The 72,089-nt window shown below is 33.7% G+C and overlaps 1 pseudogene; it reads right to left on the reverse strand.

The window, feature by feature from the left end:
* Positions 1–13,213: 13,213 nt before the first annotated feature.
* LOC149562605 (BTB/POZ domain-containing protein At5g48130-like) lies at positions 13,214–55,267 on the reverse strand (annotated as a pseudogene).
* Between the last annotated feature and the right edge of the window lie 16,822 nt (positions 55,268–72,089).

Consider the following 72,089-nt stretch of genomic DNA (forward strand, 5'->3'; position numbering starts at 1 on the left):
AACATTCTTTTGTAGGTCCCTTTCTATTACATCCTTTTTTATGATGATTGTTGATTGGCTACTATTCTGAATCCTTAGCATATGTGGTTGCCAGACTTTCTAGTGATGTGTCAAGCTTTAATTTGTGCAACTTCACTTCTACTTTTGTATTTTCACTCATATCATCATGTGTTACCACAAGGAGAGTTACTTTTGATTCTATATTTGCTGAGTTATCTAACTAATCCACTACTTCCTTTGCACAAGATGACTACCCTTCTTCTTTTACAGGTATTGATGGAGGTGGATTGATGACTTGTAATTCATCTTCAAGCATCTTATCATCATCACTTTCAACTTCTTCTAGTTGCTCACCAGTAGAAATATCCTCCATCCACTTGCGAAAAAGTGCATCATCTAGCCAATCAGATTGCAGAATATCCTATTTTTTTTTATAACATATTCTGCCTCCCTTTTAATATCAACAAATACTTGTTTCAAAGAATCAAAGAATATTTGGGCTTTCACTATGTCTTCAATTGTGGTAGCCCACCATGCATGCCCTTTTTCATTAATAATTCTATTCATCCTTAAACAAAATATATCATCAAGCTATTTGGCTCATTCATCTTTGTTTTTAAAATTATTTCTCCTATCTAGGGCACGAGGAAACAAACTAAACTTTTGGCTCTTGTACTTGTTCAAGTAGCCAACTATTATTCTTTGCAAATGAATTCTCTTACTGTCAAAATTAGAAAGATTAGAAATAATATCAAAAGTTTTCTCAATTTGATCATAGGAGGTTCTTATGAGAAAATAACATAAAAATGTCAACTCTTTCCTCCCTCTCACCCACTTATTCACAATAGGCTTCAAAGCTTCACCACTTTCTTTCAGTTCCTCCCAGATACTGATCACCCTAGCCAACTGATCATAGACTAGTGGCCATTCAATTTTGTCCCCCAAATATGTGAGAGATTTTCTTAATTTATCTTCATATTTTTCCTCCAACTCCACATGTAATGCTAACAGCTTGCCTTTTTCTTCTTCAAAATTTTCTGATGTGTAGTATTCCAGCCTTTGGGATGTATCTAGTATTTCTATGATGGGGGTGGATTTGAAAGGTTAAATTGGGGGGTGTGGGTATGTTATTCTTGGTGCTATAGACCTCCCCATCAAATTGTTTTCAAGCTCAATTTTCTTTTTAACCTCTTTATTATAATCATATACATAAAATCCATATGCATAAATTCTTCTTCATCTCTCCCAAAAACTCTGCACAGGGTCCTATATATCTCTATAGCCTTAGCATTGAAATATGCTCTTTTGAAAGGTTCCCTAGATGCTACTATTATTGTTGGTAGGGTTCATATTTTACCTATATGTGCCTTTAATGCACCTTGTCTAATGATATATTTCTTGGATTTTTATTCCTTTTCTAATCCTTCCAAATCAATGGGCACATGGTAATCAGTGATAGGCCCTAAACCAAAAACTTCCCTAATCTCATCTATGCTGACTATAATTAGGACCTGGCCATCAGTTCTTCTCACAACCCTAATGGCTTGGTCGTAGTTTTTGGCCACACCTTCAAGAAGATCACAGTCCATGAAAACACTAGGAACCACCAGTTTCCCTAGATCAAAATTCTAGATATTGGAATGTGGGGCAAAAAGGTTCCTCTTTGAAAACCATTTTTAAAACAATTCTAGGCTAGTTTGACAGGTACTAACATCCTGAGCCCAATTACCCTTGTCATATAATCCATTTGTTATTTTCAACCTAGGGTTTAATGTAGTGAGCTTTTTTACTTGCACAGTTTCAATAGTGAAATTCAGAAGCAACTCAAGTAAATCATCATGGCCATTCCTCTCCAAGTAATTCTCTTGACCAAAAAATCCCTTCTTTTGAGGCATTTTGAATTGTAATTTGCAGAATTAAAACACTATAGAGATTATAGTGTAAATTTTTACTTGATGCTTTGCTTATTTCTCTCTATAACTTTGCAATGTCTTTGCAAACACTGGAAATTTGCTTCACATTCTTGTCTATCTCACAAGCTTCTCAGTAATGGCTTCAGCTCAGGGAAAATTTTGAAATCTTTGTTCACATGGGATGAGACTGAAAAAATATTTTGTATTATATGCTATTTTCTTTCGCATGCAAAGCTTTAAAGCTTCATAAATGCATAGAGTGCCACCACCTTCTATGTTCAAATTTACACCATAAATTTTCAAAAAATCCTATGATCTAGGGATGCAGGCAAAAATGACTCATGTTCAACTTGACATTTTGGTAGTCAACCCAATGAGATTTAGCTGTGTGTGTAGTTCCTTCCTTGTTGGTGTTTTAGACTGGACCCACTAATGACTAGGGACATGTGTCATCTAGTCGCTACCTCACTATACATAACTTTCGAGCATCTTGTTATGGAAAAGTAGCGACAACCATGGATCCTATTTTGATCATGTGGAAGACATTTGATACAACTCTTAAGAGAAAAATGGTGGGTCCCTCATTTGCTACCTCGCTATACATAAACTTCATGCAACTCTTTATAGTGAGATAGTGATGGCTATAGATTTGAACTTGATTTGATGGTGTGGAAACTGCATGAACTTCTTAAGAAGTGGTGGGTCCCATATTTGCTATGTTGCATAGAGTAAATAGTGCACATCTTTCTATAGCGAGATAGAGAGAATCTTTGATCCCAATTTGATCTGATGATCAGAATCCCTCATGTGTTTTATGAATGGGGTGTGGGTCCAGGATATTGATGATGTGATAAATCCTACACATCTGGCATAATAAAACCATATTGTAATCCTAGTCACCTTTCCACATTGCTTGAGCTCCCACTACATGTTCATTTAATGGTAGCTCACTATGTTGCTAATGGCAATATGCCTAAATTTTCTGATAGCAAATTAGCGAGCTTCGGTGTCTTAATAAAACTTTGCGCCAAAATAATAAAGGCAAGTCAAGTCACCATCACCTGTATTAAATGCTTCTAATAATAACAGTTATTACTCACCATGCCACTTTGAAAATATTATGGCCACCAGGAAGTTTAGGAGGGCATCATGTAATATATTTCCTGGCTATTTTCTATGTCGCTAATGGTGAGGTGCTTAGTTTTTTCAATAGTGAAGTAGAAAATCATTGAAAAAATCATTATTCTAGTGATTTCTTCTACCCACTTTTTACTGGGTTCCTTTTCCTGCTCTAACAACTTTGGCAAAATGCACGTGATTGAAACTTCGGCCGCAACATATTTTTTAACTGCTGCATCTCCATTTTACGGCACCGTTCTTTACATTCGCAGCATTCGCTACCTCACTATACATAAGAAGTGTACAACTCACCATAGTGAAATAATGATTTTCATAGATCTCATTAGAATTAGATGGTGAGAAACATAAGAGAGAAAGATAGCTTGGGAGCGTAGAAAATTTAAAATGAAAATATAATATTTGCAAAAGTTTAAAAAGATTTCGCACCCAAAACTTTTAAAAGGAACAAGACATAGGGTTTAATAGGATTTTTTAAAGGAAAACAAAATCTAGAAGACTAAACAAGAAACCCTATTCACCAACGACAGATTGAATCTGATTTTTTGTACCTAGGCTAGGGAAATTTTATCATGTGAAAAATCAGACCAACAAGACCAATGCTAGTTTTGTATTTATTTTTTTGGCATTTAGAAGAACTTAAAGGTTCCATAATGCAATCTTTATGATCACTAATGTGTTTATGTCAAAAATAACCCATCTTTTGAAAGAATTCAAATCCCTTTCCATACTTATCAAGGGTGACCTTTGTTTTGTTATCTTTTTTCTTTCATCTTCTCCCCTTTAGATCCAAACATAAATGGCTTTCTCTTCATTCTCTTTTGCAAGAGGAACAAGGGATTGTATGAATGAATGGATGCTCATTATTGATGAAGTATATTTCATAGCCTCATATTTCTTCCCATATGACTTAGGTGAGATGGGGAGAGACATTACAAAGTTTAGTCTATACTCACTGGTGCATGTGCTTAGTAGCTTAAGTTTATAATCATACTTTGCTAATGTATCCTTGGAGTTTTTAGATTCTCTATTGTTTGGTACCAATGTGTTGGTTGTCTATTGAAGATCATTGCAAGAACATGTGATATCACCATGAATAGTAAACTCAACTCAATTGTAAGGAAACTTTATGTATTGATGTTATGTTGATGGAACTACCTACATCTCATAAACCCATGGTTTGCCTAGTAAGATATTATATTCAAGATGCAAGTCAAAGTGATAGACCATGTTCCTCTTGATGGGTCCCACTCTAATAGGTTATTGTATTATGAAACCTTTGGAAGATCACTCCTCTTTATTATATTCCTTGATTGTGATTTAACATCTTGGATCAATCACATGCCAAGAAAAACTATGTTTTTGCATCAAGTTATATGTAGACATCTTTAAAATTACACCTCCATCTATCAAAATGCACTTGAAATGGTGTTTGTGGATGAGTACTTCAATGTGAAGGGGAAAATTATGGGGGTGGTTGATGAATTTTTCATCCTCCTTAGAGAAGGATAGGTAGTAAGGTATAGTTAGATGATTCACCATAGTCTAGAATCACTTAGTGCCAATATCTTTGGGCACATTAGCTATGAGAAGTGACTATTCTAGGATTTCTTGATGAATAGGGGATATCTTCAGTAACTCAAAAATCAAGATTTGCATTGATTTTCTTTGAAACTGGTCCACAAGAATATGATTAGCTAATGAGAAAGTGGACATTTGTTTGGAATATCAATTCTTATCATATAATTACAAGTTCTTGTCAAACATAATTACATTGCCCTAGCAAAAAATTCTTATCATATAATTGCAAGTTCTTGTCAAAGATTTGATCTCACTATTCTTCATTTTCCTCTTGTGTTTGATAGATTCCTAATTTAATCTCTTGAAATTTGTAGCTTTATGATGGACTCATAATTTTATTAACATAGTATCAACACTTTGTTCAATAAAACTTATCAAATTTTTCTACCATTATTGTTGTTAGTTTAATGTAATATTCGTACAAAAGATATCCCACACTGCCCTAGCAAATAAATTTTTATCATGTAATTACAAGTTCTTGTCAAACATTTGATCTCACTATTTTTCATTGTCCTCTTGTGGTTGATAGATTCCTAATTTAATCCCTTGAAATTTTTCTGACACTGACTTAGCATTGGAAGAGGTGGTTGCTACTAATTTATCCTAGGTATCTCAATTTGATGCACCCTAGAAAACTTGATTAGCTTCTCTATCTTGTTCATGTACTCTAATAGAGAAACTACTTTGTACTTGGCTCTTGCTAAACCATTTTGGGCCAAAAATTTTCAAGGTTCTAAAGCTCCATTGTCATTTATGTAAGCTTCCACACTGCTCATTCATTTTTCATTTTTAATAGATTCATATGTGATTGCTCTTGATGACATTAAATTGGTATGTTTTGTTGTCATTCTTGTCTAGGGCTTAAAGCCCTCATTTTCCCAAGGTGATTTTTTTATCAGGCTTGCATTTTGCACCTACTCATGAATATTATCAGCTTTGGTTTATTCTCTCAACCAATTGTGTATGACATTTAAAAACTAGTATAATCCCTGACCACATCCTATGCACCTCTCATTGGGAACCATATCAAGTCAGCTCTTCACAAAGCTTGCATATTAGTAGGTCATTCAGTTGGCTTTTTTCTTCAAAGTGCGTAAGGAATTTCCAATGGATTGACAATCCTATGTCAACGTCACCTTGAACTATACCTTTCCTCATTTGGTCATGAGAAGAATTTGACACAACCTTTCTCTCTAGGGCTTGGAATTTTTTCATTTTTGATGTTTACCTATCAACTCTACATCATTTTGCAATGATATAATCTATAAGCATGTAGCTTTTTGAAAATAAATAAATTCTTTTATTGCAAAGTTTAAAAATTATTTCCATCTGTATTTTAGATTGAATTCATCATTATTACCTTTGAAAGTGTGCTTTCTTATTCTAGCTCATATTAACTAGAAAATTATAATAAATGTGAGTTTCCTTGTAAAATTTAAAATTTAAATAATTTCTACTCTTTTTAATATTTATCTGAATGATTTCAACATGTTTAAATGGTGATTGCAACGGGGAAACCAAGAAACTACCATGATAGAAAACAAGGAGGCTAGGAGAAAGCCAATAAAAAGGTGTGAGTAGTAGGAGAGTTATTTTTAAGTTGATTTTGTATGTTGTCATTTTCTTGATTGTCAATAGTATCAAATTATTGGATAGGTGCACACACATCCCACAACATAATTATATTACATTTGAAATATCAGTTTCTAAATTTCTAAGTTTATGAGTATAAATATTGTTTATTGTCATTATAATAACTTTGAGAAGAAGCTCACATTCTATCATAAGGCCTTGTAAGATTTATGATGTTACTGAGCTATGTGGAATTTTATGATGTTACTTAGTTGTATGGAATTTTATGAGGTTACATGTATTTTAGGAATAGGTCGTGACCACTCATTTACTTATGGCTTAAAGAAAACTTCTTCTGATAGCCTTTAGCAGTTAAGCATTTTGCATATATTTGTCCTCTCAGTCTTTGATATTTGTGAATGCATCTGCATAAAGGAAACAAACCCAGATATATTATGTTGAAGTTGATGAACGATCAACCCCACAGCTCCCAAGAATCACCTACACACAAATACCTATTACAAAAGAGAGAGGCAAAAAGTTATGGAGGTAGGAATTGCCAAATCCATAGACGAGACATTCTTGATGAGCAAAAAAGAGATTGTTGTAATCAAAAGTGAATTATCTCAAGTGAATATTTACAATGAGAGATCATCCTTATAAAGGAGATCGAAACCCTAAAAAAGGTCTAACCTAGGTTGCATCATGATAATTAATAAAAGAAATTAATTATTAGATTCCTAAAGTTTATCTTAAGCAACTAGAGTTAATTAGGAAATATCTAATTACTCTAACACCCCCCCCCTTAAGATAAACTTAGGGAGTAGCTAAAAAACTAGAAACTACTACTGAAAGTAGAAATGGGTCCTGGCAAACAAGGCTTGGTGTGGTACCCAAGCACAACCAAATCTCTGAAAAGAAGAGAAATAGAGAAAACCACATGGGAAAAACCCTACTCCAAAAAGAAACAGAAAACATGCTAAAATAAACTAGTGAAGGACTGAAGAAGCCTCCAAACTAGGGAATGTCCCAGAAGATCATGTAGAACACCACTGAAGCATGTAGAAGCTGCAAAGCTCTATCAAATGTAACTACTGATATGAAGAACCTTCACTGAAATAGAACTTGATCAGGTAGAGAAGACTGTAATATGCACCAAATCAGGAGGCATACAAAGGCAAACAACTGAACTTGAAGATATAGATGGCATGAAATACCAAATCCTGAAGAGTTGATTAATCGAACCAAGGAAGCATGAGAAACAACAGAAGAACCCCCCCTAATGCAAACAAGGGTGAGGTGACAGGCAACTGAAAAAGTGGGCCAAAAGGACTGTAAGTCAAGGAACCACAATCAAGACACAAAAAATAGTACATATGTGTGTACTGAGGTGATCAATCTCAGACATGTCATGAGGCTAATGTCACGGAAGGGACACTCACTAGACAAAGGAAGATGGCAAACAAAGGCAAACATCAACCCCCTTGGCACTTTATCATGAATAGTGCATGTACAATAGGGCACAAGACATAATGAATCCCAAGAATACAATAATCTGCATGAGTGTCCTTAGATGACACTGCTCGAATCAGAAGGCAAAACAAGGCAAACAACTGAAACGAAAATACAAATGCAATATGGCACTTTATCTCAGTGTGTTTGCAATAATGCATACAAATGATGGCTAAATAGACCAGAAAAGAAATAAGACTAATACAGTAGATAGTACAAGTCATGACAAATCATCTAAAGCAAAGAAATCAATCCTTAGACCTAAAACAACCAGGTTATCTATCAGAATGCAAAAGTGCAGAAGACTGAATAGAATGTGCTTGGAGCATAATCTGGAAAAACAACTAGCATCACTAAAAAGAGGTCGAAAAGACATTTCCAACGATATAAAGAATTCTCAAATCAGAGATTAGATGCTCAAGATATGCCTCTCAGAGTGCAAAACTATACCCCTGACTTTGATAGTAGAAAAAGCTATCAAAATAGCATCAAAACTGAAAACTAACTATACCACTAGGACAATCTTAGAACCAGCTTTCTGGCGATCTCTTGTTAACAAAAAACGGAGTCTGTCTGCTCAAGATATGAGCAAAAAAGCGGAGGTAGGTCCAAATAGAGTCCGAGGAGGTGACAAGAGTAGTGATGCAGTGCTGATGTCAGCAGGTGACAAGCCCAAAGTTGATGGTCAAATGGCCATCAAGGCAAAAAAATGCCATAAAATGACCCCTGTTGAAACAAAAAATTCAATCGGTCGAAAACAAAAGACGAACAAAGGGCCAGTGCCAGATTAAAAATTGGTGGCCAAGCTAGTTGCTACGTGTCATAATGAGATTGGTTGTGGAAGAAAATTGCTCATGCATGTGGAAGACATCGAAGATGCATGTGGATGCAATCAAAATCACATGAGTACAAATTAATACTGCCAAACAATCATGGCCCAAAAAAAATGCCACATGGCAATCTTCACTCTATGGACTTCAAAGCATTTAGTAGAGGTCGCTGCATCCAAAAAAATATGATCCTCCCCCCACAAAAGGATGCGTCTCATTTGCCAACCCGCATAGTCAAAAAAGATGTGCAGCAAGAGCATAGCCCCAGCATATAACTGCTCCATACCCAAAATAATTGACATGGAACAACTGAGAACCAAGGATGCATGGATTCATGCATTGAAAATTTTGAGTACCAGAAAGAATGCCAAAAATATGGATAGTCAAACCAATAAACCACAAGATGAGCCCAAAGAAAATGCTGCAGAATTGTGGAAATCGGGCAATCAGCACTGAGAGCAAGCCAAATATGTGGGCTTCTTTGAGATCCAAAAAAAACCTATTTTTCTTTTCAAATCACATGCTCAAAACACATGAAGAGTGGGGTCCCTTGCTGAGCATTCCAAGGTAAAAAACAATGCCTCCATATTGCCAAAAAATGAAGAGTCCTAGTCCTTCCAATGCCAAATCTGAGAAAGATCTTCCAAAAAAGACCAACATTGTGCATCAACTACCGTTGCAAGTAGGGAGAGAGACTGTTCAAATAAAGCTCCCAAGACAAGACACATGCAACATGAAAAAAAATGCTGCTTCATTGCAAACACCATAGAGCCACTCCCAACTGTTACACACGACCACCAAGGAAGGCTGCACAAAAACGTAGAACGAAGGAAGCCTCAAAATATTCTTCTGCCCCATCGATTCAAGAAGCTGGTAGTCTTCCAAATGCATGCACAGTCAAAATCGCAGATCACTAACAGGTTAGAGTGGTGGAGAGGAGGCATTTGCAGAGAGGATGGCTACTTGGAGAAGCTGCAGGGGGCCAAAAGCCAAAAAACTCTCAAACTCCTAGATCTGTTGTCAACCCGTGAACCACCAAAGTTCTATTCAATCACCAAAGCATGCGGATGACTACGTGCCAGAATTCATAAATTCTAGAAAGAACTATGGATTTTGATGACTGGAAAATTGCCACCAATCATGCTAAAGACCACCAATATCCCAAAAAATCCGCCAATAAAAAATGGCTTAACCAAAAACAAATCGCACTCCTAAAAAATATGTCATCTCCCAAGGTGATGACAGAGAGTACAAGTGGCACAAGTCCCCCATAGCTTCGCTTCCTTCCAAATTCCGCATCGACTCACAAGATTTCACCAAAAAAGGTAGCACCAAAAAAAGGCAATCACCCAAACAAAGGGCGTGATCTTGAGTAAGGAGAGTGCATGAAGACCAATGTTCTTTGGGATGACATGAACTTCACCATAAAATAACCACCATTGACAGACCAGACTAAGAGCCAGGAAAAAAAAATGCGAGTCTCCAAAAAAGATGCCTCCAAACAATGTTGACTGCAGCAAGTATTGGGCCATCCTAAATGGGAAAAAAGGCGCCAAAAAACAAATGGAAAATATCAAACTGGCATTAGGAAAAAAGGCTCAATAACCACTAATGATCCTCAAAAAACTAGTACATGTCATTTCAAGAAACACCATCCAAGGTAATAACTACCAAAGAACTGCTGATCACCAAAAATGACAAGTTGCCTCGATTTGCGCATTGAGGGCAAATGCCTTGGGTGTAAAAAAACTTTTGCCTCAAATTTCAACAATGTCCAAAACTAGACATATTTTATATGGAAAGGGGGGTTTTCAAACGCTTTGAGCTCAATGGTGATGTCCATTTTTGCTCAAAGTGCCACAAAAGTTAGTAACCCCTAGATCCAATAAAAAATGTTGAAAGCTCAGATCTAAAAACCAATGTCAGACCCGATGACAAAACTCTCATGAATAGAACAGGGGCATGAAGATCTGGAGCTCTGATACCATGTTGAAGTTGGTGAACGATCAACCCCACAGCTCCCAAGAATCACCTGCACACAAACACCTATTACAAAAGAGAGAGGCAAAAAGTTATGGAGGTAGGAATTGCCAAATCCATAGACGAGACATTCTTGATGAGCAAAAAAGAGATTGCTGTAATCAAAAGTGAATTATCTCAAGTGAATGTTTACAATGAGAGATCATCCTTATAAAGGAGATCAAAACCATAAAAAAGGTCTAACCTAGGTTGCATCATGATAATTTAATAAAAGAAATTAATTATTAGATGCCTAAAGTTTAGCTTAAGCAACTAGAGTTAATTAGGAAATATCTAATTACTCTAACATATTACTCAGGATTTTCCTCTACAGATAGATTAAGAAGAGCATGCTCTTCAGTGGTATATATATAATATATATCAACTTACATTTTACAAGGGAGGAACATATATGCATTAGATTTTGTTTCTATTGCTTTAGTTTTTTTTAAAATCATCTAGTTTCTAGTGGGTTGCTCCATAGAGGATATCCAAGACAAGTAACGCAAGGACTACACGCAACATATAGTTTCCATCATCAAAAGAAATATACTGAAACCACTAGTTCATAGACATAGAACCTTCTTTCAAGAACTACATGCAAATAATTCATATAAATATAATTAAAATCTTAAAATATGCAGGCATGTAAAAAATTCTTCTTTGTTGACCTAAATGCAGATGACTCTTGTCTATTCATAATTTCTTGAAACAACATATGAATCTCAATGATTATACTTGAAATAGCATTATGGTAAATCAATAGGCATTAATCAAGTTCAATTGCCTTTGTAATCAAGCACATTATTTTGTTGCTCTAGAAAAAATATTTTATGATTTTCCCTTTCACTGCAATGCATTTGCAAAGAGGCTTTTCATATGATTATCAAACATTTGGGCGGTGCCATCAATTATGAATGTCCTAAGGGTTACAATTTTCTTTTTCAAATACTAAATTGGATAATATGCACTGCAATAGTTTTACCTTTAACCTACCTATTTATTAGATTGTCATAATTTATAAATTTCCTTGGATATTCTTATATTTAATGTGACTAGTTTACATGAATAGTGACATTTTCTTTAATAGTCCATCGTCTTCTCTAAAACAAGATGATACTCTAGTTATGGATTTCCTTCTCTATGGGTTTGATTGCTTTTGAAAATCAAGACATTTGATACAAGTGACACCTTCCACAGTATCTTCCCATAGAACAAATCCATATGCTATAGAGCTAGGAGTAAAATCAACAAATAGGTGAGACAGAGTAAAAGTCATGAAAATACAAATAGAGAGTATGGTGAATTGATATATCATTCACAAGGTATTGGAAATTAGATTTCAAGATAACAAATTTTCCTCCTGTTAGAGAATATGTTGGAGGCTATGATCTAGAAGCTTCTTGCTATGGGTAGAAATCAAACCATGGAGCATGGAACATCGATATACAACAAGGATAATGGAAAATGACCAAAATATAGTTTTAAATGAGATTATCATATATATCTATATTTCTATCTTCAGAGTATACTTGAAATGCCCTGCTAGAGAACACAATGTACAATACAAGATTACATCCATTGAATATAGCAATAAATCTCCATATGATTAGAAAAGATAGAACAACTGCAACTGTGTTCCCTAGCAGGATGTTACAATACTACGAAATTCTTTGGTCACTAGTGCACTAGCATTCACACAACATCATTTGATGTTAATTACAGTAAGGAATTACATAGAGACCATGACTAGCTACAATGGTTAATCATTATCTAGCTTCATCAAAGAACATTAGGTAAAACTAAAATATCAAATTAAAGAAAGTATAGTAAACTTTACCTTGAGATATAAGTCAATAGCTTTGTAAAGCTAATCATGGATTAGCCTACAAGGGGATGGCACAGTTTCAACCAAATCTAGGAAAATGGCAGGTGAAACATTGGAATAGGTAGCAATTTCTATGAGATACAAATCCCACACTTTGGCCACATTAGTGGAGCTTTGAGAACTGGCATTCCCTTCATTGAAAAGGGTGTAATCAGACTCTTCCGCCACATCACGTTATTGAGACATGAACATGGCAACTATATGTTGCATGCTCTCTACCTCCAAAATACCCAAATTGTCAATTACATCATCATCATTCTTCAATGGCAATAAGAAATCTAGTATTGGAGCCTGATCTAACTAGCTTGAAATTCTATTTTCAAGCTTAAAGGTGCACTCTTTATCTGCACTCCATGTAAGGGAACAGTGAAGGAGCCCAAATAGGAAGGTAATAGGTATGATATCTTTGTCCATAGGGAGCAGCTTAGCCACACATTCCACCTCTGCTTTCATCTCTCCACTTTTTTCCTTTATCATGTTTAAACCTTGAAAGTCCACCCTATCAAATATTCAACTATAACAATAAAGGATTGATTAGAATCTAGGAAAATGAATCTAGATGTAAATTAGCTCAAATCATCAAAGGACTATAAAGCTCTATTCAAATTTGATTTTAAGTGTATTTGTTAGAGTTATAGATCTCCATTGAATTATTTTTAACAAATTTTCTCTCATTTCAAAGAAACAATGTGGAAATGTAATCTACAAAGGACTTATTTCCCATATAGATTCCTTGAACAACAAGAGCCCATATAGCTTCCTTAAAACAACAAGAGCAACCACTTGTTGGTGTACAAAAACAATGCTTTGTAGATAAATTTCTCATTAATGCCTTTCCTTGTAATTGACTCTATTATCTACCTAAAATAGTCTAAAGGAATGGTTATTAGGTCATTGATCAGATTCTCCATATGGCCGCCCCCAAATGTGATCTCCATGGGTGCCAATGGAAATAGTATAGGAGCTCATTTTTCAATTGCAGAGCAGGTTAAGAGTGATATTACTTCAATACAAGTGTTGACTATCTTGAGCCCTTAGGCTATGGGACTAATCTCCTCACAACATTGGAGGGATTCAATGACATGGTCCTAGTTCTTCAGTATTGTATCTTTAAAATATCTATAGCTTCGTTTGCAAAGATTTCCTTTGGAGTAGTCCATTGTCATTTCAAAAAACTCTGATGCACACCTGATTGCTGAGATGGTGGATGGTTCCATGTGTATCATACATCCATAGCAATGGGCTACTATGAGCTCAAAAGTCTCCACTCCACCTGGACAAGAATTCAAATGTATTTTGTTGGCTTTCTTCAACTTCTAATTCAAGTATTCACTCATGGACACCAAAGGTAATTGCATGTAGACATGTACAAAAGTTGAAATGCATTCATAATTGATACAAAATATGAAAAATATAAGGGGGTAAATATCAATTCCTGTACCTTGTGAAGATGGAAAGTGGAATCCTTAATGTGAACTATTGTGTTGGTTGAGAACCTTGTAGCTTCAGACCTATGCAAACCATACCAGATTAGAAAGCGCAAGAGCTATAAACATTTACCTTCATGAAATAGAAATGGAAGTAATAGCCAGTTGCAAGCAAATTTTGCTAGTCAATCTTGTAGTCTCACTCATGACTATTATAAGAAATTTGTTTTTTCTATTCATTAGTCTTGAATTTCCTTTCTAGTCATTGTCTTCCAATTTTCCCAATCTCCCTTTTTGCATATCATACATTACCCATTGTTCACTCTTCCATTATGATTTCACATTATTTTTGGTTCGGTTGACTTTAGTATCAACTTTACCATCTCTAAACTCTTTTCTAGCTGTGACCTATATTATTTTTCCTATCCATGTTCCACATGTCTATCATTGTGAGTTTTGAGCCAAGAATCTAGGGATTAGAATAGGAAACTACTTGCAAACATTCCTTTCTATCCACAATTAAGATTTGGATATGATTTTTTGGATTGTGAATGGCTTTTAAAATAAAAATATCCTTTTAGGTGGATGTGTTAGCTCTATGAATCAATTTACTTGTCTCTTCATTTTTTGGAGATTTGTTAAACTATAGGATAGGTGAGGGTTTGGACTTGTGTACATAGTCATGTTGATCCAATTATAAGTTCAATGTTTTCTATTTGCCAAACCTATATTTACACACTAGCTTCTACTTGTTTAGTTTTGTAGTCTCTTTCTTAACACATTTCTTATATAGTCTTTGTTCAAATCATATGTGAAACCAACATTTGTGGTCTAGAAGAACTTATCTTTTACTCCATATGCACATTGATATTTTAGAGCTTCTCTAGCATGTCTATTGAGAATAAGGACATCAAAGTAGATTTTGACATTTTCCTATCAGTTTTGGAATTCTAGGAATGTGAGAATAATTACTGCAATAATATCAGGGATCATAAATTCTAGATCTGGGAATTCCTTTGTCACCTTATCTCTACATTTATTATGGTATAAAATTGCATATACATAGCATCTTCTACCTTTGTTTCTCAAAATAGCATGGTATTGATACAACTTTTAGATTTCTGCTAGCTATTTGATACAAATTTTTGTTTCTCAAAGTTCATGTGTGTTACTATTTGATGGTACATTTCTTCAACAAATCTTGTGTAAGTTTTTTATCTTGCTTAGAAAATCCATCAAAGAGAAGTGTGGTTCCTAAGCTAAAGGGCCTTAAAAAAAGTATTACAATACGTATAGTAAGAGTTAATGCATGCCATGGTCATTCTTGATTATATGAATTGTAGGATTGTACACCTTCTTTGCAACCAAATCATTTTATGAAAACCAATTAAATAAATGTTCTAACTAGTAGCGAACTATAGGATCCATGTGCTATGAAGATGCATGCCATTAAGGCTCATGGATATTTGAAAAGAAAACTACTAAAGGGCTCACCTGGATTAGTTATATCATGGCGCTTGTCATACTAGCTAAGATTTTCATAAGATAGAATGTATGCATTTGAACTCCCAAAAGATTTTGGAGTATCATGTGTCTGGTTGTGAGATAGAGCAATTAGTTGACACTCTTGTTATGTTTATGGTTGCAAGATAGAACCATTTCCATGATATGATTTATGTTTGAGGCTCTCACACCCAAAATATTTTGGTGAATCTTGTTTACAATTGCAAGATAGAACCACTAGATGACACTTCAGTTATAAATGCACATATTGTTTCATCACACAATTGCACATTTTGTTTGGAGTGCCATGCTTATAGTTTAGTTTCAATTGGAAACCTCATGCTTACAACTGATTGTTAGCATTGACAAATATATATTTCTATGATTGCTTTCACATTAGCATTCTATTTTTAAATAGATTTCTCATTTAGCGATATTAGATTTCCATAATTCATATCAATGAATTATTTTTTCTAGGTTTGATTGTACAATGGTAATGTCTTAGATGACACTATGTGATCCAAAATATGACACTATATCACAATAGATTTCTATATGTAAATGCCAAGCATATTGAATTGCCTCGTTCCAAAAGCCTATCCACAAAATGTTCCTAGAGAAATTCCTATTCCTAGATAGCCTACCGAGATTGGTAAAACCATATGACAATGAAATGTCTAGTTACACTTAGTCTACAATCCTTAGGATAACAATCTTTAGCAACAATGATAACTATCTCTTACTCCAATCTCAAACTGTACAAACCTCTTAATAAATTGATGAAAATATGATGCCCTTGTTGAATGATTTTCAAAAGGTAATGTCCATCTACCTAGAGCACACATAGATCACATTTAATTCATATTTCCTTTTATATCTTACTAAAGAGCATATATTTCCTTGAAAAAATATCAAAACTATCTTCATCATCATTATTAGATTCATTATATTAACAATGCATATTTGTTGTTGTAGGTTGATATGTGAGCTTTTGTTACCACCATCAAACATTTTGCCTCATTCATACTGAGAATTATGTACCATTATGAATCAGATTGGAATAAAGTATAAGAAAATACAAGCATGTCCCAATGATCACATTCTATATCATAAACAACATGATTTTGCAATAGAATGCTCTTATTTTCATATGAGTAGATATTAGTCAAATCAAATAACAAAAAAGGTGTCTCACAAGATTCTTTGGTACATTCCCATTATTCCATGTCTTCAATGATTATTCAAGTGCACTAGCTTGGCACAATTTATTGATTACCATGCATGCAATAGAAGTCAAGATAACATTATGTGAATGTCTACTGACGGTTTTGCATTTAAAGAGATAGAAGAAACATGGTCACACTTTAAAGAAGAACTTCATAATTTGAGGCTTTCATTGGCAGCAGACAGTGTCAATCCATATAGAGATATGAGATCTATTTACTCAGTGTGGCCTATTTTTGTTATTAACAATAACATTCCTCCTTGGATGTCCATAAAGAGGGAGCACATAATGTTGTCAATGATTCTGCCAAGTATTTTTTCATTTTATAGTTATCTAAATTAATTTATAAATAGTGCATGAAAATGGTCATAATAATTATATAATATTTATGTTCATTCAATTACTAGGTAAGTGTTGGAAATGATTGAAGAGATCATGAATAAAGAATGATGGAACTGGTAAAGAACATTTTCAATCATTGTTTTTTCATTGATGTCAAACTTGCTACCTACAGGAATGAAAATTGCTTTAGTGATCGAAATACTATCAATTAGTTGATTGACAAGGAGGTGGCAATCAATAAGATGTAACTAGAACACCTAGAGAAAGGTTGTAGATATGATGTTGTAATGAAGTACAAGGATCTGCTAAGCCATTGATGAAATAGTGTATTGATGACATATTCTAAGACATAGAGAATGGACACACTTAAACACATCAAAGATGTAAGGTTTAGCGAAGTCATTTGTAAAGCCTAACTAAGTTCATAAGAGAGTGTTGAGCAAGCTAGTTAGTGTCAAATAGATTCTTAGTTGAAGCCAAGCAAGTTCACCTTTAGAGTGTGCCGAGCGATCTTCAAGTGTCAAGAAAATGTCAAGTGCCGAGTAAAAATTAGGTGTCGAGCGAAGATCAAATGCCGAGTAGAATACAGGAGCCAAGTAATATAGAGGGTGTCGAGGTGCTGCATTATTTTAAGAGTCAAAGATTCGCTAGATCTTAGCTGACAAGGTTGTTATCTAGAATTTTGTGAATCAAATAGAAGATAAGAATGATGAGCTGGTGGCACAGAACTCTATGTAAAACATTTTGTAGATGAAGATGAGATATGGGACATATACATTGTATCCTACCTAATATATTGAAACCCTAAAAGTTGGAGAGGGAGAATCGAGCGAGAAAGGTATTCCAGATTTCTAATTAAGAAGTCATAAGGTCACAAAATAAGTAGTTGGTCAAGCATGAAAGCATGAAGTGCTGAAGAAGGTACTAAGGAGAAAGAAAGCATAGAAACTCTATTTCAATAGATGACCACAAGGATGATTGCATTGGTCTAATGAGCAAGAAGACTCAAGGAGACAAAGCTTGAGAGGAAGACAAGCTGTCAAGAGCCGTAGTGATTAAAGTCAAGCAAAGGATTGAACTGAAGTGTGATCTGTAATCTAAAAGATATGTTGTAAGTTGTATCAGATCAAAAGTCATTATTATTACTCTCTAGCAATTGTAACAGTTATTCTAAATCCTATGGACTTAGGTTGGTGTAATAGCCATGTTATAAATCTTTTAACAGGGTGACATTCCAAGTGAATGTTCCAAAATCCTTTGACTAGGCCCATTCCTAATAGTATGGTAAAATCCTCTAAAAAGGTCACGTTTAATAGTGTATTGTAAGCCTTTAACAAGGTAGGCCTTCAATAGGGCATCACTTCAGAAAAGTGAGAATTGAGTAGCATGTTACTGGTAGTTTTTCCCAAATTGGGTTTCCACATAAATCATTGTGTCATGTGTTAATCTTGCATGTTTTATTTCTACATGTTGATTTGCTGTAACTTGCTAAGATGGATGTTTTAAGCTTGGATGGATGAATAGTTCAATGGGCTCACTATATTTGTGAAAAAGTACTATTAGGGCATTTAGACCTTGGATAATTGATTCACCCCACCCTCTCAGTTATTCTAAAGAATTCTATTAAGTAAGTACCAAGTTAAAGATATGAACTTGTATATTGAGCCCCTAATTGACGAGTTGTTGAAGTTATGGAATGACATCACTATGTATGACATCTCTAGACCGATAGGACAATAACAATTTCAATTTCATGCAATGCTTGTATGGATAATACATGATACCCTTGGGCTAACTCATTTTTGCAGTATGTTATATTGTTAAGATCACATATTTTTTGTCTACTATAGTGCTTAAACACATTACTATCATATGCTTAAGTTGCACATGATAATTGTACATGATCTTTTAGGTTTTCAGACAAAGGGAAAATTTGTGTGTCCAGTTTGTGGTTTGAAGATGAAATCTCGTCATTCAAGAAGTTTAGGAAAGCAGACCTATTTGATGAGTTTAGGCACATTCTTGACAATAATCATAGGTATCAAATTGCCAAAAAATATTTTTTCAATAGGGAAAGAAGTGACATCATCAAGGCCATGAAGAATGACACCTCATCTATGGAAGTTGGAATACGATCGACTAAATCATCAAGGTAATGTCCAATTTGTCGTTCAAAGTTTAAAATTTGTATTTTGATATTGTCTTATATTTACTAATGCTATAATTGATGCTTGTGAAGGTCATCAAGGCATCAATGACCAACTTCTTAAATGAATGAAAAGTTATCCTACTCAATTTAGTAGGTTACCGTAATACAAGGATCTTCCAATCATGCATTTGTTTGATGTTTTTCATATTGGAAAGAATGTAATAGAGACACTATGGAAAATGTTGGATGGAAGGCATGATAGAGAAAAAAATTGCCAAAATTTGCACTGACATTCATGAATCCAATCATGCACTAAAAGATTTCATTGAATCAAATAGTAATGGAGACTGCATAAATACAAGTGTCATTCCTTGGTTATTAATGGAGCAACAAAGTGATGCATTAAAAGAAGTCATAAACAAAGAAAAATTTCCAATAGGATTTGCTACAAATATAAGCACTCTTCTATCAAAGAACAATGATTTTGGGCCAGGGTTGAAAACACATGATTGGCATACCTTTGTCAAGGTAAGTCATGTTCTCTATTTATAGTTATTTGTAAAATTGAATGTACTCCCTATTGCATTATTTAATAATATATTGAAATGATCATTTTTTAATGATTGCAGTATGTCCTACCTCTATCCCTTCCACACCAGTTTGACAACAGTATTAAACAAGTTATATATGATCTTGGAAAATACATGAGGTTAGAAGTGTTTCTTCTTAGATTTGTAGCCTTTTATTTGAAATCTATTGTATAATTTTATTTGAAATCTCGTTTATGTGTTTTTGCATGTTGAATCTCTTTTAGGTGGTTATCATCCAAAGAATTTGATAAAAAAAGATATAAAATATTGGAAGAGAAAAATTCCACAGCTTATGTGTGAAATGCAAAAGTGTTTACCTCCAACCTTTTTCAATGCTCGAGAACACTACCTCATACATCAAGTTGAGGAGATTGAATTGTGTGAACTTATACAAACTAGGTCAATGTGGATGATTGAGAGGCACTTGAAATTTATAAAGGGCTTGGTTTGACAAGGAGCATGTCCTGAGGGTTCTATGGTAGAGGAATATATAGTATACTAGACCATGGTGTACATTAGTGAATATCTTTCAAAGTTTGCAACAAATATCCATGTAGATCACATTTGGGATCCCAACTCTAATGAAAAATTTGAAGGGGAGTACTTGACAAGGAAAGGTAGATTGAGGAGAGTGAGAGGTAATTATAAGTTATTTTTTGTAGTTTAAGAATTCTTATCCATCATCAATATATATAAGTTGTTTCTAACTAGTGTAATTGTCTTCTTTATAGTTGGTCATGATTGGGATGCACTACATTTGTATATTGCAAACAATCTTGATTGGATGACGGTATGGATTGAACAGTCTCAAAAAAATGGCCACTCATTAACATGGGATGATGTTGCATTGTTGGTTAAAGAAGCTCATCATAATGAAGATCCTAATGTTACACCAATGGTACTTGATCTAGTATATGGCTTAAGAGATACAAAGGTATGCATAAGATTATTAATCATGAGACATAAGTTTAATATAAACTCACATATCAATGCAAATAATTTTGACATGTTTGAATAATTGCAAGTCAAACACCACAAAGCTATGTACTACCATGGCTATAAATTTTGCACAAAAAATTCAGACAAAACAAAGAAAACGTGTGATTCTGGGATAAGTGTTGTCTTCGCAGTCACCAATATTTCATCTAGAACTGACATACATCCTCAACAATCTAAAAATTGATAATTTTGCATTTTGGATGATATACTTGAGTGCAACTTTAATTCATTCAAAATAGTTCTATTTGTCATCAAATGGTTCAGACTATAGCTGAATCAAAATAATCCTGATAGGACTATTATTAAACATGATAGTGGATTTACTATGATTAATACAAGCTCATTTGAGCCAATTAGAGATGAGCCCTATGTTCTTCAAAGCCAATGCGAGCAAGTATTTTACTTTGGTGTTCCAAAAAAATCAGGTTGGTCATTTGTTGTTAGACATGACCCAAGAGGAAGGTCGGTAAAGTATAATGTGATGGAAGAAGAAGATATTAAAGAAGCACAAGACAAAGTAAATTATTATTAGGAATGGCAGTTACCTAGTGATGATGAAGAAGAAGATGGTGATGATTTTGGTCATGCTAATGATAATGGTGATAATGATGATGATGATGGTGATGAAGATGATGATGATGGTGATGAAGATGGTGGTGGTGGCGACGATGATCAAAGTGACAAGTATGATGATGGTAATGATGATGATGATGACATGGATGAAGATCATGATGATCAATGAAATGTCCAAGTAAGATCAATATCAACTATGATGGGGTCATGTATGACCAAATTTTTCTTTCCAAACCATATGTGCAGATATAAATATTAAGTAGAACATGTCAAATATTTTTTTAGATATACACATTAGTTACACCAAATTTTTGGCTAACTTAAGAAAAATGATTTACATATACAATCTACTTTATTATTACATTTTTTTTGTGAATCTATTACTTTAATTTTGCTACTTATTTCTAAGACTTACTAACTTTTTTCACAGGGTGACATGGATGCACCATCTCACACACCTTTAGCAAAGGTAAACATTAATTATTGTAATTTTTAATGTTAATATAGAAATAAATGTCATATTATTATGTTCTTTTCTTTATGATTTTGGAGTTATTTTTATGAAATTTTACTGATATTTGATGTCACAAATGATAGGAAAAAGCTAGAATGGCAGCTGATCAAATGTGATCTAAAATACGGGCATCATTTCTACATGACATCGCCCTTAGTGCTGACCCTATCTTCATGGCCTAGAAACTCAAAAAAAGATATACTGATGAAATTGTTAACATTATCATTGAGGGTGACACAAGCAAGAAGAAAGAGGCACTAAGAAAAGAATTGGACTGTAGGGTCCAATCTTTGAAGGTAACCAATAATTCGACTAAAGCAATAATAGAAGTTCAATACATGTTAATATTTTATAGTATCTTATGGATCATGATCTCTAATTTTATGTGTTTTTGTATAGAAATATGCAACAGTTGTGACATCACATGGTGAACATGGTGTAGGTTGTAGCACACAACCTTCGTGTAAGTAACACTTTCTTTGTTTGTTTTCATCAACATTATAACACTTACCTTTTTTTTCTGGATGCTTCTAGCTAGTATCTCATTTGATCTTTATCCATTTCAAATGTCTTTGCTAACAATATTGTATTCTTTAGCTCATGATGAAGTGCAGGCGCCTCCTTCGGTCAGTAGTCCAGTATTGCCTTGTGCATTGTTGGCAACAAGGACCATGCAAACATCCTCGTCTATGCCCATTACAACTGGTAAAACCTTGTTTTACTATATTTTTTAATGTGCTAATCATGCATTTTTTTTGTTGGGTGGATTTTGTACTTATGTACCTATCATACGTACCAAAGTACAAAATCTAGTGATTAGTACTTTGGTACGTATGACTGAATGTAAGTTCTTACTTATGTTTGCTTTAAAGGCTACAAAAGAATGCCCTAATTGGCCTTTTAATCTTCAAGATTTTATTATTCTATTTTTTTGTCTTTTTCTTGAGCTTATACTTCTGATATATGATCTTTGATATTGCATATGTAAGCTATAGGTATAATGTATTTGTTTTGGTGTTAACAATTATCTTGTAAAACAATTATCAATATGAGATAACTATCTTTATTATTCTATTTCTTCTCTGTGGAAGGGAAGTCATTGAACTAGAGTTTCCAATTTTTTATGAGTTTATCTTCATCTTTTTCTTTTATTGATACAATAGCTCTCAGTGGCTTGATGAATTATTTTTGGTATTTTTTCAAGTCATCTCTAATATATATTATGTAGGTTCTTTCTGACCAATTTGATTTTTTTGTTCAATCATCAACTATGGTTTAGCTAGTAGTAGTTTTTAAATAAAACTAGTTACTATGAATTTATTTTGTGTTTACCATTTATTTAGGGTAGGACATTTTAGCAGCTCTAATTGCTTAAGAAAGGCTCTATTAAGTGATTCATCTTCATTTGTGAAGCTGATTATGAACTTGTTTGTTTATTGGCTCTTGGTTTTTGCTTATTTGTTTGCTAGGAGAGATTGTAATTTTGATAAAAGTGTCTATGATTCCTATAGTCTTTATATTGATACATCTCTATAGCTTTTGTACAAGTTTGGGTGAAGCTTGCATTTTCCTCAATCATAAATCATGCCAAAGAGTGTGGTGGGTTTTAGATATTTGTAACTCTTATTGGGAAAGAAGCCACCATGTGTCCCTAATGCTCATTTATGCTTCATCCAAATTGTCATTATTCAAATACAAGACTAGCAAAACTCTTGTAATCATTTAGGCGTATATGTTGGCTTACAAGCTTTGGAAACTCTGAAATGCATATGTTTGGGAAGAGATGTATTCTAGTATTTGTTTTTTGAGCTTTTTATTTAAGGTCATGTTTGATAGATCTGCACTCTAGTTTGAAGTAAAACAAATCATATGGCAATAATTTCAATACTGTGATCGGTGGCAGTACTTTCATATGTTTTTATGTATGCATTTACCAATGAAGAAAGTGAGACTAGTGGTGTCTCTCTATCTTTCATTTCATTTGGTGTGTGCTTTAATTGTAATGATGTTTCATTTACATTTAATAAACTTCATATTTTGATCCTTCTACATCAATGTCTATGTATGTGTTTTCTTGGAAGGATTAAATGTGTTTCCAGGATAACATAGTTAGGCAGTCTTAACCAGAAGGTTCATTAATTTTACCAAACTGAACTAAAGCATCTTAGAACTGCATTGTATTACCTTTGGGACAAATTTTTGCATTTCTCTCCATAGATAAATATGTGATCTTGAGAGAGAGTAGATGAACATTCAATTATTTTATTGGAACATTATGGGGAAAATTTCAATTAGAATGTGTTTTTCACATGTTGTTTTAGCTACTAAACCATGCATTTTATCTTTTAAGATGCCATTTTAGCTACAAAACCATGTCATTTAATTCCACTTTAAGGGTCATTGGATTTCAATGAAGTAAAATATTTTAAATCTTCAAACTTGTCATGAGGAATGGTACTAAAAGAATAGTATGGTCTATAAATGTTTTCCCTAATTCATTAGTGGATGTAACTAGTGATAAAAGTTATGCCAGATAGATCTTACTGTAGTCCTATTTTGTGCACTAATAGATAGACCTTCAGTTGATAGAGCAACAAAGAGCAATACTACTGAAGCTAATCCATTTCCTGGAGCAGTCCATGTGATTAGTACTAGTTCATATGTAGGGACATTGTTGCTGAACAAGAAAACTATGTTTCTGTTAAAAGAAAAAAAGCTTCCAGGTGCTTTAAAATTGTTATTATTTAAAGTGTAAATTTAGTTTACTTTTACATTACTCATTTTGGATTGATAATGCTTTCTTTGATCATCTTTTTGATATGACATTGAGACTATTTGGACCCACCATACGTAAAAGGTATGTAGCTTCATATCATTGCTACATAATTTTTCTTTTCTTCCATTTATTGTACTATGTTAAAGTTATTGATCTAAAAATCTAATTTTTTTTAAAAGGTGGAATTTACAAGCTATGGAATTAAAAAATCAGCTAATTATATCTTTTGAGGAGAAATTTGGAAAAAACATTTCTGACATCGGCCTACTTCTCAAAAGAGCATCAAAGCATATAAAGACTATGAGGATTAATATAGAAGGGATCTTAAGGAGAACCCAAAGTATGACCATTCTCTTATGATTCCACCGATGGAGTGGAATGAAATAATAAAAGGTGCAAAGGACAAAAGGCTATGTGAAAATAAAGTAAATGAAGCAGCACATGGCAAAAAAAGGTATGTCATGATAGTATTAAGTACATTGTAATTATGCACTAATTAGTGATATTTGTAAATATATAATCTAAGATTTTTGAAATTGTTCATAGATTGTAGGACACATCCATGGCTACAAAAGTGAGACTACAAAAGGATGGCCAACACAAAATTGGCTCTGGTGGCTATATGAATCTCTAGTCTTGACTTGTAAGTAGGAGCAATGAAATTTCATATTTATCTTTTTATATAATGTTGCAAAGATTTTTGTTTAATAAAACCATACATGAAAAACTAACGATATTAAGCAAAAAATATAGGGCACAGAATTCAATGTGGAGCTCACAGATGAAGATAGAAAAATTGCCTTGAAGGAAGGCTATAAAGTCATGGTTGCATGCCTATGAAAAGAATCTAAAAGCCTTGCCCAAGAATCTATTGCACCAAATGATATCTCATAGGTAAATTGGTCAACTGAAAAGTAAGTGAAATTGAATAGTTGAGAAGATTCTTTTTTGGTGTTAGTTTTGAATGTAAATTGACTGCATAACAATGTGCATAACATTTTATTGTAGCCTTCATAACCTATCAAAAAACCTGCTCATGACGAAGGCCATAATGTGTATTATAGTGGTGGAGGTATAATTTTCTATTGGAAATTAACTATGCAATTATGAATAAAATTTAACAACTTCAATTGTAATTTGATGTGTATCCTTTTTTTGAATATTTCAGAGCATGTTGAACATCATGGTGAAGGAGTGGAGCATGTTCCAAGTGTTCAACATGTTGATGTGGGGGTTGATCAAAATGTTAATGTACATGATGTGGCATTGTCAGGTAAGAAAAATGCATGTTATGTTGTACTAGTACTTAATTACAAACTTGTAATAGTTAAAAAAAGAAAAAGAGTATGCTAATTTATCCCGTTTACTTGTTCTTGCAACATAGCCCCCTTTAGTGTAGCAGCCTCTTGCTCCTCCAAACAAAAGGAGCCATTGTAATTTGACATTACACATGCCAAAAGAGGAGAAGAATGAGAAAGATATGGATGCTCCTATGAGCATTTTTCTTAAGAGAGCTAAGAAAAACAAAAAGAAGAAATGATGGTTTAAAAATTCTCTTTGATAAACCTTGTTGGATAATGAAAGAACTTTGTTTTAAGTAATTATCTATGAATGATGCATATTAATATTGATTTTTATTTTATTTTGATGAATATTGTTATGTGTTAATGAAGTCTTGATTAGTATTGTGTATTAATAAATTTTATATCATATTAATGAATTTTATGTGATTGTATTGATTGAATGTTATAGTTCATAAATGAATGAATGAAGTATGTAATTAGATCATAATGGGTAAATTAGATTGATGTTAGGGGGAGGGGGGTGACTCTTGATGAGCTTCCACCTTCACATGGTTGGCTTTGTAAGTAGAGAATATTATAGTATTCTTGAAGCCAACTGAAGCTCAAACTAACATACCAAGGAATCGCAAAACCCAAATCCATCTACCTCTCATCTTCTCATCCCAATAAGTCATCTTTTATACCACTTTTATTTGAAAGGGTCTAAAGCCTGATCAATTCATCATCTACATATCCTAAAATTATAATGCTCCAAAGAAAAGAATGATTTGCTTGAATAATGTACACTATTTCTTTCACCCACTTTATTTGGATGCCAATTGCTTGCATCACCAAGTTGAGGTAGTGTAACTTGTAAGGTGCCCAAAATATGTCTGTAGCAAATAGTTAAACATTCCAGCCTACTAGGACATATTCCTTTGGTGTTTTATCATCAAGGCCCACGAAATCTTCATGTTCATTCTTATCAGGGGCAGAGTTCTAGGTGTCAATGGAAATATTTAGATCTTTCATGATCATATCTAGTTGATTTAGTTCAACAATACCCACCATATCTTTGTATTGATTTAGATAGTGGATAGCTTTGACATCTTCCTTGTGAATGAGAAGCATTCCATCTCAAACTAGCATCATAAACTAAGCCATAGAAATCTCCAAAAATGTATGAGTTTACTCGTAAGCCCAATAAGTCTTTTGGAGTACTTGGCTAGGGACAACTCATATGCATATGTACATGCTTATAATTTTATAAAGGCTTTATAGCATCAGCTATAGGAACTGCTTGTGATATTGTTGTTTTAAACCTTACCTTTTAGGAAGGACTCATGGTTCCATGCTTTGTCGACTGCCTTTTATTTTTGCACTATATACCATGTATTAAATATCCACTCCACTTACATTGTTTTAATAATAAAAAAATTCTCTTAGATGAAGGATTGGTAGCTTCATTAATATTTCTTTCCAATTATGTTAGCTATGCAATCTAAAATATGAAATTGTGAGCAAGAAGAATGGACTGAATAACATTGACAAGGTGATAAAGCAACAAGACCTTCAATATATAAACACAACCTTTCTATTTTCCATGGCACTGAAGCATTGCATGAATAAGGCCAAGTTTCAATTGCAAATTCTGATTTTCTTAGAAACATTTAATTAAACCCTATTAAGATGAAGACAACAACTTTCATTTCACTATACATTTACACAAAGTGTGGAAGTACAGGGAAAGGTATAATCCAAAACTGTTTTTCTTTTCTTTTATCCTGAATATGCATTTATTTTTTAATGAACTATTCTACTTGTTGCCATGACTACATGATTTGTAGGTTTGAGAATCAAGATTATCATTGCTTTTGGAAATAATAGGAAGTGGGTGTAAAGTGACAAATAATATAACAAGCTTGCATTTATGGCTCCTGAGTATGTCTCATCTTTCTCTCTGCAAGAAACAATGAAATTTTTGTCATTAAATATATAAGTATCATACAAATGGTCTTGATGTCTAAATTATAATTGATTGGAAACTATTACCAATAGTCCCACAAATTCTTGGGACATTAATTCAATGAGTTAATAATCCAGAACATCTTTCAAACCACCCCTTGACATAGAGTAACCATTGCCCTCACAAACTCTAGGTTTGTAAGTAACAACTACTTTTTCTAGTTTTACCCTCACTAGGAAATCTAAAGCTTTGATTGTCAGGAGCACAACTAATAACAATGTCATCCTTTTATAATATCAAGGGTTTTCCTTGGGCCTAGTTTAGTTTGTTTCATTAGAGTTTTTTTAAATAGATATGAAATCATGAGGTCTAGTCTCCCCCTAGCCCATGTAGTACTGGCAGGTGTGTCACACCAGTATTAACAATCATGTTCAAAAGTTTAAACAATATACTTACCTGATTTCTATTGTCCATTAAAAATAAATTATTGTCCTTACTCTTTTCTATCATGGAGATAACATATACAAAGGACATTCTTGTAATTGATAGTGTTATTGAAGCTACAAAATGTCAGTTGATGGGGCTTAGGCTAAGACACCTTTATTTTCTAATCAAGTACTCACTTTACATGTCAATTTCCCTCTACTAATGTGGCATTCATCATATAAAAGTAGATAGTCGATGCAGGGCTTTCATAGTTTCACTCATAGCTACTCATACTCATAGCAAGATAATATGTTGTAGACATTAGATTTAGTGAATGTTCTGTACTTGTGTGTGCTCTAAATCATATTGAATATATCAAACCTTGGGTATGTTTTGTAATGGATGATCTTGAGACAATAGGATTACAATACTGCATTCTAGTCATTTAATATCAATGGTTTTAAACCATCTACTTGTCATTGAAGTTTTTATGTCTTTTTTAAATTTAGGGTGGTGGACCTTATTACCTTATTAGCAAAGCACTGGGTCTAGAGGTTGGAGTAAGCATAGGCTTATGTTTCTTCCTTGGCAATGCAATTGCAGGTGCATTGTAAGCACTTTATATCCATTTATTTCCTTTCTTCTAATAGCAATTATAATTGTCAATTTAATTCAAGTAACCCCACTCGGCTAATCTAAATTCAATGCATAAAATTTGTTCCCTATGATAGTTGAAGGGTACGCTTACCTCACATTATCAGCAATCATTGATAGAAGGGTAAGCTTACTTCTCTTAAAATTTTCCAAAAATCTAAGTGTCAAGCATGTAGTGTACTAGTATGTGTTGAAAACATATATTTGTAATCTATTGGTGGTTTTACAATTATGAATAATATCACATAGTCTATTATAGTTTATGCAAATGCATAGATTTTGTGTATATTTAATCTTCCAAGATGACTAGAGGTGGCTGTGTATAAATGTGAAGCACAATAGTTGTGTTTCTTGAACTTAATATCATTTCATTGGCTATTAAAATTAGGTCCTTTGTGTCCATGGAGGACTTTCACCTGACATACAAGCAATTGATCAGGTCAGTTGCAAGATTTTTCAGACAAGCATCTATGATTTAAAATTTGAAAGATTTGAACTTAAGGCTAGTTTTATGATCTGATATATTTGTGTTCTTATATCCAAATTAGGGTCATTGACATGCATTGTGAAATACCACATGAAGGGCCCTTTTGTGATTTCATGTGGAGTGACCCAGAAGATATTGAGACCTGGGTAGTTAGTCCTCATGGTGCTAGATGGCTTTTTGGGTCTAGAGTAACATCTGAGGTAAGCAGAGCCATCATTGTTTCTGATGAGTGTAGGATAAGGCTCAAGATATTGCTCTAATTTTGTTAGTGTTATCGCTTAAACTAGAAAATGGTCTTTTGAAACCTTCTTGGATCCATAGTTCAACCACATCAATGACTTGGAGCTTGTCTGTAGAGCACATCAACTGGTGCAAAAAGGTCTAAAGTACATGTTTGAAGACAAAGGTTTAATAACAGTAGGCAAATGAAAATGCAATAAGTCTTAACACTACATTTATTTTTCATACTATTAGATCAATGCTTTTTTAATAGTCATTATTCACTACATCAAGATATCTAAGATGTATGTTGTAACAGAAAGGTTAAGGCTTAATCTGTAATGAAGCTCCTAAAGCTATGTTGCAATCACAGTTAAAATCAGTTCTTCATCTTAGTTTTCCATTTTATTTTGTGCATAATTTTTTGTGTTTTAAATCTATTGTGTAGGTAGGTAATCTTTAACTAGACCTTCAAAACATGAATACATGAGAAACGTGCCAAATCAAGACTCCAGTGCATTATAAGAAAAATAGTTTGTAGCGAAAGAAAACAATGCAACAATTATCAGAGTGCCTTGAACAAGGGAAAAAGATAACTATAGAACAACATTTTGGAGAGGTAGTGTGACATTGTCTTAATTCATAATTTGCAAATTTAATAAAATGATCCAAGAGGTCAAATCTATTGCCCAAAATTGACTAGCAAGACAACCATTTGATAACTAGCTATTGTTTATTAATATAAAAGTGTGATTTCAAAGGGTAGCTTGGCAATTATAAAGCAAAATAGTTGCTAACTTTTTACCTATTCAATTAACCTTTCTATCATACTCAACAGATATTAGAGAAGTGAGTTAATAAGGAAGAAAATATTGCATCTATCTGATAGTGTTAGGCTCTTCAATTTTTACATGTACTTCACATGATGTCAAAAATAATGGTGAAGAAAGCATCTAATTTGGAGTGTGAGGTGATCAAAGTTACAGATTTTCTTGGATCAATATGTGACTAAAAGCTAATAGAATTGAAGAAAGCATTTCTGCTAAAGACAAATGTCGGAAAGGAGAGTCTCTAGGTGATTTATGTTCCAGAGGGTTCTTATGATAACTAAAGAGAATTTACAATTTTAAATCCTCTAATTTGACAAAAGGGTACCAAGTAGCCCTACACATAGTCCATTTGGCATTTAAAGTTTGAAAGAAGAATACCCTATGCTATCATGGAGTAGATAAATTATAATTCCATCTGCACCAAAGTAATCAAATTAGTATGTCACCATTCATGGGAAGATGAAACAAAGAGTTGAGTCTTATGGCATCACTAAATGTTATCATTTCAATGAAGTCGAAATGGTACAAATCTGTAGCTTGTGATAATGAAGAACAAAAATAGACAAGGGTTAGTTGTTTCCAACAACATATGGGTAAGTCTTTTCTCATGCATCATTCTCCACATTATTGTTGTATACTATTTTTGCATATTTAACAAATCTAAAAGTAGAAGAATTCTAGGATTTAAGTGGCTTGCATAGGCTTATATATGTTTTCTCTGAGATTTTGTTGCTTTGTGTAGTGCAACTTGTGTGATTCTATTTATTCCAATAGTGTGATCACCTTGCCTTTCATTAGAATAAAAAATTTCTTTTATTGAAATCTATGCTTATAGTAATGAGTATGACTAAATTAAGATGCATTCTATGTATAGGTGCCCTTTCCCTATAGATATAAAAAAGGATACATAAGAGATGACATAAATAGATAAATATTTTTTCTTAGAGCATAAATTAAAAAGGATACTTGAATTAAGCAAAAATAGTGACTATTTTTCCTCTCTAAATCAATAGATATTGCTTACTAAAAGCATTTCAATTGGTTGTTTTCTTTTATCTAGATATGTGGACAAAGAAATTCACTATTATTAAAGAGAAATTCATAAAACTTGTGTTGCAGTGGAATTGAATTTGGGAAGTGGAATATCTTTTGCTGAAGATATTAGTCAATGGGGGAAAAAAGATCAATGAAAGAGGAAATGTGTTGGCCACTTGCATGTTGACCATACAACTTTTAGTCATAACCCCTATTTGCATGTCATTGTAACTTATTGAAGAATCTTGCATGCTTGGTCTCCTTCATGTTGACTAGGTGGAGGTTAAAACTTAACATTAGAATTTGCAATTAATCCTTGTTAAATTGCACCATTTTGGAAGGAGTTATCAGTGGGAGGTCTCACAAATTGGCTTCTAAATAGGAATCCTTGATCGCATTGGAAGAATGGCATCACAATAAGAGAGAACCATATGTGAATCACATATTGATCTCTTGAAAAGAGTCTTCCAATTGAGTGCACAACATGTGGAAGTAGAAGAGTTAAGAGTAGATCAATGTTAGCTTCCTTCTTGTTTCTTGCAAGTTGTATGTGGAAGAAGACTGGAAGATTTTCTATTGAGAAGTTGGGAGCTCAAGAGTAAAAGTAAAGTCTTTTCCAGGAGCTGGTTTCAGTTTTCCTAACACATGAGTTAGTGTAGATGGTCCAAGTTTGTTTGAAATTAGTTTGAGATCCTTTTTGTGAGGGGAGATGTAGTCCAAATTTCTACTTGAAACTTTGATGTAACTTTGTTCTCTTAATGTAACAAAATAAGAACTTTTCTTCATGTTTAATTTCATAGTTTGTCTATAATATCAGCTAGTTTAATAGCAATTAATTTCTCATTTGATTCAATTTTAAATCACTAATTTTGGGCCTTGAAGGATTGGTCATGGTCCTCTAAAGTCAACTGAAAATATTTGAAATTTCTACAAATTGTTGCACAAAATTTTGGTTGCAAAAGTCCTGATTACATGCCTAGTTGTTCCATTTTCTATCTAGGCTTACGTGACTTGAGTGACTCTTCAAATCTATTTATTGTGTGTTTTACAATCCTTGCTGACCACATAGGAGGAGAAGTTACCATTCAGCTGGCTACCTACACTTGGATTCACCATTCAATTTTGAGATACTTTCTAGAAAACTCTGGGTCCTGTGATTGGCAGAGATTGATCTTCACAGGCTGCTAATGTTTTAGTTTTATAAAATTCTTCTATTTTTTAGCTTACATTCAAAAATCAAAACTCTTGCAGAATCACACCATTGGGTTAAAATATGTGATAATATTTAGTTTCTTCATTGTCTACCATTTTTTAATCTTAAAGGACTTTCTAGATTTATAATATGGTTCCTATTAAGGGGGCTTAGCTTGGCTTCTTACATCTTCACTATCCTAGAACATGTACTCTCCTATTTTGTTCCTCTATCTGCCACATTTTCCTCCTCTCACTCATCTTCAACTTCTAGCACACTTTTTGTCACTTTTACTTTGAGCCTTTTAACTACTTTTATGCTTCCAATACTTTTAAGATAAAACTCATCAAACTTTTTATGTAGAGCTGGTTTGTTATTTTCTACTAAGGGACTTGTGATGGTATACTTATAAGACCTCGGGAGAATTGTTCATGGATGAGATATTCCACAAACTTGTGCAACATAGTTTTCAAGGAAAAGAGGACAATGGTAATAGTTATACATATTTTAGAAAGTTGGTGTAAGAGAAGAGAGTAAGACAAGGGATAGAGAAAAGGTAGAATATGCCATGGGGAGAAAGCATAAATAGCATGAGGTTAAAGCGTATCTTGGTTTTGAATCATAATAGGGTCCTGAATGTGCCTTCTTACTTTGGCTTGAGTATTAGATTAATTTATTACCCATAAAAAATTGTGCAAGATGTAAAATGCTTTTTTGTTTTCTTATCTGTAACCTTTGGTTTAAAAAATAGCATATGAGTGTCATACTGCATGATGTTCTAGTTTTTAAAAGTTTCCTTAAGTTCATTATTCTAGGTTTTGAAAAATTATAAAGGTTGTCGTACCATTTCAGAAGTATTATATATCTTGTTTCCTTAGTGTTTTCTTTGCTCAAGAACTGTAGAACGATTTAGATCTCATTATCCAATCTTGAAAGAGTGCTTAATATTACTAGCTAAAATGGATGATTTTGTGGGTGAAAAACAACATGCTGCACAAAATGTCTTGTCTAAGGATTTTCTAGAAAACTTCTTAGAAACATACTCCACAGGAAGAAACTAAGAATGGCTCGAAAAAGCCATTTGATTCTAATTTGCCTTCAACAACAATAGTTGGTTCTATGTGTGTTTAGAATAATACATATGTTTGCAAAACATTTCCTATCAGTAGTATGATCAACTGCATATTAGGTAATTTTTGATTGTATCGACATATTAATGTTATCAAGCTCATTACTTATATTATTATTGAGCTCATTACTTGTATTGAGATTGGGCTCATTACTTATACTTAGTTTTTCTTAACTAATGGATAGTTGGCCATGCCACCAAAGAGGCATGTCTCTACGGGGATCATAACTCTCCATGATTTTAGTTAGCTTGTCTAGTTGTATCAGTATGCTTCTACTACATACAACAGGTTTTCTATATCCTTGTGCTTACATTTCATGTTAAAAGAGTATTGTTAATATTTCTTTTTTGATGACCTTTTGCTATCCCAATTATATTTAGGGTTCCTTCAATACTTTTAGTTGATCCTCCATAAAGAAGTGTTGAACCAGCTTTAATTTTGTAGCCAAATGAGCCATAATGTTCAAAAATGTATTTTGTTAGAATTCATTCTTCTTAGGTATTATGTGGGTTTTTTATTGGAGAGTTCAATATTCTTAGGATTATGTGGGTTTTCTATTAGATAATAAATAGCTTTTATTTATGTATATTTTCTTTTAGGATTATGTTTCATAGAGACTAATGGAATAGTAGGGATGGAAAATTTTGATGGTATATGAGCAACTATAGCTCAATTTATTAAGCATTTGTAGGTAAACACATCTACAACAAACAAAAAGAGGTGGCAAGAAAAAGGTCTTGTTGAGTTTAGATAGGATGTAAAAATGCAATAGGTTCTCATTCACAAGCAATACCTTTTCTCATTTAAAATTCTCTATTCTAGACCTTGAACTGCAAGTGTCAAGGTCTTTAGAAGCTTAAAAACCATAACCAAAGGAACTCAATGCAGGATCAGATGTATGGTTTGTAGCAGAACATATTCAGATGAAAATATTTATGACTGATGGTGTTATTCCTAGTTTGTGGGAGCATGTGCAATTCAGGTACCAGCATGAAAAAGAAGTTAATGTCAATTTTACTGGATAATAATGAAGTTTGTGCAATAATTCACATAGTATCCATAACGGTGTAATTAAAAAGACCTTGATGTGATATGGAGCTTATTTTTTATTAATGATCTATCTTAGGAGAATTTTATAGAAAATATTGCTATTACTGGATGCCATTTGGTCACTTTGAGATAAATGATATCCAAAAACATCAAATTTAACTTAACAGGTTTGATTTATTTTTCGTATATTTCTTCTAAGATAATATTTTGCAGACTTAAATGGAATAGTAGAAATGTAAGATCTAAATGATATATGAGCAACTATAGCTCAATTTATTGTGAATTTGTAGGTATATTGAACTCATCCATAGCAAATGAAAAAGAGTTGGCTACAATAGGAAATTGGGTTTTGCTAAGTCTTGGTATTTATATATGTTCCTTTGTTGATTCTCCTATTTACTATATTCCAAATTACCTAGGTTCAAGTAGTTTTCCTACCTAGCAAACTTTTCCAAGATGTGGTTTTATGCAGACCTTGGCATACATGGGAGATAATTTTATGTTCCAATTAATTGGAAAATATAGGGACATGGAAAATGCTATTAAGAAGCCATGCCATCTCAACATGGTTGCATGTTTGTTGAAACTGAACCGTTATGAAGATGTCATTGGCTAGTGTAACATGGAATGCATTGTGGAATGGTGTATCGAGTCATTTTGTTTTTATTAAACTTGTGATACTTTTTTACCTAATCTAATTTGAGGCCAAGGATTCCATAAATTGCAAGTGTGGGTCTCCTTTTACCTCTATATGTAGAAGAGATCAAGAAATGGGTCACAACTCTCTAATGTTCAATTTCCTTATCTATAGGTGTTAGTTGAAGATGAGAACAATGTGAAGGCTTTATTTAGACATGGGAAGGCAAAATCAGATGCTGAATATGTATTCCATTTTTGTGGTGTTGAGTTTTTAGAGCTTATATCTTTTGCTGCTACAAGAATGGCATCATTATCATTAAGTTCTTGCTCAATTTCTATCATTTGGTGCTGATTATATGTAATTACCTTGATGATTTTAGCATACTATAAGTATTGTTCTTCCTGTTACAAACTGATTTATATTGTCTTAATGTTGGTATGCTTAAACTTTGTACCACTAAAGGCAGAATTTCATGCCAGTCAAAAAATCATCTTGGCCATGGCCTGGGGTAGTATGAACTAGCCCTATTCTCAATTCTTTCATTATGTAATCTCCACCCACAACAATAGGGAATTCCCTATTTTCTAAGGGATGGATATAGCTACAATTTTCAAGATCTAAACGACAAAATGTTCCCAACACATCAAGCACAAGTACCCCCCACTTCAATTGTAGAGTACTAACTAAATCTACTACAACAACAATATGTTATCTACTTTCAAAATAAGGCTTTTTAACACCTTCTATAGTACTATCTAAATATGATTTTGTTCTTACCTAGACCATTGCATAAAGAAGTTGACCATTGACTACAACAACAACATTTGTAGGAATTGTCCATGTGGTTGTAGTCCAAATAGCCAAACCAAACTGGGTAGAAGTCCTTTGAGAAAATTAGGATATGTGTTTGCTATGTTAACCACTTTGAATATAACATAAACACTTCTTGATATGTGTCCCTCTGGATACTCCAAATCAACCTCTTCCAAAGCCATGCTAGATGAGGGACTCCAATGAACCATTTTTTGGCCTCTATAAACGTGGCCCTAAAAAATAAATTCCCAAATACTTCAATCTTTGCAACTTCATATATACTCTAGAGCAAGTGTCAAATAGGGGGACTAGACACATGGTGCACCTTATAGCCTTCAAGCAGCTTATATTTGTTGATAAAATCTTTTAGTTATATCTTGTTCAACACATGCCCAACATGAACATTTCCATTGGCATAAGGGGGACCATCATGAAGAGTAAAAATATACCCCATGTTCTCATTTGCAACTTTATTTAATATCTATTTCTCATCCCATAGCTTCTATATTTCTAGTTCATGTGCTGTTGAATTGGCTTTGAGGGTGAAGCTTGTCTAAGGTACGTCAACCATATTCTTGTACTCATTTTCATTTTCAATTTTTCCTTGAGATGTTTTATGCACTGCTGTCATGATGAAAACCTTCTCTCCAAATGAAAGAGTTGACCAAGACCTATCAGAAACTAAAACAAGAAATAAGTATTGTTTTTAGTAGCAAATAGATGCATTTCCAAATCACTTGAATCTAGGGATGGATGTAGAGTTGTGTTTAAGAAAAACCCACAGAGAAGAAAGTGCAAGGCCAGAAGAAGCAGCCAACAACCTGTTTCCTCCTAGGGCTATACATGTAATAGTTAAAGATGATGGAATGCTGCCCCTAATTGGACATTGAAGAATTGTCCAATCTATAGCCCTTATTAGAAACCTTATTCAACACGCTTTCACTTTTTTTTTTCGCTTCAACTTCTACATCGGCACTCACATAGGGGATAGGAGCCCACAACAAAGATGAAGATTGTCAGACTATGGTGCAAGTTAATTAGTGAGGATGAGTTCTTAAACCATATTGTGCGAAAAAAAAATATGAATTTCCTCACACCCTTGTAAGTATTTCAATATTCTTAGCTTCTTTGAGGCATTCTATAAAATAGTTCACATACCTTACCTATGATTTGACATTTTGCATGCATCCTGCACTCCCTCATCTGACTAATGATGGATTATAGAGAGTGATCTAAATTGATGATGCTAAAAAACACACACAATCAAATCCAAAATGAACTTGCATTACAAATGGATTGTGGAAATCTGATATTGTTAATTTTGCATGCATGTCTACAAGGACAATCACAACTTAAACATATATATAATCTATTATATATATGTTTAAGTTGTGATTGTCCTTGTAGACATGCATGCAAAATTAAAAATACCAGATTTCCACAATCTATAATGCAAGTTTGTTTTGGATTTGATTGTGTGTGTTTTTTAGCATCATCATTTCATATCACTCTTTGTAATCCATCATCAAGATGAGAGAGTGCAGGATGCATGCAAAATGTCAAATCATAGGCAAGGCATGTGAACTATTTTATAGAATACATGGTTGGAAATTTCCTACCAAGCAGTGTTTAAAATTTCAACCAATGCCTAGAAGTTTCCTACCATGCATTGGTCAAAATTTTGACCAATGCCTAGAAGTTTTCGACCAAGCATTGTTCAAACTTTTGACCAATTCCTGGAATTTTTTGACCAAGCACTGGTTGAAATGTTGACCAATGCCTAGAAGTTTTCTACCATGCATTGGTCTAAATTTTGACCAATGCCTGGTAGTTTTCAACCAAGAATTGGTCAAAATTTTGACCAATTCCTAGTAGAAATTGCACCAGGGCTCTGGAAAGTTTTCGACCAATGGATTGGTCAAAATTTTGATAAGAAATTTTTTTACCAATTGGTTGGTCCAAATTTTGACCAACTTGAGTCAAAATTTTGACCAATATTGGTTTACAAATGGGGTCAAATGTACTAGTGATAGTTTCCTCCTTGATCTCTCCTCTAGATGCCTTGATTGCACTTACATTAGCCTTGATTCTTTCAACATATTTAGTAATGTTTTCATCTTCTCTCATTTTCATTTGATCAAACTATCCTCTAAGACTTTCTACTTTGGCTCTTTTTACATTGTCATCTCCTCCACAGATATCTTTCAGTTTGTTTCAGATTTCAAAAGCAATTTTGCAGTCCTTTACCTCATCAAATTTAGCATAACTGAGAGCAAATGAAATATCAATCATGATGATGTTATGGTTCTTCTTTTCACAAATATATTCAACTGATAATGTTCCAGTGGGAGTCTTGTATTTTTTATCAAGATACTTGCAACTTGAATCACTGATACTACCCAGATGTAGTCTCATTAGTCCTTGCCATGCTACAAAGTTGTCTATGTTTAGCTTGGGAATCTCTCTTTTGTAAGACATCATGATCTTTAGCTTAGGTCCTTGAAACCTTCTCTGTAAGCACCAAAAGCTTTGATACCAATTGTTGTAAATATAAGAGGAGTAACTAAGAGGGGAGGGGTGATTCAGTTACCAGTAGAATAAATCCCAGATCCCTTAGATGTCAGTACAAAAACATATTCTGAAAATTGAATACTGTTGTTGCTTGGCAAACAAAGAAAATGTTGTAACTCGGTAAACACTATATTTGCTCGATAAATATTAACATGCAAGTCTTTAGAAATTATCTATAATTACCATTACTTTAACTTAGTTGCAAATACATAAAAGTAAATAGCATGAACACATTTGACACCAAGATTTAATAGGGAAACCCAATTTGGGAAAAATGACCAATTGCAACTAGTTAGTATTTTTCACTCTTCTGAAGTGAGCCCTGTTAGGAGCCAACCCTGTCAAACATTACAAAACACACTATTAGGTGTGACCCTACTAGAGGATTTAATCACCCTATTAGGAGTGGCCTTGTTAGAGGTCTTGAAACAATTCAATAGAACTATCACCTTGTTAGAGGATTTATAAATAGCTATTAAGCCAACATGATTAAGATATTTTAGATCACTACCACAATACCTTAGAGATTAACAATGAAATGACCTGAATTAAATGCAATTGAATTGTTGACTATAGATCGCTATTATGGCTTACACTTGATCCTTCTTGATCAAATATAGCTTTGCTGCTCCACAAGGATTATCTACTTATCCTTAAGGATGTTTTTCTTATCCTTAGCTTCTTCTACTCATTATTAGATCTTTAATTCGCTCATACACTCTTCCATACATCCATTAATACTTTGCATTCTCAACTTGACCTCATATTTATATCATTCACATAGTCTAGTTGGCTCAAATATTTCTTAGAATAACTTATATTCATCACCTTAGTTGGCTAGAACACAAGTTTACACAAAATTACAAAGTCCGCTAAAATGTAGAAGCTTGGGTTCAGAAGATTGGCTCGGTGAGGTTTTGATACTCAATATCCATTGTCAATACTTGACATTGTTATGCACTCTATAGATGTAGAAACTCATTCCATACTGATCACCTTCAAGTAGTCTTGAATTCGGTCTACATTGGTGACTCAGCGAATACTGTGAAACTTGATTCATGTGACATAGCTCGGTCAACACTGGTTCCATCCAACTTTTCCTTCATTAACCAAGTGAGCTCAGTTAACACTCATCTTCAACACACTTTCCTTTGTCTCTCGAGTGAACTTGGTAGACATTGACACTACTTTGTATACACTACCTTCTGAACTTAGCAAACATAGGAACACTCGATAGAAACAGAAAACTATCTTCACTGCCCGAGTGAGCTCGAAAAGCACTAACTGAAACTAATATGACATTTGTATTGATATGGCATTTATGTAACATCAAAGACAACACACAATTAATAAATTGTATCCAATAGTGATTACCTTGCCCAGAAAGATGCGCACCTTACCATTAATCACCAAAAGAGAGGGACAGCCCAATAGGTGGCCAAACTTGATAGTTCACCCATAAACTATGCTTGCAATTGTAATGTGTCTTATGAGGACTTTTTGAATACTCATAGATCCACCTTCTTGTATCACTATGAGCATGAAATGTGTGTCTTATCAAGATTTTGCAACTTATGTGTGTTACCTTCAGAGGATTTAGCAATGCATGTCTTTTCAAGATTTAGCAACTTATTTGTGTTACCTTCTGAGATTTAGCATATAAAAATTTGAAAATGTGTGTCTCTTCATGATTTAGCAACTTATGTGCATTACCTTCCAAGATCTAGCATATAAATTTAAAAACTATAGTACAAGGGAGACCCTATATAAGGCCGCCTCTTTATCTTGGCTATCTACTAGACATGATTAGGAAGACGAAGAGGATACATACTTCACAAGGAAAGGAGATATCATGTTTAACAATAATGTATACCATATTCTTAATGAGGGATATTGACCCCTACATTCAAGAGCATAGATAATCATGAAAAGGATATGTCACTTATGGAAAAAGGATCCTCAAAGAAAGAGATCTTATCAACAAGACCCCCACCATAGACGAGTACTTTTAGATCAAATATCATCTTTCAAAGATAAAAAAAGTGGGAACAAAGATTCAATCTTCAAGCCTCCTCCAAAGAAGAGGAAATGGAATCTTTGGAATTAGGAAAATAACTCTAACACCAAAGCAAGGGTAAGAGTTTATAAAGAACATAATTTTCAACATAGAGAAGAGGTGATGACCTAGGACAACAACCTTTTATATAAAAATACTATCGATAGTAAAAAAATCTATTAGTACAAAGAAATAATATTGCAATATAAATAAGTACCACTAAGCTAAGGAAAGTAGTTCCCTAGACAAAAAGAAAGAAGGAAAATCCTTGCCCTACAGGGAGGAAGACAAGGGATACCTTTGTAAAACAAATGTCTTAGAATAGATATCTTGAATAGAGCATAATAGAAAATAGGAAGAAAGAATACCAATTAAACCAAATAAAAGGAATAATGGATCCTAGGAGACTGGATGAAAATACACCTCTTTCCCCCCAGTCCAAAGACTAGAGGAGAAGAGATCTATATTATATAAAAAAAAGGGGAATCCCCTATATCAAAATTATGAAGTAATTGTAAAACTACATGAGAGTGAGATATAATTCCTAAAGTAGCTCGTTCATAAACATACAATTTGAAATTTCTACAACCAACAAGTAAGTGTGTATTACAATAATGAAAAGGACATTTTTACTTGGATGAGGCAACTTTTGGTATAGGTTTAAAGATTTCTTTTTTGGAATTCATTAATTTAACATACACCTATTTAGTCACCTCTTGATTAATATCAAAGTTATCCAAAGTAGGTGTAGGGAGAAGTTCATGAAGAGGAGGATGACGATTAACATCACCTTCCTTAACTTGAGATTTCAAACAACCAACATCATGAAAATCTATTTTAGAGGGTATATAAACTGGATACTTAATACCATGTTCATTAACTCCAAGCCCTAAACCTTTATAACCTTGTTTAATAATCATATTATATCCTATAGTATACATATCATGTAAAGCTTCTACAAGAGGTGTTTTTTTTATCATGTTCATGAGAAAAGTTTGTATAAGGTGGAATAATAAGTTTGGAAGAATAGTCTTTACCCTTTCCTTTAATATCATCGTGAATCAAAGGAGAAGGTAAATCAAAGAAATCTTGCACATTTGCATCCTAAACTATAGCTTGAATTTCATCATAAGTATGGGAAGGACAAGGATTAACGTATGGAAAATTAAGCATTGGATTAGGAATAATAAGATTCGGATTATGAAGGTTAAGAGATGGTGCATCACCTACCAAATCCTTCAAATAATCCAAAAGAATAATAAGCCTACCACATGAATCTTTAATGAAATTTTTTGAATGTAGGAAGACTGGTATCGATTAAATTCACAAAAGCATAAGCGAGAATGAAATGAAAAATCATGAACATAATAAAATGAATGATACTCTCATAAACATCATAATTATGGTAAAGAGATGCTAAAACAAGGTTAATAAGGAAGATAACCACATGCCAAAGCATCTTCATAATCTTCATAGTAAATGAAATACAAGAAATGTTTTTGTATTTTATTCAATATATATATATATATATTTGTATTTTTTTAATTTAAAATGAAAGAGCATAAACTAAATATAATCTTAATGCAAGAAAAGACCTAACAAATATGAAATTTAACACTGTAAAACAAAATAGGGAACCCAATTCCACAAAAGAAAAGAGGGTAACCATGTTGGTTTCACCAAATTGAATAGGAGGAAAATAGGACCTATCCTCAACCCAAATTCTCAAAAGGAATGATCCAAATTAATTAACCACAAGTGATCAATGTACAAATGGGTCAAGCAATGGAGAATATGAATAAAGGAGGAGATCTTATAATCTTGTAATGGAAAAGTATGTACTTGAAATCTGGAATGAATAGAAGACAAATACTAACCTCAAAATAGAAAAAAAATTGAAAAAATGCTATTTTTTGATGTTTGTCCATAGTTTCAAGGAATTCTACAAAAAATTCTAGACTGGAAATGTCAAGATGGATAAAACCCAAAAAAGTTTTGTCCTTTTAAAGGTAGGTTGACCTTGACCTAGATAGAGGGGCACAACCTTACCTCGGGGCACAATTATACCCCAAAAAGCTGACCTTGACCTACACCGCTCCATCGAAGTTTATATTCATGGATCCTAGACATTTGACAAAAAGGATATCCAAATCTACACTTTAATTCACTATTTCACACCTGTATCTACAAGAAAAAGGATTTTGTTGTTTGGATGAGGGGTTTTCCTTAGTCAAAACCTAGTTTGGAATCAACCTTAATAATGGAATTGAAATAAAGAATCCTAGCAAGTAGTAGAAGTAAATCTAACACTGAAGCTATGATACTCAATAGATATGTAATTATATTTGAAATGTACAAGTATATTGATATGAAAGCTTGAACGTAACACTAGTAAATATAAATCAAAAACTCCATGATTTTATGCTTGGAATCCACCTTGAGAGAAGAATGAATAGATCTTGAAGATGAAAAAAGGATCTTGAAGGAATATCACACCACCATGATGGTTAGATATAGGGTTTGAATGATAAATCTTGAATGCCTGAACCAAATCCCTTCAAAGGCTTGAATGCTTCAATCCTTGATCCTCAATGGAAAACTTGAATGCTTGAATGATAGAATGTTTTATAATGGATCATTTGATATAATATCTCTTTATGAAAAGTAGGTAGTCACTCTTAGTAAGTAGTTGTTTATAGATCATGTATAATAGTTCATAGTAAGTGGATGTCAAAATGAGGGAAGAAGGCTTCCTTATATAGAGATATAGGGCACAAACTTCAAGAAAAGGCCAAAATGGGAGCATTAAATCCCATTTAACCTTAACCCCTAGAAATGGACCTAGATTAAATGTAATTTAAGAATCTACCATTCCAAAACCCAAAATAGTTGACCCAAAAGTGGGAAAATGAAACTTTCTAAAGCTCAATATCCCAAAACTCCCAGAACTTGAAAATTGGACCTAGGGTTAGGGACAAGGTCAACCCTTCCCTAGGTCATGGTTGAGGTCATCCTTGACTTAGATCAGGGTTGAGGTCAACCTTGACCCTTCATGTCGTCCTTGAAATAGAAAATCAAAGTCCTCAATTTCATAGAGAAAGTTGTTAGAAATAGGCTAGAAATAGAGAGAGATAGGGAAAATAGGGGGAAAATAGCCAGATCCATGCAAACACCTTTTCAAGGTCCTTGACATGACTTCATACCACTTGGAGGGCTAAGCACTCTTAACATGGAAGTGCTTCCATTTTAAGATGATACACCATGAAATTATAGGTTTGTGCATGTGATATAATAATTAGAGTTGTGTATTCAAATAGGGAATGATGTAATTGGTTCTAAGTACTGAACAAGGATATGGGGAAGGGAATTTTATGTCCCCCATTGCAATTTTACTCTCACCACTACTACTAATAACCTAAGGTTAGTTCTCTATGAGCTTCAACATAAAGCATGAATTATTGTGTAAACAATCTACAGCTTCATTATCGAGAGAAGAGATCTTTTAAAGAGTTTGGCATATGATTTCCATTGGTCGATCATTTGTAAATGGGTCATATTACCTTCATTTAAGTCCTAAGAGTTACAAAGCCAAAAATAGTACTTGTAAATCGATGGAAGCCATCAATTATTGAATAGGATAACCTTTCAATATTTGTACATAGTGATTTGAAAAGTTTCTAATGTGCTGAGTTGAATATTGTGAAGCGTGGGGGTAATCAAAGAGTGTACTGAATTTCTATGGTGTTGATATTTTTGTGTTTTGTCCATAGTCTCCAAAAATAAGAAATTTGGAAAATATTTGGCATGAGTCTTGTCAAAGAAGTCTCATTAATGATAAATGTTATGTGACCAATTTGTCTGTGGAGATTTTTACAATACAGTATCAATTATTGAATGGCTCAAAGTAGTGGGATTAGATGTGAGAAATAAACTATTCTTATGAGCATCAAGATTTTTTGTTGGATTTACTTTTGGAAGGCCTTTTTAATCTCTTCTGCTAGCTATTATTTTCACTTTCTCCTTTGAGATATTCCTATCTGTGTTTTAAACCTCTGACCTGCTCCTTGGCATATGCCAGATTTTTTGAGTTTGAACTAAATAGGTCAAGAATTAAAAATTTAAAATATCAAATATGTTTGAGTTTGAACCAAACAATTCCAAACTAAATTCTAAAAATTTTAATATGGATTTTAAGTTCCAAAATTCCAAATTTAGGATTATAAATTCCAATTCCTAAATCAATTCCAGCAACCAAATGTGCCCTTTTTTTAGTCTCAGAATGGTTTTGACATTTGAGTGCCAACACACTTAACCACCTTCTACATTGAAGCAAAGTACACTATGTATGCCGAGTTAGAATTCCAACAAGTGTCAAATGATCTTTAGGTGCCGAGAAATCTTTAGGTGCCGAGTGAAGATCAAGTGTCGAGTGAGTACAAGTGCCAAGCATGATACAAGTGCCGAGTAATATTTTAGATGATGCTAAGAAGGATAGAATCACTACAAAAGCCAAGTGAGCTAGTTTCTTATATGTGTCGAGCATTAGGAATTGGAAAGTGCCTAGTAATACAGAATGCACATATGAGTTTGAAAAGGCACAAACTCAGATGTAAACCATTTTTATGGGCGACATATGATGAATCTCAAAGGATCTAAGTGATCAGATCGAATCTTTTGTATTTCCTATGCAATCTACATGCAACCAATAATGAAAGTGCAAGGAATGAGTGGGAAATAAAGATTCAATATGGATCGTAGATCCATACCTAACCTTAAGTCTTTGAAAGTCTTTATAAGGAAGATGAAATCTCATTTTGAAGATGATGAAAAAGAAGTATATGGGGAAGCTATAGTGAAATTCAAAGTGAAGAGTGAAAAGACATAGAGGAAAAGAATAGCAATTAGATATTCTGTTGATCAAAACAAAGCTAGAGATATGATAATATATCAGATCTCAGAGAATCAAGATCAAAGAGAGTAGAACAAGTGCTTGAATTCAAAAATCAAGAATTGTAAGCTATCAAGTTTATTATACCTAATACTCTCTAGCAATTGTATTAGAAAGGAAATCCTATGTTGATAGGTTAGCTTAACAGCTAGGTTATAAATCCTTTAATAGGGTGACACTTAATGAAAAGTGTTTGTAAATCCTTTAATTAGGTCACTATTGATACAGTGTAAAACCTTTAATAGGGCAGGCCTTTCACAAGGTAGACCATCAAAAGTGGTCAAAAAAATTATCACTACAGTGATTTTGTGGGTATCATCCCCACCCTAGTTTTACCTTCTTATTCCTGGAGGGTTTTTGGATTACCAAAATCTAGTGTTTTGTGTTGTTGATGCATGTGTTTACTTCATGTTTATTTCATATGTTTACATGCATGTAGTATACTTTTAGTTAAAAAATTTAATGGATAAAGTGTAATACTTCTGATTCACCCCCCCTCCCCCCTCTCAGAAGCATTCTTCCCATTTGAATATTCTAACAATTGGTATCAGAGTGTGGGTTCTCACAAGGTAAAGCCTAACAACTTGGAAAAAAAGGTTAGAAGATGGAGATCTTCAAACTTGGAAAGATAATAGAAAATCAAGTGATTGATGTTCAACTTGCTCTACACAAATTGGAGGAAGCCAGAGAAGAATTACAAAAATCCTTAAAAAAGGAAGGATATAGCCATAGCTGAAAATGATACAAACTACAAGGAGATTGATACCACAAAAGTGTTTGCCAATGGTGATACTACAGAGTTCAATGCAGCAATAGTAGAACTGGTGGAAATGAATAAATCTCAAGTAGAAGAAATCAAAATCTTGAAGATTGAACAAGAATCACAAGCCATAATGTTTTGTTAAGTGACTAAACAAAAGAAAAGGGCTATTAAAGAAAAAGCCATGATAGAAGATGACAAGAGAAATCTTACAAATAGATTGGAGGAAAAGATAATTCAGTTTGAAAGAATCTCAAACATGTAGCTAGAAACCTTAAGCCAAATGATGAATGCACATCATGAGCTGAATATGAAGGACATTGAGATCTCTACACTGAAGATGCAAAATGAACAATTGTAGAATGATTTGAGAAGATAAAAGGAAATTTCAGAGAGCTTCAATAAACCTAATGAATCCATCAAGTACTTTGAGAAATTACTAAAATCCCCAAGGTCCAGCAATGACACTCAAGGATTAGGATATACTAGCACTGAAGAAGAAGAGTCATCCAAGACTGCAGAAGAAAGGAACAACAAAGGTAAGAACACCAAACCTACCTATCATTTATGTGGTAAGAAATGACACACTTCTAATGTGTGTAGGAGTAATAATGCCCATCAACATGATAACCCTAACAGTGCAAGCTATTGTCATAAGTGCAAGAAGCAAGGACATCGAGCACATGAATGCAGAACCAAGATTATAAAGGGACCAAGATTTGAAGGTCACTACTACAATTGCAAGAAGTATGGACATAGAGCCTTTGAATGTAGATCAAAGCCCATGTGGACATTAAATCAACTAGCAAATACAAAAGGCAATGGAAATCACTACTACTGGGATTACAACACTAGTTATAGTTGTCATTACTGTCAAGAATATGGACATGTTCCTAAAAATTGCATAAGGACACATTTTAGAGGAAACTACAGCAGATGGTTGAATCAAAACACATGTTTCCATTGCTTGAAGACTAGTCATATTAGTAGGAATTGCCCAACAAGGTCCAAGGCACCAAGTTCTAAGTTCAACAAAGGGAAGGCAAAGGTAGGTGTTGAACACACCAGAGGAGAGATGAATAAGACATGGAAGAAGAAAAATGAGTGTAACATCAAGTGAAGGGATCACTTCACCCAATTTATCAAGTGATCACACTTCATCAAACTAAGCATGAATAAGGTGTATGGGACTAACATTCAAAGTTATATCATACATCAATCCCAAGACAAAGAAGTATTGCAAAGAAGAAATCAGCATAATCAAAGATGCCAAGTCAAAATTTGAAGTTCTTGCAAACACTATTGAGTCGTCCTCAGATATCGAGTAAAGCCCTAATACATGTCGAGTTGCTAATAGTGACTGAGTTGATGGTTGATGCCAAGTTGAGAAATGTCAATTGAAGCCGAGTCATGTTGAAACCTTCAAGTGCTGAGTTTATAGCTGTACAAGCACTACGCATTTAATGCTATGTTTTGAAGGGTATAAGATCAATTTTTTATTATTTCTTGCCATTCAGAAGTAGAACAAAGAAAAGAAGAGTGTAGGAGAGACCAAAGAACTGCATCAAAGCCATTTTCATGAATTTCAACAGTGATTCAACATAAATTTTGTCGATTAAAGGTATTTATAAAGTGCCAAGCTACACAGTGTTAAATTTTTAATCTTTTAAAACCCTAGATCAGTATAATGGCTTCTAGTTCTAAGAACCCCAAGGGAAAAGAAGGTCATGAGGTTCAGCTAGTCAGTAATGTGGTTAAACAACCCAAATTTAGGCCAATTCTAGAAGTCACCGACAAAAATGACCCTACTGGCGCATTATCCATTATTCCATCCAACATAGTCATGGTGCAAGATGTACGAAAGTGTTATAAATGCAAAATTGGTGCCATAGGTGATCTTGAAATATTCTAAGCCTATGACAAACTATGCAAGAACAAGATTGTGAAGGATGAATTCCAGATAGTCGAGAGAAATGGTTTGACCAATGCCCTAGTTTACCCTATAGGATTCAGAACTGAATGGATACAAATTGTTTTAAGCAGAATTCACAATGGATGTTTTTGGCTAGAAAAAGGTCTAGTAAAGATTACAAAAAGGATAGTGCATAGGTTTACGGGTTTCCCAACCCTAGATCGGATTAAGACCCTGAGCAGTGATTCCAAAGATATCATTGAAAAGAGTATAGGTGCAAAATGGAATAAGAGGGGTATGACTATTGATACTATCACTGATCCTCTTCTAGATTTTGCTGTGAGAATAATATCCCACAAATTCTATCAATCCAGCAGATTGAACAGCATAACATGGATAGTTGTTGATGTAGCCTACAAACTGGTAAAGAGAGATCACACATATGATCTGTCAGAACTTTTGTTGCAATAGATAAATGAAAACCTAGGAGCAATAAGGAGAACAAAAGGTGCTCAATTCAAATTCATTTTAGTTCTTATGTGTATATTCTTTTATATTATGGAAGAGTTTCCTTCTATAGGAAAGGTGAATTGGAATCCTAACAAAATTGTAATTACACAAATCAATGAGTTCATTGATCAAGATGGGTGACAACATTGAAGCCCATATGACAAGCTATTTTGAGGATTTCAAGAAATCCATGAAGCAAAGGGTAAAAATACCAGTTTTGTTAGAGGAAAAACATATCAATGACATATGCTTCTTAGTTGATATTGATTTCACCTATATCCAAGCAGTAGTTCCAAGGGTGAGATGGATAAGGCCATTTAGTTATGAACTAGATGTGGATGAAGCATCAGTAGCAATCATTGCATTGCTTGCAGAAGAAATAGACAAGTCTGCCAAGCCATTTGGCACATATGATCTTGTTAAATCCAAAATTGAAATAGAGTTAAAGACTATCTCCATAATGAAGAAGAAAGATAAATTGGTGAAAAACATAAAGAAGAAATTTGATGAAGGAATTGAGGCTAAAGTAGAATAAGAAGAAGATGATGATGATGATGATGATGATGATGAGGATGAACAAGGGCAAGGGCCAATGGAATTTACTCAAGGCCTAGGTTAAGATAAGGAGGAGGGTGCCAAGGAAGAAGAAGCCAAACCAAAGAAAAGAAAGGAAACAGTACAGCCTCCAGCCCAACCCAAAGCAAAGAAGGGTGCTAAGCAACTCAAGTCAAGCTATAGATACCAAGCATAAGGGCTACCACAAGGGCATCTTCACAAAAGGCCAAGGGAAAAGTTCAAAGAGAAGAAGAAGGCCATTGAATAGACTGGTGAAGTGCCGAGAAAAAGAAGAAAATATGTAGCACAACCAGATTCTAATGAGGAGGAGAGAACAGAGTCAGAAGATATTAGCCAATTCAGAGTGGTAAGTCATCCTCCCAAATCAGCCATAGATAAAATTTGTGAAAATATTAAGAATTTAGATTTCAATGATTTGAAAAATATTGATTTCTACAAGCTAAGTAAAGAAGAGCAAAACAAAATAGACGAATCAGTATAGCCATGATGGCTGAATTCAAGTATACACCTCTAGAGCTAGACAATACCATGCCTAGAGAATTATATGAGATAATTGAAAACAAATGCCATTATTGACTGAAAATTGAAAAGGAGATAAGAGAATCTACCTTAGCATAGGTAATGCCTAACCTAACAAGAGGTCAAATAAAAAAGGCTAATAAGAAATATAGTGGCAATTCCACACCAATGTATAGAGCCTTTAGTATCCTACAAAACAAGATTGAAGATGTTGTCAGTAAGTCAAAAAAAATATGGAAGTTGATATATGGTTTGACTACTATCAAGGAAAGAGAAGAAGATCCTCTTGAGGGACAAAATACTGAACATGAAGATAAGGCATAGCCTAGTGAGAAAGAGGAGGAAGAAGAAAAGAATACAAAATAAGGAGAAGAAGAGAAGAAGGAAGAAGAAAAGAAAGATGGAGAGGAGAAAGAAAAAGGTGAGGAGGAGGAGACACAAAAACAAGATGAAATGGAAATAGCTGAGTAGGAGCAGCAACAAGACCAAAGTGTGCAAGAAACACAATTGCCACCTTCTAGCCCTCCTCATGTAACCATCACACCTGTAGACACTATAACTATAAAGGATGTTCCTGACACTTCTTCTCAGAACATCAATCCTTTAACTGTAGAGGATCTCAAAAGAATCCTTGACCAATCCACACAACAAGAAAATTTTTATACAGATCCAGTATTGGTCAGTGTGGATGAATTACAAAAGGTCATAGCTGACACAATTAGAGATAAAGTAAATCCACAAGAACCACCTTCCATCATCTCTACAACTACTAGTGGTCAACTTCAAATGCAAATAGTTGTTTCATCAGGAATAGTTGACACCATAGTGCAGAAGCCGAGTGTAGTAGGAGACAAAGAAATAGAACAAACAGGACAGACTGTTACATCTGATCCTACAACACAAACACAAGGTGCACCTCCTCACATTTCTATAATTGAACAAGGTAGTAGACAGAAGGAGAAGGAAGCAGATAAAACCCCTAAAGAGCAGGAGGCAATACAAACATTGATAAATTTGTCTGCCTCGGAAACTCCTTTGAAATAGCCAAGCAATGATGCAATGCCACTACAAATGTTAGCACCAGGATCAAGTACTACAAAAGTTGCAAGGTGCTTAACTATGGAGATCCTGAACTAGATGAGAAGATAGTCATACCTAGTTATGACTCAAAAAAAAAAAGCATTGATCAAAACACTGAGGTGTAGGAAGCATTGAATAGAAGAAAGAGGCAAGAGATACTCAGGAAGGAGTATAAACAAAAGCAAACATTACATGAGATTAAGGACATCTTTATGGATGCCTTTAGTTTGTAGTCACGAGATGAGACAAAGCATGTAATGGAACAATTGTCAGATATTGTTGACCAAGTGACAAATGAAGACCAATAAACTAATGTAAAACTTATGGAATCGTCTGAAAGGAAATTCCAAGGGAAAGTAAATGAGAAAATATCTAGTGAAATTGCACATTCCTAGGTTGAATTGGCAAAGATGATTGACTAAGTGAAAAAGGTACTTGAGAATATATTCTCATTATACAAAAATTTGTGTGACTTTTCATACTTCACACAGGAGACAAGTGAAAGAATAATGAGCCTGGAGAGGAATCTGAAGATTTCAAGCATGTAGCTACCAAAAGATCAAGCTCAAAGTGAGAAGCACTTTAATCAAATGCTTCACACCCAGAAAGAAGTAGCTATGTTGACAACAAAAGAGGCCACCATCAAGGCCAAGCTGATACAACTCCAATCTTCCATTACCCCACATTTGGAAGTACTCCATAAAGAATAGGCCTATGCTGAAACTATTCTCAAGAAAGATCCTAATCTTTCTACTTTAGATGGACTTGTTCACCTTGCTACAGAGACTTCCATCTAGCACAAGTCATTAGAAATTGCTTTGGATAATTGGGATATAGCTCTCAAGATGATTAGGGAGGTAAATAGTGCATTTTTGGCAAAATATGGTCTTAACCCTTAGTACCCTTTGACATTTGTGTCAAAAAGGGGGAGATATAATAAGGGAGATATAACAAAGGGGGAGATACATTGTATAACATAGGTATAGAGTACAGAAATAGCTAAAGAGTATTAGATTTATTAGAATTTTCGTTACAGGAATGGATGGCACAATCAGCTCAGGGGGAGTTATCAAAATTTTAAGGTATATTGTTCCTTGCAAAACTTTTGAACAAGTTTTTGAGATTTTGTGCATACACTGAACAGAATGAATGATGTACTCATAAGGTTAGATAAATAATGCTTAGTTAAGTGATTTTGACAATCATGTCAAAGGGGGAGATTTTTAGTCTCAGAATGGTTTTGACATTTGAGTGCCAACACACTTAACCACCTTCTACATTGAAGCCGAGTACACTATGTATGCCGAGTCAGAATTCCAATAGGTGCCGAATGATCTTCAGGTGCCGAGTGAAGATCAAGTGCCGAGTGACTAAAAGTGTTGAGCATGATACAAGTGTCGAGTCGTAGATGATGTCGAGCAGGATAGAATCACTACAAGAGCCAAGTGAGCTAGTTTCTTATATGTGTCGAGCATCAAGAATTGGAAAGTGTCGAGTAATACAGAATGTGCATATGAGTTTAAAAAGGCACAAACTCAGATGTAAACCATTTTTATGGCCAACATATGATGAATCTCAAAGGATCTAAGTGATAAGATCGAATCTTTTGTATTTCCTATGCAATCTACATGCAACCAATAAGAAAAATGGAGAAGGCCTGCAACCAATAATGAAAGTGCAAGGAATGAGCAGGAAATAAAGATTCAATATGGATTGTAGATCCATACCTAACCTTAAGTCTTTGAAAGTCTTTATAAGAAAGATGAAATCTCATTTTGAAGATGATGAAAAAGAAGTATATGGGGAAGCTATAGTGAAATTTAGAGTGAAGAGTGAAAAGACTTAGTGGAAAAGAACAGTAATTAGATATTCTATTGATCAAAACAAAGCAAGAGATATGAACATATATCAGATCTCAGAGAATCAAGATTAGAGAGAGTAGATCAAGTGCCTGAATTCAGCAATCAAGGATTGTAAGCTATCAGGTTTATTATACCTAATACTCTCTAGCAATTGTATTAGAAAGGAAATCCTATGTTGATAGGTTAGCTTAACAGCTAAGTTATAAATCCTTTAACAAGGTGACACTTAATGAAAAGTGTTTGTAAAACCTTTAATTAGGTCACTATTGATATAGTGTAAAGCCTTTAACAGGGCAAGCCTTTCACAGGGCAGACCATTAGAAGTGGTCAAAACAATTATTGTTGCAGTGATTTTGTTGGTATCGTCCCCACCCCAGTTTTACCTTCTTATTCCTGGAGGGTTTCTGGGTTACCAAAATCTAATGTTATGTGTTGTTGATGCATGTGTTTACTTCATGTTTATTTCATATGTTTACATGCATGTAGTATACTTTCAGTTAAAAGTTTTAATGGATAAAGTGTAATCCTTCTGATTCATCCCCCCCCCCCCCCCCCCTCTTAGAAGCATTCTTCCCATTTGAATATTCTAACAATTGGTATCAGAGCGTGGGTTCTCACAAGGTAAAGTTGGAAAAAGAAACAAAGATAGGAAAACTAGGACTAGCAACCAGAACCTGCAATTAAGCTATCTCTTTGATCACCTTAGCTAATTCCTTACCAGCTACCAAAGTTCCTTGAAGGATGTCCTCCACAGCCAAACCTAGAGCATTAACAATAACTTTCTTATTACTTTTCCTACTTCTCTTACTAGGGCCACTAGACAACTTAACTACAAAAGGGGAGATGATTTCCTTATTGCTTATTTTACCAATGCTTGTAGCAGCTACACACAAAATCGAGGTTGCCATATCCATTCTTTGACTACTATCCTTAACTAGTTGGTGCAACTCTGTTTAATAGGCTTTTAACTTCTTGGGGATATCACCCACCTATTTCTCCAGCTGAATTCTTTTACCCCTATCTTCATCCAGGTCATTTTGGAGCTCCTCCATCTTTTTTTTGAGAGTAATGATCTCATTATAAAGATGAGAATCAACCTAGAGAGAAGCATCAACCTTCAATTTAGCCTTGTAAAGGAAAGAAAGATTTATTGTATTATTGTCATCTTCATTGGCCTCATCTTAACACATTTTCTTTGGGTTAATAGTCACATCATGGGTATCATCCAGTTTTAACTAATTGTCTTTGTTTAAACCCTCCTAAGTAGTATTATCCTTCTAGTCCTCCTTGTTCATATTTTGATCATTAACCACAAGAGAATTTTTCTTAGTATTCTTTTCCTTTTCTAATTTTTCCAAGAGCTTTTCCCCATTAATTTCAATCTGGGTTGGCCCTTCACTTTGAGTCATGATTTGTTTATCCTCATTCTAGCCTAAGGGTTTAGAATATGATTTAGTCACCATTTTCCCATTAGTATTTCTTTCTCCATCATCTTTAACCAAAGAAACTCCCCGACTACCAGAATACCCATCTAAGTTGGAATTGAGACCACTAGTTTCTGTTTCACCCTTGTCTTCTTTGTTTCTCTCATTATCCATTGCTTCCTCATTAACCTTTTGAGTGTTATCAACCTTATTCTCCTACTTATTACCCTTAATTTCACTACAACCCTCCTTATTTTTCACATTATGATTCTGAATTTTTTTGGCACTTATTTTATCAAGAGGCTCTTTCCCAAAAGATTTCCTCTTCTTATCTACAACAGGTGAAAGTTTCACTACATTCTTTCTACAATAATATTCAATTTACAAAATAAGACCTTCATGAAGAACATACCTAGTCTATTTCTTTCTATGAGCCTAGAAACTATTCAACAATGAAAACATCAAATAAAAGGGAAAGGATAACCTATGCTTGTACCAAAAATGGTTCAAGAAAATAAAATGGAATTTATGAACCCTTTTTGACCTTCCATCTAGAATAAAATGCTGATGAACATAAGATAAAACATCTTGCCAAATTCCCTTGATCGGATCTAGCTCATAGAAACCCCTATCCTTCACAAGCTTGTTTTCCTCTTCTTCAGTTTTGGGAAACTTCTTGAAAGCCGCATTTGACATCCTAGTTTCCTTCTTGAATTTTAGACCCTCCATAGGAAGACCAATAATATCAGCAATGAACTCCTCTGTTAGGTCCATTGTAACCCCATGAAGAGTTAACCTCTCCCCAGACCAATGCTTGAAGAAATAATTAGTAATATGTGGTCTAAAGCCATGCAACTTCTCAATATATGCAATCACCTTACCCTTTTTGGAGAATTTCCCACACCGCGCATTTAGCTTTCCATTCTTTGTACTTAGAAGGCTCCTACTTTCTCAACTCACCGCCCATGATGCACCCAACTCTACTAAGTCTGCAAAAAATGGTAAAAATCATAGAAGACGGGTTATCTTTTAACTCAAACAAGTTTTTTTCCCAAAATACATACCCTATCCTATTGGTAATTATGAAAATGTACTCCCTTGAGAAATGATAATATCCTTTATTAATTTCACCACTTGCCATATTAATCTGCAAATTATCACATAATCTTTCCTTTGACTACATTAGTCATGTTATAATTAATGATCACCTTTAACTCTCCTTCCTTGTTGAGGTTGTCATTCCACTTAGCTTACTATTCACATTCACTACTTTATTGGCAATCTAGTCAACCACATTATTTCCCTCTCAGTAATTATGAGATATAATTACATTATCAAATTTATTGATCTTTTTTTTAATTTCTAGGATACTCCCTTCAATGTTCCACATCACCATATTATTATTATTCATCATATTGATAGTTTTTAAGGAATCCCCTTCCAACCATAATTTTTGATAACTAGTTTCCACTATCATTTTAATAGTATAAAGAGCAACAATAGCCTTTGCTTTATGGCTTTTTGAGTGACCAAAAAGGAATTCCACTGCATCCACCACTCTTCTATTATAGTCCCTCAGGACTCCACGTCTCCCAACTCTTCCAAGATTCCCTTTAGAAGATCCATAAAAGTTAGCTTTCAACCATCCCATAGGAGGGGAATTCCATATAACACCCTCTCTACTCTCATTATGTTTCATTTTATTTTCTGCTATTTTGAGAGGGTCACATATTTTCACATCATCAATATTTTTATTCTGGGACATAAATTTTTCTTTAATAGCCCTATGATTTTTTTGGCCCACCACCCACCCAAGAGTTTCTTTGTTTCTAAAAATTATGTTGTTCCTTTCTTTCTAGATACCCTAGCATAGGCGAGGAAGATAAATACTCCATAGGAAACAAATACTAGGGTTTTTGATAGGACATTTCCAATTTTGGAAACATTCTACAAGATTACTAGATTGAATCCACAATATATTCCAGTACTAGAGAAGAGATCCCCAAACATTTTGGCTAAAATTCAGTTGATGAAAATGTGGTTAATATCTTCAATTTCCATCTTACATAAACTACATTTATCACTATATAAATACACCTCTTTTTGGAGATTATCTAGAGTTTAAAGTTTATTTTGAAGAGCAACCTAGAAGAATATATTAATTTTAGGAATAAGTACCTTCATCCCAAATTTAGCCCAGGGGATATTTTTCCTTTACATTAGATCTAAACACAGAAGACACCTTGAAATTTCCACTAGATTAAAAACCCCCAAACCATAGAATCCTCCATTCCTAGATAAAGATTAAAGGAGTTGAGAGAGATTTATATACTATTAAAACTATGGCAAATCTCTACAAGATTAACCCAACCATTATTTCTCTAGTAGTTGCTCATAAGAACTCCAAAAACTTGTTTACATCTTTCTATAGAATTGTAGTCATTAAAGTCATCCAACAATGGATAATCCAATAACCACACATCTTCCCAAAACCTAACCTTTTTTCTATCCACAACTTTCCACTTACAACCTTTATTCACAATATCTTTAGTACCCTGAACCAAACCCCAAATAGGAGAGGAATGAGAGATGTTTGGGCAAGACAAGAAATCAAATATCGATGGAACATTGTAGAGATACTTAAATTTCTAGATAGAACTCCATTCCTTATCATCTTGATACACTCTCCATTCTTGTTTCGCCAGAAGGGCTTTATTCATGCTTCGAATGGATATAGTATCTAAACTACCTTCAATCTTAGGTTTACATACCTTTTCCCAGGCTATTAGAGCCAATCTCTTTCTTTCTTCAGTACTTGACCACAAAAAATTTCTTTGAATTTTATCAATAGCATCTACAAATTTAGCTAGAATTTTGAAAAGGCTAAGAGCATAGGTAGGGAGACTTTCAAGACAAGCCTTCAATAAAGTCACTTTTCCTACTTGACTTGACATATTTCCTTTCCATCTAGCTAATTTCTTATTGAATTTCTCCACTAGATCCTCCCAAAAATATTTAGAAGGACTATACCCCAATGGAAGACCAACATAAGAACTACGAAAGGATCCTATAGGCAAACCGAAAATATTTGCAAGTTTCCTTTGCCTATGAACATGGGTGTTAATAAAAAATAGAGAGTTCTTATCCCAGTTGACCAATTGCCCTATGACTGTGGAATATAAGTTTAGAGCCCTTTTAAGACTCCTAGCCTCCCTAACATTAGTCTTTCCCATGAAAATGGTATCATCCACAAATTGTTCATGAGAACAAAATAGAGGTTGGGAAGTTTTCCTTACACCTTGAATTTCCCCTTCAAAATAAGCCTGCTAATATACCTACCAAGACAATCAACCATAATAGTGAAAAGAATAAGAGAAATAGGATCACCTTGTCTCAATCCCTTAGTAGGTTTGAAAAAATCAAAAGAAATCCCATGAATTGAGACAACCAAATAAGAGGTAGTAACAAGATTCCAATCAACTCTATCATATGCTTTCACTATATCTACCTTCATCACAAAACCTTGAGAGTTAGATAGAGATATAGATTGAATATTTTCATGAACAACAATAATATAATTCAAAATTTTCCTTCTAGGAATGAAGCCATTCTGCTGGGCAAAAATCAAGTTGGGAAGGATAGTAAAAAATGCTAGGTTAAAACTTTTGAAATAATTTTCTAGATTGAATTACATACGCTAATAGGCCTAAAATATTGAGGAGAATAAACACCTTGCTTCTTTGGAATAAGACAAAGAAAATTATAATTTATCTCCGTAAGCATTCTTTTAGCCCCAAAGAATTCTTTCACCACATCACAGATATCTTTACCAACAACTTCCTAGAGTATATAGAAGAAAAACAAGGAAAACCATCCAAACCAAGGATTTATATCCTTCAAAGGAACATATAGCTTTATAAATTTCATCCCTAGAAGGAATTGGTGTCATCATTTTTTTCTACTCATTATTAATAACTTGGGGAATAGTTTCAAGGTTCTCCATCTATCTAGTATCATCAACATCTAGGTCAATAGAGAGGAGGGAGGAGAAATAAGAAACTATTTCTCTTGCAATTTCATTTTTATTAGTAATTGTATCCCTTCCCTTAGTAAGGCTAGAAATTTGATTCTTAGCCCTATGCTTCATAGTAGTAAAATGGAAAAATTTAGTATTTCGTTCACCTTCTTCAAGCCTAATAGACCTAGATCTCTACACATTGTTACTATGACTTTGATAGAGGATTTTAACCAAAAGATTATCTAGACCTAAGCACTCCTTGATTTTTCTACAAAGTGGCCTTCTCTAAAGGACTTACATGTTGGAATTAAAGGTAGAGTAACTGAGAGGGGGGGTGAATTAGTTACTCACAAAAATTAATCCACAGATCCCTTAGATGTCTTAAAGATCTAGTTACTGTTGATACTTAGTAAACATAACAAAAAAATGTTGTAACTCAGTAAATTAAACTATTACTTATCTTCAAGAAAACATGCATGCAACTGAAAACAAGATGAACACAAGAGACACCAAATCTAACGTGGAAACCCAATATGGGAAAAACCACCAAGTAACTAGTCACCAATTTTTCACTCTTCTAAAGTGAGCCCTGTTAGGAGCCAAACCTATTAAAGGTTACAATACACACTTTTAAGTGTGAACCTGTTAGGGGATTTAATAACCCTATTAAGAGGGGCCTTGCTAGAGGTCTTTAGAACAATTCAACTGAATTGTCACCTTATTAAAGGATTTACAAAATGGATGTTAAACCAACTCTATTAAGAGATTTGAAATCACTGCTACAATGGTTAGAAAGCAACAATGAATTGACCTGAACAAGATGTAACTGAATTTTTTGACTACGAGTCTCTGTTCAGCATTATTAAATCCTCCTTGATCAAATATAGCTTTTTTTCTCCTCAATGATCTCTAATCATCCTTCCAATCTGCTTCCACAATAATTAGTCTTCATATTACATTAATTCCACACACACTTTCTCTTCACACTTAGAATTCGCAACTTGATCTCTTAATTATACCATTCAAATTGTCAAGTCAATCCATTTAAATGTTACATTTACTAATAAACCATACATCAATCAGCTACAAATATTACTCTAAACAAATAAATGTTATTTCATAAAACAATGAAATCCTTTATTGGCCAACCCTGCTCAGTAAATACTACTTTGAGACATTTCCTAAGTTAACATTCTTGACTCGGATAACATTACAATATCTATAAAATCCTTTGGCTACCAAGTTTACTTGGTAAGAACTGAATTCCTTCATGAGAGCTTGGTAAGAACTGCTTCTACCACATTTCTTTTGATGACCGAGTGAGCTCAGTAAGAACTATTTCTGCCACATTTCTTTTGATGACCGAGTGAGCTTGGTAAGAACTGTTTACTTAGTAGATACTGCAAGTTTTCTTTACTAACCTTCTGGGCTCGATAGATTCTATCCTTTGCCTTGCTGACCTTCTAAGCTTGGTAGACACTGTCCTTTGCCTTGCTAACCTTCTAAGCTTGGTACACATTGTCCTTTGCCTTGCTGACCTTCTGAGCTCGGTAGACTCTATCTAATGACTGATATGACATTTTTGTGACATCAAAGACAACACACAATTGAACAATTGTATCCAACATTACAAGCACCACTAATTGATGTTACCATATAGGATTTCACTAACTTGTTAGGTCCACTCATTTTATGAGATTTTATACTTCAATGAATAGAAAGTAACTATGTAAATTGATCTATTTATGTATAGCACTACCTTGCTTATTCAGATGTCCTTTCTATTTGATCTCCTTCTGATCTCTTACTCTATTCTCTTGACTAGATAATTCACTCCTCTTTCTTCTTCCTTCAACTTTTCTTGATTTACCTAGCTCTATCTTCTTTCAATTTCAACAACTTTGCACTTTGATCTCCTACTTAGCATTCGAACAACATCACCAAATTAGTAGCCTAAAAACTATCTTGAATGTCTCCTTAAATAGTCATTTTTGTTCTTCCAAATTCTTCCAATTATTATCACTTAATGACTATCATCTATCTCAAATTCAATTTACTTATCCCCATAGAAAATATAAATTTTTTCTCATCCTCATCTATCTTCAATCTCCATCAATAGATCCCTCTTGAATTTTTTTAGTCATTGATCTTGTAACAAAATTTGATTCATGCCTTTGAACTTTTCAAGAAATTTATATATCCATCAAAAGTTGGCCTTAGATACCATTTCTTTCAACTTGTTCTTCTAGATGTTACTCAATAAAGATAACATTTCACTTAGGTAATATAGCACTCTGTTAATACTAGACTCATGTAGGTAATATTGAATTTCCAACTTACTTTACCAATAGCTTGGTGAACACTATAGCTACTCGGTGAATATTGTCTGTCTTCTTTAAACTTGTCACTTGGTTAAGATTGTGTAGCTCAATACATTACAATATTACATGATTGTAAAACAATCAAACCAGCATTACATTATCATAGCCCAACTCTTTCAAGTGACCATTGTATACCTTACTTATCAACTCTATCTTCCACATACTTTCTTCAAATCCTCTTTATAAATCATCTTGATATAAAACTCTATTGAGTTAGCATAATGTCTAGACAAATAATAATTGACATCAATGACAACATAATAACTGATATGACTCTTCTACATATATTCTTAGTATTACCAATTACATTATTAGTTGGGGCTAACATTCACTTGCATCACCTACAACACTGCAAAAATACTATTTTGGACCATGCAATAATGCTACCAATATGGTAGGATATAAGGAATATAACATTTACCACTATCTCCATTCACCCAAACCTCAATCTTAGTGATTAGGCTATCCTCCTATTGCCTATTGCCTTAACTAGTCAGTCACATTGATGATGTCAAGCCTAGGGCTTGATCTCAAAATTCACTACTTAGTGAGACAACTCTATAAGGTTTGGATTCTTGAAATGAGTATTGCTAATATTCCTCCAAATTTTAGGATTTTCCACTGGTGGATGTTAGATCAAATCCCATGCTATTTATCAAACTCATGGACATCCAAGGTTTCTAACCACTTGAAATTGAGTTAGTTGCCAAATTTTCTTATGAGTGGATGAAAACTTTAGACAAAATACATTTAAATAATTTATTTAGAATTTTTTCCTACCATACCACTTGATCTACCATGCCAATCCAAATACTTATGATTGCAAATAGAAATGCACAGAAATTACAAAGTAAACCTATGGTTTTATTTTCTCTAGTCACCAAAATCCTTCAACAACCACAACTCTTCATGTTAGAGGATATTTATGATCATATTACAACTATTCAAAATGGAAAACAACCATATTTTGAATTAAAGGACCATTGGGTATTAGTTTTCAACAAATATTGTGAAATGTTGCAAAGTTGCTTGACAACTTTTGAGAAACTTATGCAAATTTGTGCATATTTTCCTAACTATTGACCTATGACTCTAATTTGGTCACATTTCATCTAATCAAGCCAAAAATGACTCAAATATTGTATTACATCATCTATCTTTTTCTCTATTAGCCACTAATGCAACATTTTGGCCTATTACAAGGACATTGTGGTCCCAAAATGGACCCTAGTTTTATTGCCTCCTATTACAAGCTTTATGAAACTTCATGTCACCTTGGAATAAATCAAATTTCTTTGCTAATGAAAATTTGATCAAGACTCATGAGTTTATGGAAGGTGCTCGTTCACCATACCCCCTAGGCTAAAAGAACTCAACACCCTTGAGTCTTGTACTTCTAAGCATCAACTTCTTATTTCTTCAAATCCTCCTCCAACATCCAGGTCACCTCTAATTTAGGTTTTCCTTTCTATTTCACTATATACTCCTAATAAGTAATCCTCTTTGTTTTATTTGATATCCTTCTATTTACAATACCTTCAATGGTAGGTTTTTATTGGTGGGATAATTTATTTACCTGTTCCTTTCACTCCTTATCTATTTGTTTATCAATTTCCTCTATTGGTGGTGATATCTTGTACTATACCAAATCTTCCAAATAGAAAATGTGTGAAATAGCCACATGAAATGATAAATCTTATTTTTCAGGCATTAGCCCCATACTTATCTTGAATTTTTCAAGGACCAATCCTTTTTATCATGAGCTTGGTATGACATGTTGACCTTAATAGGTACTGAGAGAGGGGGTGAATTAGTACAAACTTTCAAACTAGTTACTTGAGCTACTTTTCTTACTGTTACAATTACTAGTCTCTTAAACAATAAGATAATGATAAATGCAATATACTAAAAGATCACATAAAGGAGCACACATTAATGATACAAAATATTTATATGTGGAAACCCTTGATGAGAGGATTATAGCCACACTTGGAGTAATATATCCACTAGCCTTTCCTTACAAGTAAAAGGGTTCCTTATTGAAGGCTACAACTATTCTTTCTAGGAATGCATCCTGTTAGGAATGTATATAATTTTTTAGGATTGCAAAATCTTGTTAAAGCTACCTTGTTAGAAAGTTTACAAATCTCTTTTTGAGAGCCACCTTGCTAGAGGATTTATACAAACTTACATCCAAGTGTACCATGTTTAAGGCTTACAATACTTGAAATGAAAAAAATGAAAACTAAGGTTTAAATCTAAAGTGTAGCACATCTTTCCTTATAGATTTTCTGAGAATACCTTAAATATTTTTAAAAATTTCCTTCTTTTTTCTAGCTTGCCTCTATGAACTGATATGTTTCACCTCTTCATTATTTTTCTTACACATTGGTCTATTGTTTATAAATTATATGCATTCTTTTTTATCTAGGTGCCAAAACCCTAACAAATTCAATGAATTAAAAATTTATATTGCATAGAAGACCTATATTCACAAAATACCCATGAATATCTATATATAGGTTCTGATTATGTAGGCATATCTATCTTCCTATGAGTCTACATTAAAATTTTGTCCTTGCATCCTTCAACCACACAATCATGCATGTCTATCACATCACTCTTAGACTATCCTTTCCTCCCATCATATCCTTTAGTTACTCTTCATGTGTGATCCTCAATTCTTTTTTAACTTTTCCTATTTGTCTATCATGACTTTGACTTAGTCATTCTCCTTGTCTTAACTACTACACCTATCTACCATCGGTTTCACTATCTTGCAATCGATCCTTTTTAAATTAACTAGCTACCAATTAATGATAGCACCCAAAGTCTTCATAAATTCTTCATGATGTTAATCATTAGTGAGTCACCGTTTTATGTTCCTCATGTTGGTGATTTCCTAGCTCCAACAATCTCCTCATTTGGCATTAATGGAAAATACCTTATTTACTTCAAAAATTCTATCTTACTTTGACTATCTAATGTGTATTTAATTAAACAATGAATGAGACTATTCTTATGTAGTTTCTATCAATCTATATTGCACTCCTAATTTATATTTCTCCTTGGATTATATGCTCCCCTTGTCTCCTTAGTTAATATTCTCCCCCTATCACATAAATTTTTCTCCTATTTATATTTTCCCCATTTTTTGTCATTCAATGACAAAGGGTAATGTTCACAAATTCTCAAATATATCTTTAAAATATGCACATGTTGCATTGAGATGGGATTTACATGACTCCTTTAAAGTAGTGAGAGCTAGTATCCCACTCTGGATATTCACCAATTGCATGTCTCTTCTATCCTGAGAATCTTTCGAAGGCTATGCAATCTGGGCTTCTATATCCTTGATGTGTTCTTTGATAATTCATCTTGGTGGAGGTAAGAAACATTAGAACTCAAGTAGTGTGGCTACTCTTTGATCCTCTTTTTCCCTTAGCTGATTAACCAAATGAATAGTTCTTGTAGTCTCGATACATGATTTAGAGTTTATCTACATAGTGGATCATAACTCTAGGTGAGTTCATTAAGATTCCACTGAGATTCATCTCTCCATTGTTCTAAGTCACTAGTGAAGGTCCTTAATGTGCATAATTTTTGAAACAATGGTTAAATCATTTTAGATCTTCTGACATCTTGTCATTTAGCTTTGTCAAAGATACTTTTATCATTAACAAGACTTACTTGTTTCTCTAGATTTTTCACTAGAACATTTTGTTTAGCTACCTTTGGGATGTCTTCATCTTTCTCATAGAGATGATCAACAAGTACCTTGATCTAACTAATCAGATCCACCTCTTGATTATATGTGACACCTAAAGTTAAGATTAGAGGGACAAAAATAAAAATTACATGCAAAATATAACTAATATCATAAAATTGTAATGCACATAGAAGAGAACACAAGACATAAATATTTAACATGGTACACCTAATCCTTGGGCTATGTCCACCAAATAGCAAGTCCAACATTCTTATTATCTAATAATTACAACCTGATTACAATATGCAATCCCTTGTGACTCAATACAACCACAAGAAGCTATTATCTCATCATACATTATGAAATACATAACCCTAAGATATTTTATAGAAGATTTTTTATACTTACAAAATTAGGGATAGAATATTCTAACCAATATAAAAATCAACTCCTCATGCATTTTACAATAATAAAGTCATTTGAGCCCTGTTGGGTTGTGCTCTTCAACCCAACATTATATCCTTACAGGGAGTGCACATGGGGCTCTGCCTTAGGACCTTGCAACGTGCACTACCCCAAAACCCCCATAGAAAAATATGTGGGTAAACCAAACTAAATGAAGTGGGGAAGAATTAACCTCTAGGTCTAATTGGGCTCCATATAACAACAATCTTGCACTTGGACACATCTCCTTAGTCAATTTCAAATGACTAGGAAAAGGTGAGTTGATAGCTTTGGCATTTTCCATAAATAAATATTGCAGCACCTTCTCAATTTAATCAGCCTAAGATTGAGTCAACTTCTTATTTTTCGTACAATTGAAAATTTTGATACCAATGATATATTCTGCTGCCCTAAAATCCTTCATAGTAAATGAATGTGCTAACTGTTATTTCAACTCCATAATATGATCCATGCTATATCCTTCTACAAGAATATCATCAAAATATAAACAAAAAATAATGTATTTTTCATCATCCAACCTCTTAAAACAAACACAATGGTCTAAATAACACCTAGTCTATCAATACTCATGCGTAAAACTTTCAAATTTAAGATAGCATTGCTAAGCTAATTTCTTCAAGCCATATAAATTCTTCTTCAATCCTCACACTAAGTTCTCCTTATCTTTGACCTCAAATCCATGTGCTTGTTCCATATATTTCTTCATCCAAATCATGTTGAAGAAAACCTATGTTAACATCAAGTTTTTACAAATGCAAATCTTCAGTAGCCACAATACTTAGAACAATATGAATAGAAGTCATTTTAACAACTAGAGAAAATATCTCATCAAAATCAATGCCATTTTTTTCTAAAAATCCTTTTACAACTAACCAAGCCTTAAATAGTTTCTTACCTCCATTCTCTTCTTTTAGCTTGTAAACCCATTTATTATATAAATCCCTTTTACCTACAGGTAACTTACATAAATTTGGAGTCTAATTTTTCAATAAGGAGTCCATTTATTCTATCATTGTAGAATCCCACTGAAGCTTTATATCCACCTACAGAGCTCCATTGTAACATTCTAGTTCACCTGCATCTACTGATAAAATATAATACAAAGAGGAAGAAAATCTTTCTAGAGGTCAGCTTAGCCTTGTTGACTGTCTAACATTCATAGTTGTGTGTGGTATTTCTCGTTATTGGTGTTGTTGTTGTTGCAATGTGTAAGGAACAACTAGAACATCATCTTTTGGAGTATCATCTAGTACTACATAATAATTTTCTTTCTTCTGATGCTGGTACAACAGATCTATATACAACACTTTCTCATTGAATATGACATCCCTGCTTCTTACAATTTTATGATTTTCAAAATTCCAAATTCTATAAGTAAAATTTATCAATGTCATATCCAACAAATACATATTTATTAGATTTAGCTTCTAGTTTGGTTCTATTTTCATAATCTATATGTGCAAATGTTTCACAACCAAAGGTTCTATGAAAAGAATAACTTGCCTTCTTACTAGTACATGCTTCCTATATAATACCGCAACCCAAAGGAATAGAGGAACTTCTATTGATTAAATATACAAAAAAAATAATACCCTATTCCCAAATGTTTAAGTGTAGCCCAGCATGGGACCTCATTCTTCTTGCACACTTCATTATTATCTGATTCATGCATTCAACCACTCCATTTTCTTATGGATTCCTTATAACAATTTTTTGCCTATGAATACGATTAGAGGAACAACAATCTTCAAATTCATTGTTGCAATACTCACCACCATTATCAGCTATAAGACATTTTAGCCTTTTACAAGTCTCATTCTCAACCAAACATTTCCATTTCTTAAAAATACATTAGATTTTTTTCTAAGAAAATAAATCCATGCTTTCCTAGTTGTATCATAAATGAATGTAACATAATAATGATATCAACCAATGAAACATAATTGATTTATTCCGCACAAGCTCTAAATTTTATTTTTTCTTCCCACTCTTCACAAAAATCACTCTCTTTTGTTTTCCATAAACACAATTTTCACAAAAATCCTTATTGACGCATTTTAGACCAAGTAAAACTATCTTTGAATAAATTAATTTCATACCTTTCTCACTCATCTGCCCAAGTTTGTTGTTCCATAGTGTTGTTTTAGAATCCACAACGACTGTTTGTTCTCCCTGCTCAATTGTAGCAACTATTTTAAAATATTTATTTTTCTCTAAAATAATTAAAGTAGAAGAAACAATATGACCTATACAAAGATGAAAAGTTCCTACTTTCACACATTTTTCTACTACTAAAGAACCTTTTGAAACCCTCCAATTTTTATCATTAAATGTAACTATGCAACCCTTATCACCCAGTTCTCTCCTATTGAAATCAAATTTCTACTCAGCCTTGGAACATGTCTTACATCTTGTAGTAGCCAATGATTCCCATTCTATAACTTAATCTTAATCCTTCCCTTTTTAACAATTTCGCAATTTTTATCTCCCAAATAAACAAGCCCACAATCCCCTTAGATGTAGTAAAAAAAAAAAACCTCTTTGGTGTGTAGCATGAAATGAATCCCCTGAATCTAAAACCCATGAATCACCAATATTTTCTAAAGAAAGAGGCAAAACATCCTCTTTGGATTTATTATTTACTATATTTTCCTCTCTTTTTTTCCCTTTTTTTTTATCTCCTTCACTATTCTTCAAAGACCAACAATCTTTCTTCTTATGCACTAGCTTCTCACAGTATCAACAATCTCTTGGTCCTCTATATTAAGACCTATTTCCCTTTGATTTTCCTCTTGATTTCTCACAATTTCTTGAATTTTTTCCTCTCTCACCCATTTTACCTCTTCTATGTGCATTTAAGACACTTCCTAATGTAGATCCACCTAAGATTTTCCTACAAATTTCCTCACTCAAAATAGCACCAACAACATCATCAAATTTTAGGATATTAGAACCAAAAACATAGTTACTCACAATCATGACCAAGCCATTCTATCTTTAAGGAAAATAACACAAAATCAAGAGATCCCTAATTTCTTCCTCAAAATTGACATTAAGAGAAGATAATTGACTAGTAACCATATTAAACTCATCCAAACAATCATAAATAAATCCACTTTCTACCATATTCATATTAAATAAATGCTTCATGAGAAATACCTTCTTTGAAAAAGAAGGTTTTTCGTACATATTTGCTATGGTTTGCATCAACTCTTCTTTAAGTTTTAATTTTTAAATATTAAATGTCATCAATTATGCCAAGCATAAGTGAATGCTCCCAAGTTCCTTTGTGTCCAAAATATCTTAGCCCTTATCTATCATATTTTTGTATTTATGGTATTTTCCTTCCAATGGCCACCATAAATCCTTCTAATAAAGATAATCCTCCAATTTCATTTTATATAACTGAAATTTCTGCTAGTTAAACTTCTTAACCTTCACCTTACCCAAGTCTTCCATTTCTCCCACTCAACTGTGAGACTTTTCTATAGAGGATAACTGAAATAAACTTGCTTTCATACCACTTGTTAGGATTAGAAATACAAAAATAAAAATTACATGCGAAATGCAACCAATTTCATAAACGAATAATTCACATAAAAGAGAGCAAAAGACTCAAAGATTTAATATAGTTTACCCAATCCCTGGGCTACTTCCACCAAACATCAATTCCAATATTCTTATTATCTAGTGATTACAATTTAATTATATTATGTAATCCCTTGAAACTCAATATCATCACAAGAAGCTTCTATCTTGTCATACATTTCTTGGCATGAATTTGTTGGTCTTAGAATGGTTTTGACATTTGAGTGTCAACACACTTAACCACTTTCTACATTGAAGTCGAGTACACTATGTATGCCAAGTCATATTTTAGATAAGTGTCAAGTGACTTTAGGTGCTGAGTATTATATAGGTGTTGAGTGATATATAGGTGCCGAGTCACAGTTGATGTCAAGAAAGTTAGAATGCTACATATTCTGAGTAAGCTAAAGTCATACATGTGTCGAGCAAGACAGAATCCAATAGATGCTAAGAAAAGCAAGATAGTATATGTGCTAAGCACTAATAGTCCAGTATGTGTCGAGTAACATACAATCAACATATGAGTTTGTGCCTTCACAAACTCAGATGTAAACCATTTTCTGAGCTGACATAGAAGGATTTGAAGGATGATAAGGATAAGAATGAATCTTTTATATCTCCTATCCAATCAGCATGCAACCAATGACAAAAATGAAAGTAATGAGTTGGAACTCAAGATTAAATATGGATTGTAGATCCATACCTAACCCTAAGTCTATGAAATAAGAAGGCTTAGACCCCACGATTTTATGTTGCTGAATAGAAGTTAAAGAAGTTGCTAAGCAAATAACAAATTGCAGAATAGAGAAAATAGCAGGGGTATCATAGACTTAGTGAATTGAGCAACAATTACATATCTAGTTTATCAGAACAATACAAGGGTTGCAAATAGATATCAAATCAAGCAAGGATCACATTAGAGTGAGTAGATCAAGTGCTAGAAATCAGCAATTGAAGATTGTAAGCAATCAGGTCAAAATTTTCTAATACTCTCTAGCAATTGTATTAGATAGTGGAAATCTTGTGTTGATAGGTTAGCTTAACAGCTATTTTATAGATCCTTTGAAGAAGTGACTAAATCCTTTAACAGGGTGACACTTCATGTAAAGTGTTTGTAAATCCTTTAACCAAGTCACTATTGACACAGTGTAAAGCCTTTAACAAAGTAGGCCTTTCATAGGGTAGATCACCAAAAGTGGTCAAACAATTATTGTTGTAGTAATTTTTGTGGGTATCATCCCCACCCCAGTTTTACATTCTTATTCCTAGAGAGTTTTTGGGTTACCAAATCTTATGTTATGTGTGTCAATGCATGTGTTTGCTTTATGTTTATTTAATATGTTTACATGCATGCAATTTACTTTCAGTTATTTATTTTAAAGAAGTTGAAAAGGCTAAAGTGTGGTACTTTTGATTCACCCTCCCCCTCTCAGAAGTACTCTTTCCATTTTGAATATTTCAACAATGGTATTAGAGCACAATTCTTACAAGGAGAAGCCTAATAGCTTAGAGAAAAGTTCTAAAGATGGAAGTCTTCAAACTTGGGAAGATCATAGACAATTAGGTGATTGATGTGCATCTCACTCTACAAAAATTGGAAGAAGCCAGAGAAGAATTGAGAAAGTCCTTAAAAAGAAGGAAGGATATAGCCATAGCTGAAAATGACATACACTACAAGGAGATTGATACCACACAAGTGTTTTCCAATGGAGATTCTAAAGAATTTGATGCAACAATAGCTGAATTGATGGACAAAAATAGAGCACAAGCTAAAGAAATTAGAATACTCAAGCTTGAACAAGAATCACAAGCCATAATGCTTTGAAAAGTGATTGAACAAAAGAAGAGAGCCATTGAATACAAGGTCATGATAGAAGATGACAAGAGAAATCTTACCAATAGACTAGAGGAGAAGACAATTGAGTTTGAAAGAATTTGAAACATGTATCTAGACACCTTAAATTAGATGATGAATGCTGATCATGAGCTAAACATAAAGGACATTGAGATTTCCACCTTGAGAATGCAAAATGAGCAATTGCATAATAAATTGAAAAGAGAGAAGGAGATATCAAAAAGTTTCAAAAAACCCAATGAGGCTATCAAGTACTTTGAGCAACTACTGAAATCACCAAGGGCTAGTAATGATACTTTAGGACTTGGTTACAACAGCACTGAACAAGGAGAATCATCCAATACTGCAGAAGAAAGGAGTAACAAAGGTAAGAACACTAAACCTAATTGTCATTTCTATGTTAACAAGGGACATACCTCTAATGTATGAAGGAGCAAGAATAATCATTAGCATGATAAGCCTAGAAGTGCAAGCTTTTTTCACAAGTGCAAAAATTAAGGACATCAAGCACATGAATGTAGAACCAAGACCATGAGGATACCAAGACTTGAAGGTCACTGCTACAACTGCAACAAATATGGACATTGAGCACTTGAATGTAGATCAAAGCCTATGTGGACACCTAATCAGCTTGCAAAAGGAAACAACCATGGTCATCACTACAACTAGGATTACAAAAATAGGTATAGCTATCACTATTATCAGGAGTATGGACACATTTTAGAGGGAATTACAGAAAATGGTTAAGTCAAACTACATATTTCGGTTGCTTGAAAACTAGTCATATTAGCAAGAATTGCCCAACAAAGTCAAAAGCACCCAAGATAGAAGTCAACAAAGGAAAAGAGAAGGTTGATGTTGAACAAATAAGAGGGCAAATGAATGAGACTTTTAAGAAGAAAGATGAGTGCAGCACATCAAATGGAGAGATCAGTTCACCCAAGAGGTCAAGTGATCACATCTCATCCAACTAAACAAGAATAAGTGTATGGGACTGATATAAAAAGTTATATCATACATCAGTTCCAAGACAAAGAAGTACTACAAGGAATAAATTTGCATGAGCAAAGATGCCAAGTCAAAATTTGAAGATTTTGGAAATATTGCTGAACTGGCCTTAGATGTCAAGTAAAGCCCCAATGGATGCCAAGTTTCTAATAGTGACTAAGTTGATAGTTGAAGGTGAGTGAAATAGAAAACTAGTGGAAGCTGAGTAAACAAAATACAATGGGAGCCAAGTCATGGTGAAATCTTCAAGTGTCAATTTTATAGCTATACACACTAAGCAGTTAATGCAAGGTTTTGACAGGTATAAGGTCAAATTTTGATCACTTTCATGCCATTTGAACATAGAGAAAAGACAAAAAGGAAAACAAGAACAATCATACAACAACCTTGAAGACATTTGCATCGATCTCAGTAGTGATTCAACATAAATTTTAACAACCTAAGGTATTTATCAAGTGTCGAGCTATGCAGTGTTAAAGTTTTTAATACAGTAAAATGTTAGTTCGATTTAATGGCTTGTAGTTCAAGAAACCTCAAAGGAAAGGAAGATCATGAGGCCTAGTTAGTTAGTA

Source organism: Cupressus sempervirens, chromosome 4 (assembly GCF_028749045.1).
Source record: "Cupressus sempervirens isolate cs-2001-9-10 chromosome 4, ASM2874904v1, whole genome shotgun sequence".
Classification (NCBI taxonomy): domain Eukaryota; kingdom Viridiplantae; phylum Streptophyta; class Pinopsida; order Cupressales; family Cupressaceae; genus Cupressus; species Cupressus sempervirens.